We start from the raw sequence: 72089 nt of genomic DNA on the forward strand, positions 1-72089 counted from the left end.
ATCTTTACTAATATGAATCAGATTCTCCTATGTAGAGATGCTGAATATTATAATATGTTCAAGGCTGTCATACCAGCTTGTCTGGTAATTAATGTGGGAATACTGTCTTATTAAGTATTACTAATGAACATAAGCATGTCCTAATGTTTTTAGTGCAGCTTTCACTGCTCTTATTAATGGTATGAGTAAAGGGCATAATGCTGATGAAATAGTGATAGCTGAGATGATTTAGGTAAAGCCACACACCTTGCCTGAAAATCTCTACGCTAACATTGTGTGCTTCTTTTCACCCTTGTAATAATTTGTGTCCATTTAGAAGTGTTTGACATTGAATTGGTCAAGAAGTGCTCAGGGGAAACCAGTTGTGTAAAATTGTTTATAATCTTTAGGATTTCCCAACTCTGTACCTTCTCATACATATGATTGTTTTTTTTTCCTCTTGTAATTTTCATTTTTAATGATGGTGACTGCCCTCCTGGATTTCATCACTATTTGAATAAAAAATATTTTTGCTTCAAAAGGCATTTGGGTGGTTATTTTAGACATAAACAATTCATCCCCACACAGCTACCTCTTCATGTATCACTTCCCCCTCCCTTTTAGATTGTAAGCCCTCAGGGGCAGGGCCCTCCTTACCATCCTGTCTTGAAATTTATTGTGATTGTAATGTCTTCCTTGTATTGTAAAGTGCTGTGCAAAATGTTGGTGCTATATAAATCCTGTATAATAACAGTGTTGATAATGTTAACTCTGAACTTCAGAGTTTTCGGAAAATACATTGGTGGGAATTTATTAAAACTGGAGCAGTTGCCCTTTCTCTCATTCACTCTCTCAAAACTGAAGAGAGAAGCTGATTGGTTACCTGGAGCAACTGCCAAAGACCCTGTTTGCTCCAGTTTTAACAAATTCCCCCCATTGTATATCTTTGTTTATAATGCTTTTTACTTTAGCTACTTAAACTGCATCAAAACCCAAGACAAAAATGTAATCATTTTGCATTTTACCAGGCCTTGCATGACAAGGCATTGTAGTGAAGGGGCAATGTTGCCACCCTAAGACAGGCAATGTTAGGACTGCATCTCTCCCTATCTCCATAACATAGGGTGGTCTGTAGTAGAGCTGCAGCTAACGATTATTTTCAAAATCGATTAGTTAGCCGATTATTAGGTTCGATTAATCGGTTAATCGGATAAACAATAAAATACAAGTTTAAAAAATGGCTCCAGTGATAGGACTACTAGTTTGTATTGAGGTTGTAGTCCATCACAGGAGTAAGCTTGGAGCGGTGGAAGTAAAAAAGAAAAAAGATAGTGTGGTGTGCAATATGGTGAAATGGAAAGTGTAAAATTATACAGCAATGAATGCAGAATGGCATCGGCTATAGAGGACTACAAAACCCAGCAAAAGCACATTATACAGCGCAATGCAGAATACCGCCAGCTATAGAGGAATACAACAAATCGCAGCAATAGTACATAATAGCTGGCGGTATTCTGCATTGCGCTGTACAATGTACTATTGCTAGGTTTTGTAGTCCTGTATAGCTGGTGGTATTTAGCATTGTACCACTTTATAATGTATTATTGCTGGGATTTGTTGTAGTGCTCTATAGCTGCTGGTATTCCGCATTGCGCTGTATAATGTATTATTGCTGTGACTTGTAGTCCTCTATACAGCGCAATGCAGAATATCACCAACTACAGAGGAGTACAACAAATCCCAGCAATACATTATACATACAGTGTATAATGTATTGCTGGGATTTGTATTCCTCTATAGATGATGGTACATTGTGCTGTATAGTATAGTATACAGCACAATGTACCATCAGCTATAGAGAAATACAAATCCCAGCAATACATTATAGAGTACCATGTGTGGGAAAGTGCAGGCTTACCTGAGCAGTCTTCCAGCAACTTGCTTCTGAGATTGGACCTGTCTATCAGCGGCTGTCATCCCCCCACACCTGCTCCTCCTTACTACATCTCCCCGCGTCCCTTGCCGATCGTGGATGTGGATGGGCAGGAAATGTGAGGCGGGGAGGAGGTGCGGCATGTGGAGCGTGAATGCGAGCGGGTCTGGCAGCGGCGAGCGGGAAGTGGGGAGGAGGTGCGGCGCACAGCGTGTGGAGCTGTGGACAGGGCCAACTGATCGGAAGCCGATTAATCGATTATTGAAAAAGTTGACAACTTTTTCAATAGATTATAATCGATTATGTCGATTAGTTGTTGCAGCCCTAGTCTGTAGTCCACAGAAGAGAACTGGGCGGGCATAATAACACACTTTGAGATTGCAGCGTTTAAGTCAGCTCAGTGGATTTCTGGCTGGATTGCCAGGTTTTTATTTGGGGGGTTTTTTTGTCCTGTATTTGCAACATTTTTAGAGACAAACTTTTGCCTTGACATACTATATTCAACGTAAGGAGTTCATTTCTTTACATTGGTTCAAACGAAAAAAAACATCCAGTGGTGCTCAGCTTGATCGATAACGATATGAGTACTTAAAGAAATAAGGAGCATTACGGACTTTGCTCAGTATCCTAGTACTCTTGAAGAACTAAAGTTGTTACAGCAGTAGGGCTAGACAGCTTAGCACAGTTAGAAAATAAAACCTTTTAAAAGGAATATGTTGGTTGCATTTAAAGCTTTTATATACTTGGGGCAGCCATATCTATTCGATGCACACACCGGCTTTCCTTCTTTGGAGTGCTGCACAGTGTTTGCTTTAGTGCCTTTTCACTGTCTGTTTGGGGTTTGGCAGACTCATTGAAACTATGCACTCCCTCGGTGGCTGCTATCTTGGCATTATAGAATGGGGGAGGAACAATTGCAAACTTGGTTTTTGCTCCTTCTAGTGACTAATCTAGAAATGCCTTTTCTGCCACTCCCAAGACTTATCATTTTGCAGATGAGAGTTGCCTGACTGTCATGTTAACCTTCTTGCTTTATCACTAAGAACTGGGTATGCAAAAAGAGTTATGCATTTTGTGATCTGTAGATTTCTTCCAGGTTACTGACTCTGCATTGATTCCAGATTGTGATTTAACCCCTTCGTGACTGAACTTTTAGTTTAATTACTGACTCACTTTTTACGCATTTGCTGTGTGATTCTTCCACATCAGTAATGTACTTTCTTACGAAGTGCACCCACACATTATATAGTTTTTTAGAGGACAGATTAAGCTATACATTTATATCGCATGTGTGTGTCTAATGCCTCACTCAGTATGAATAACATTAAAAAAAAAGAGGAAAAAACTTACGGAAAACATTTTTCCCAAGTTTTTTATTTTTTTAGAAAAATAGCACAGCTAAAAAAAAAATGCAATCCAATAAAATTCATTTATTTGTCCTTTTATTTGGAAACCTCTCATATCCCTAGGATTTTAGACATTTTTCTGTACTTATTAGCCTAAAACTGAAAGCTAACATTTTATTTTTCTTTCTCCAAAAGCTAATAATGGTCACCTGGCATATAATGTCACACTTAGTGACAGGGACAAACTGAACATCGCCATCATAAGGGTGTTAAATGTAAAAAATTCCAGACTAGGAAGGGAAACCTCTGCAGAAATTCACCCCCCAAAACAGTTCAGGCCTTTTGTATCTGGTCCACCTGAACATCACTTTCTGAGGTGAATGTAGCTGTTGGAGCAGTGCTTTCACGACAAAATGCTTCCGGCAAACGGAGGTCCTGTGATTTTCTTGGTAAAAAGTTCTTGCCTGCTGGGAACAATCCACTCTTGAAGAGGTAGCAATTCTTCTGGAGGTAGCAATTTTCCTTACTATCTTTCCAGATCATAGGAATCTTAAAATCTTCAGACTCTCTCCCTGTAATTTTTTCAATTTTGATTTCACTCTGTTCTATCGCCCAAAGGATACTTCAACTCATACAGGGTCCTGGTCCTTTGAAGTTGTGGAGCCTGAACCTATATTGATACAGAGGTTTCTGGGGGAAACAAGTATTCAACTCAAGGGCAGATCTTGTTGGCAGCTGTTGCCAGTCCAGATGCAATAGAGGTTCCCAAACTGGGGTTGTATACAGCAATGGCTATTACCCCTTTCAGGTTGTGCTGGTTATTACTGGTCAACTTCTTGTATTCTGTTCCTCTGACTTTTTTCAGGACTGCACTCGTCTGGTGACGTGGAGGGTGAGAAAAACTCAACTGAAACCTGTTTTCCTCTAGAATCCTGAATGAAACCATCCATCTTCTTAGTTGCTGAAAACAAGCTCCACAACCTAACGCCACTCACACTCCACCTTGGGGGACATGTACTTAAAGCACAACTTCAGGAATTACACAAAAATGACCCTTGCATTGGGGCCTTCTGCACTGCAAGAGTAAAAAACAAAGTATTTTCTCACTTTTCCTGCCAATTGGAATATTAAAGGTTCTCATTCACAGCATAAAACTGTTTCTTAAATGTTCTTCTTTATTCCTGAAGTTTAACTTTAAACATGGATATACATGGATGAACCTGCCATACATACACCATTGCGAGTAGCCACATGGACATTGTGCGAATTAAGTTGTTGTGTTCAAATATGATATGCAAAAGATGAGGCATGGGGAAAGTGATCAAAACTGAAACAAATAGAATCTAGAGCAGTTGCCCATAGTAACCAACCAGCGTCTTTCTACAATTTGTTCAGTTAAACTTTGAAAATGAAAGATAGAAGTTAATTTGTTGCTATGGCTATCTACTCCATATTTTGTCTGCTCCAGTTTTGACCAATTGGCTTACATGGTGCACAGCCACCCACACTTCTGGGTTTTGTGGGAGTATCGAACCCACTGCCAATCAGATACAAGCAGCCCCTCTTTCCTTCTGCAGGCTGCAGCCATTTAGCCATTCTGCCCTTCTCAGCTGCAGTTATTCACAATCCCTTACTCCCTATATAAACTCACTGGCCAAGCAATGCCAACACTAGTTAGTCACGGAGTCCTGTTATCCAAACTCCTTCCTAGTATTGATTTGCCTGGACAGACCCTTTACTTTTTTCCCCCTGGGTATCCTAGTTCGCTCCCTGTCCTGACCGTCTGCTCTGTTTTCTGGTTATACTAGCCTTCTGCTAGTTACTGGTATTTGTGTCCACTAAATCCCATCATTCCCATGATGGTCTCCCTGGCGAACGCTGGCTGGTTCTTAGACTCCGTGCCACGGGGGATCCCACATCCCATGCTTAGTACTTCGGTGAGTGCGATCCAAGTCCTGAGTCTCATCTGCTCTTTTGAGGTCAAGGGTGCTTCCTACTTCGCTGGTCAAGTTCCCTGACCATACAGGCTGTAGTGTCCCACCAGCCTTCACTGCTCAGGTAAGTCTACTGACTCTCTTGGAAACCCTCACAGTATAGCTGGAGGTCTGCAACTCCACAGTAGCTGCATTGACACTTATAATTGTATGTACTTCTTCACAATTGCCTGAATTACAATGACTCATCTGCTAGTCACCTGCAACACTTTGATTCTTCCACTAGGTAGCATTCCATTTAGTTGTTAGTCACCTTCCCTTCATTAACTTGCCTTTTGCTAGCCTACTTTATTTGGTTTACTGTTTCCTTTCACATTGTTTGTCTAAATGAGTTACCTGGGCCTTAGACCACCATCAACTGTGGACCTGATAGTTTGTATCCACATTGATTACCAGCTATGGCTACACCTACTCCACTCTGAGCTTCGGGAGTCGAGGAGGGTGCTTATTTGATGCCTTGCCTCTAAGCCCTAATGACAAGTGATCCTAAACTTTTAACCTGGTATTTTTTGACCATGTAAAATGGATCAATCCCCATATTATACTCCTCCTGGAGACTCGCTTAGTTGGTTCAATGGTAATGCTCATAAAAGGTCTTTATTAGCACACACCTGTCATGCAACTTACTCAATTTTACCATTGCTAAGGGTCCAATTATTTTAGCGGGTGATTATAGTGATGGACCCCTACCTGGATATACTGTATTTGGGTGTGCATGAGACTATCCCTCAGCCTTAGTTGATTAGTCCCAGGGATGCAACCTAATAGATGTGTGGTGGTGGAAATGCCCAGAGTGCAAGGAGTATTTGTGTCAATTTAATTCCTATAATGTGTTTTCCAGCCCGGATATGATTTTTACCACACGAGAGTTGCTTTTCGAGGACTCTCATTGGTAACCTAGTTGCCACGAGTGGTTTGAGATCATACCCCGCTAGAACTCACATTTACTGTGACAACACTAAGGGGTCTTAAACTGGTTAAGTTATCTGATGGTAGAATACACACGTGCATCCAACATGGATATAATTATTGGACAGCAAATGGGAATGAAGACAATATAAAAATGTGGAGAGACCTCCATTAGACTGGGCAGGCACTATAAAGTATAATTCAATACAATTTCCATTAAAATCTATTTTATACATAATTCACTTTTAAATCATGAAAGATGAAAAATACTGATACATATTGCAATATCATGATAACATGTCCTACAATTTACTATTTATAAAGCTATATTATGTAGTATATGGTCTCCTATGACCTAGATATTAATTTACTCATATTACCAAACATTGGGACGTAGACTTACCTAAATATGGCAGGGACTGGAGATCGTGCAATATTATCGCCGTGAATTTGATAGTGTTGGTAGTAAAGTCAATATATATTTATAAGGCACAATATGACACTACCACTTCCTCCTAGCTCCTTTATACTGCTGTCAGTGGTGTTTCTCTGTAATATATTATTACTAACACACAAATCAATCTATGCTTGTAACCTATGCTCCTCTTGAAACCCATGTGTGGGTTGCTGCAACATGCTGTGAGGACCTGGCCCCCAGTGCAACCTTATAATACTACCCACACAGGGTAGGCACAACAACACTGAAGGAGGTGGGATCCTTTGGGCCAATCCAACCCCACTCAAGACAACCCTGCCCTGTCAGCCATAGCCCCACCCCCAACCCGGTCCCCAAGCTAGTGTGAAGGAGACAGGGAGGAGCCTCCCTGTCACTCGCTTGCGATTGCTGAGGCATCGAGATCGATGACCTCAGTGTTTGTTTTTTCTTTTTTTGATTGGACAGCATGGACCAATGGCGCTTTGCCTTTGGTCCAAGTCATCCACAGAGCTCACGCCTCTAACATAGAGTAGAGGCTGTGACAGCTCTTGCCTCACCAAGTTAGGTTACACAAGTAGTGGGGGAGCCCGCTGCTGTGTAACCTAAGGCTGGGCACACACCTCACAACCATCGCAAGACTTTTGTCTTGCGAAGGTTGTAAGGTACTTAAAAAAACATACGATCTGCCTATCTTGCATAGGCAGATCGTACTTGCGATGATCGCAAGCCACGCCCCCTGAGGGGCGGGCTTCCGATGACCGCAATGCTGAACGGGCTTGTACGATGCTCGGCGGGTTTTCGAACATGTCCGTAAGTTAAAAGTCGTGCGACCTTACAGTAGTAGAGGTCGCACGGCTTCCACACACCTTACGATAATCGTACGATCGCGGGATTTCCCGCGATTATCGTACGATTATCGTAAGGTGTGTGGGGACCTTAACTTAGCTGTCAAAAGCCGGATGCATCACCGCCTGTAATTAACAGGCAGCACTCCGTCCATGACAGGTTACACAGCGGGGAGGCTTTCACTGCTGTGTAGACATGTGCACTAGCAAAAAAAATGTTTTCTTTTGATTCAGATTTTGCATTATTCGGGTCCTAAATTGAATTCGTTTCAGGATTCGGATGAAATTCGTTAGCGGTATTCCAGTCGAAAGTTGGTTTCTTTTTCGTTCGTTCGTGGCAGCAAAGTGACATTTGAGGCAGAAAGATGAAAAAAAAAAAGCGTGAGTTTTCACCCAAATTCATACCAGACCCTTTAGGTATGAATTTGGGGGAACCTCAAGCTTTTTTTCCCCCATCTTCTGCAGACTAAAAAAAAAAAATGTTTTTTCTTTCTAATGTCATTTTGCTGAAACTAAATTTCGTCCAGACTACCAGACTACCGCTAACGAATTTCGGGAAATCGGAAATTCGGGTTCGTTTGCATTCGTTTTAGCTGTAATTCGGATACATCCGAAGCTCCGAATTTCAGACTTGAAGCTGACAGCTTTTTCCTCCATAACATAACGCTCTGCCTCTCTGACCGCGCATCCCTTCAAGGGAGCTGTACCAGCAATGCACATATGGATGGAGATCTAGCACAGCAGCCTATACTGGACCTTAGGCTGAGGATTCACTCCCGTTCTCGTAAGGTTGGGAGACTGGGTGGATCTTAAAAAAAAACATTTTTTTTTTTTTTTTGCAGTGTGTTTGTGTGTGTGAGAATGTTTCTGTGGTTGTGTGTGTCTGTCAGTGTTTTTGAGGGCCCGTTCACACTAGTACAGTGTGTTAATCACATAGTACCATGTGAATAACACACTGTACCACGCACCTGCACCTACCGCACATTCTGGTGCAGGAGGTGCGTTGCACCCCAAACGCACCTCCCACCCACAGTGTGATCACCCACACCAGAACACACGGTACCACAATGCTTTGCTTTCCAGTGCTGTGCGACTTGGGTTGCGACTTAATGACCAAGGACAAATGTGGGTCCTGAGGTTACACAGGTTGAGAACCACGGGTATAGAGTATTATAATTTTTTAATATAAAATGCTTATAATTAAAAGTTTGTTATACTTTCTCTGACTCACGCCACATACCTAAAATCATAGAAAACACCTGAGGGCTATGGGATGGTGGGAATACCCAAATCGTGATCCAAAACACATATCTCTAAAACATATGAATATCTATAGGTTGAACTTGATGGACTTGTGTCTTTTTTCAACCTAAATAACTATGTAACGATCTAAATGGACCTAAACTCATATAACATATTTAAATATTAAACCTAAAATCATCTTTAAAAAAATATTTCTTAACATTTAGATGTTTTCTTGCAGCGGGCACGATGGCTGAATCCAGATTTTTCTCGGCACCTTCACAGTGATCTGTCTTTATAGAAAAACAGGACTGAAACTTTAAAAGGGGGCTAGGTGCCAACCTGGGAACTATAGGCCGGTAGTTTGTAAAATGCTAGAGGGCATAATAAAGGATTATCTGGTAGAATTTGTTCAGGAAAACGGGATAGTTAATGACAATCAGCATGGGTTCAGGAAAGACCGTTCCTGCCTAACTAACTTGCTAACTTTTTATGAGGGGGTAAGTAGAGATATGGACGGAGGGAAGCCGGTAGATGTGGTATATCATCTGTGTTGTTTACTTTCTTTTCCTTTTTTTCCCCCTTTTATCCTGTCTTGTATAATTGAACATTGCCTCAATAAAAATCTATGGAAATTAAAAAATGTAACTATGAAATTTGAGGATTGTGTTTCTTTCATTAACTTCATTAACATTCAATGCAAAAGCAAGACTTTTAATCCTTTAACCCTTTGTTAGGACAGGCAGTGTTCAAATCTACTTTGCCAACTATAATTAATAAAACCCCTCACCCCTCATAACCCCTCCCAACATTACAAAGAAGGAGAAGCAAGTAGAAACCTTAAACAACTAAAAGCAAATTAAACTGGAGGAAGCATTCCAGGCCGACATCTGTCCCAAACCCCATGTAATTGTTCCATGCGCCACTGTCACCCTGCTATTTACTCCAATGTGTACAGCGGGGACACCTGAGATTCCTGCTGCAACAATACCACCACACAAAGTCCATGTGTGAATGTAACCTAACAGTTTTTTCCTTACACACTAAACAGTGTTGATGGAGGAATCTCCACTATGGCTATTGTATTTTGACATTCTGCAAGGACAGCTGCCAAAACACCTGAAGAGTGCCCATGGAGTCACTTAGTCCCATGTGTTGTTATGCAGTTCCTGGGAGAGTCACTCAGTACCATGTGTTGTCGCTCAGTTCCTGGGGGAGTTACTTAGTCCCATGTGTTGTCACACAGCACCCAAAAGAGTCACTCAGTCTGTTACACAGCTAGCTGAGTGAATCTCCTTTGAGCTGTGTGACAAAGCATCTGACCGACTGACTGCTCTGCGTGCTTTGTGACCACGCATGGGACTGAGTGACTTTCTGGGTGCTTTGTGACCACGCATGGGACTGAGTGACTGTTTTGATTGCTGTGTGACAACGCATGGGACTGAGTGACTTTCTGGGTGCTCCATCACAATGCATGGGACTGAGTGACTTTCTGGGTGCTGCGTGACAACACAAAGGACTAAGTGACTCTGCTGGGAGCTGTGTGACAATGCATAGGACCGAGCGACTCTGCTCGGTGCTCTGTGACAGCGAATGGGACTGAGTCTCTCTCTATCTATCTATCTATATACCATGTTTCCCTGAAAATAAGACACTGTCTTATATTTTTTTTTTGGCTCAAAAAAACACACTAGGTCTTAATTTCAGGGTAGGTCTTATTTTTTTTTCTTTAATGTACAACAATCCACAATTATTCATGTAGAAAAGTCTACATATATTCATGTACAAAAATATGGTGCTCAGGGCAATCAGGGGTGCCGTACCTTTCCAAGAGCAATTTGCTAACCAATCACTGGCCAGAATGAGTGAAGCGCATTTTCACTATCGATTCGTATCACACTGCCTGTGACAGGAGCCGGCGCTATAGAGACATCGGCTTATACGGCTCTGCTCCCTCCGGTGCCGCCTCGCTTCCTCTAGCGCTGGCTTCATTAGCACAGCTGATTCTCTCCTGCCTCAGCCGCGGCTCTTCAAGTTCCCCCTTATGCCACCACTGGCCCTGGGAATGGTCACAACCAGGTCTTATTTTCAGGGTAGGTCTTATAATTTGGCAATTCCCCAAAATAGTAATCCAAATAAAGTTTATCAGAAAAAACAAGAAAATCGAGGGCAGCTATGGCAATGTGCAATACAACACTGCAGGAGCTGCCACACTCTACCAAACACGCTGTTTTTGCGAACTGGCTAGTGCAAATGGATTCCAGAGGCAGTTATGCGTGGATGGGTGGAGTGGGCGTGTACATTTACTGCTGATACTGCCCTCAGCTCTGCCCATCTCCACCCTCTACTTGTCTTTACAATCCTCCCACTTCCTCTATTTCACAACGCATTGTGGGATATGTAGTTAGTCTCTATGCACGGATGTGACGTGAAACGCTTCTCACAGCTCCTCCTCCTAGCTGCAGGAAGGAGTGATCTGAAATAGGAGGCTGGTGACGTCACTGGAAGATTAAAAACGAGGATTACAGGAAAAGTAAGCACTTTTATGATAAACTCTTTGCTTCCTATCACTGGAATATATACAATAATTTGCATCTTTGAGTTTTTCTTTAACACTGATCTGGAATGCAATAGCCAGTGTAGAAAAGAAGTGTCGTGTAGTAAGAATATATGAGCATTCTAACTGTTACTGTGGAATAACTCAGTTGCTGCATCTTCTTACCTGTGCGGACATATGCCCTCTACCGGCCAGAAGGGGAACTGCAACAGCTGTGTTATTTACGAATCGGCCGTTTAGAGGAAATGGTATTTGCATTTACTTTATTATTATCCATATTATATAAGAAAAAAAGCTATTTTCTAAAACTGTGCAAACTTGTTACTTGTAATTTGTATGCTTGTTATGAATTGCTTTTTAAAACTGAACTGCAAGCAGATATTTAAAAAACAAACAAACCTGAATACAGTAATATGTTTGTTGGGCAAAATAAAGAATTAAAAGTATTTTAGATGTGACTAGTGTAAGTAGCTGAATTTGACTTTGATTTCAGCATCTTGTAATCTTACTGACTGGGAGAAAGAAGGGGCAGTACTTGGGGCCAATCGGTTGTCCTGCATGATTTAACAAAGGACTTTCTTGCAAGCAATGGCGTCACAAGGGGGGTGCTGCCCGCACCAGGCGGCTAACAGTCATTTATGTGTCACGTCCTCTTAAAAGTCGGGCACGCGGTCATTGACAAAGAGCCCGACAGCAGCATGAGAGTGTGAAGGGGACCTGACAGCATACCTGTTCCCTCTGGTTCAATATCACCTCCTCTCTTTGCTGGCGTCCATCACCAAGATGGCAACCAGCAGTGAAGTACATCACCGTGCATTGTGATGACCACGGACATCATAACGCATGCGTGCCGGCTGCATCGGGTGACTCCCACCCTGGTGCCGCTGCTGACAAGAGGAGTGATATGACATCACCCACTCAGACCATTGCTGGTGTTTCTCCGACCGGTTTAAACCGGGCTGTTTAAATCTTAATCTGGCAACAAAGACCGTTTCCATATACTCTAGGAGGGATATTTATCAAAACTGGAGCAGGCAGAATCTGGAGCAGTTGCCCATAGTAACCAATCAGGTGCTTTGTTATGATTTGAAAATGAAAGAGAAAAGCTGTTTGGTTGCCATGCTCAGCTGCTCCAGATTCTGTCTGCTCCAGTTTTGATCAATTCCCCCCTAGGTGTTTTATATATGCATAAAGCTATTTGCCTGGAGTTGAGCCTGAACAAATACATGCACATTAAGACAAAGTGCTCTTATTCCTTTTACCCCCTCCCCTGACCTAACGGATTCCACCCTTGCCCTCCAATGATGCATACCCACCAAGATGCTGCATGTGGAGCTTCCCATGTTTGTTGACATAATGTGCCAAAGTCCTCTCCTGGTTGTGCTTCCACAGTAGAGCCCCATAGATGTCTATGGGGCTTGTCACCATGCACCTCCCAGCCCAGGAGATAGTAGTATACGAGGCCCATAGAAGTCTATCAGGCTCTATTGCACAAGTGCAGCCAGGAGAAAGAGAACAGCACGGGATGTAACAGACATGGGAGGCCCCGGATCTTGGTAACTATGCATTAGTGGAGCGGAACGATGGGTTAGGTCAGGGGAGGGGAGGGGAGCAAAAGAAAAAAGTGCACGTATTCTTTACTTCATGTTAGAAACATTTCTGGAGGGGTAAGGTGAAGCCATAAAAGGTAAAATTAGATCAGGAGTGAGCATTCTACTATATAATTTTTGTTAAATCCTTAAAATCCATATCTTAAAATACATAGATGCACTAAATATGACAGTCATGTCACATATGAAAATAAGGAAAAAATGTAATCGGTTGCTCTAGGGCAGCATCAACTTAGCCAAGGTATCCTTTCTTCTGACACTTTATTAAATGAGGTCCAATGTGTCACTAGTAATTGAGCCTGGGTTTCGTTTTAACCCAGTTTGCTGGAGCTCGCCCAAGCCTGTTTAAAACTGTCACCGCCACCCCCATCCCAGCCCAGTTGGTGGTGACAGTTGCAGTGAGGGCATTTGCCGCCCCTTTCGATGGGGAAAGTGCCTGTCATCACAGATTGGGCCGGGAGGGGTTGTCAGTCACCGTTTTATGCCGGGTTGGACAAACGTAGGCAAACTGGGTTTACACCAAGCCCAAGCTATATCACTATGTGTCATATATTGCCACTAAATACACATTTTAAATCCGTGTCTAATAATCATCAAGTCTTGTACATTTTCTTCACCATCTGAAATGTATTCCTCTGTGTAGCTGAAATTACTATACCATGTCTTTGGAGATACCTAAAACTTTGGTGCACGTTTATTGTAATACTCCAACTAATTAAGCACTAATTCACTGAATAACACCATAACACCACTGGCCTAGTCTGGCTCATTTTGCTGACCTATGAAAAGCTTCAGAGCTATAGGCATTTTATACTGTGTCCCTTGTTGTCTGCGCGCACACAGTTTGGTTGATTTTATTCCAGGAATAGAGACGGTTCAATTTGGAATGTGAATATTGACATATGCTAGAGAATAAGGTCAAGCTATGTTCACTTCAATCATAAATTCACTTAAAAAAAATAATAATCCTGTTTTTAAAATTTTGTATAGCATGAAGAAATTTTAGATTGTCCATGAAGTGGTTTTTGCGGTCTTTGTCCTCGCTGGAGAGATTTATCTATCTATTTGTCTTGGTGACCATTGTCACTGAGACAGAAAGTATTGTCTTTTGGGATCAGGAAGGATTTTTTTCCCCCTGTTGGAGCAAATTGAACCATGCTTTATAGGGGGTTATTTTGCCTTCCGCTGGATCAACAGGGGGCAATTGGGGGCACAGCGTTCTGTTTAGGCTTTCCTTTTTTTTAAAATATATCTCTATAGGTGGAACTCAATGGACTTGTGTCTTTTTTCAACCTGACTATGTAATGGGAAAACTAAAAAATGAAGTCGTCTTATGGGGACAAATCATTTGGTGATAACTCCCCTCACTTTCCATCACTTCTCCAGGACAGGAAGTGAAATTAACAGGGCTATTCACAAAAGGGTGAAGAGTTTGGAGAAGGCAGGAGAAGTGAACAATCTAGGACAACATAACTGAACTGGAAAATGAGCTGAATTGGAGAATTTTTCCAAATCAGCTATATTGTCCTAGATTGTTCACTTCTCCAAACTCTTCACCCTTTTGTGAATAGCCCTGTAAATTTTCCCTGCAGGATACCGAGAGCAAAAAAATTAAATAAAATAACCTTAAAGGGCTTTTAACATTTTCCAATCTAAACAAATAAAGATTTGGCTATACATACACTTTAGTTTCCCTTGCACATGTTTGAGTATTCAAAGAAGAAGTCTCACAAATAATATTGCATTTATATTTTATCCTCTAAGGGACCAAATACATATAGCACATGATTGGTGGCCCCATTGCGGAATAAAAGCACATCTTTATCTATGTTAATGCTGGCTGTAGCTCCACCCCAGTCTGAAGCCCAAAATGTTGGCGTTCCTGTGGGAAGAAATACATCCACCACTAATTGCCTGCCCCCTCTCATAGCTGACTGTTCTTTATTGACGGAGCTGATTGTTCATTCATAAGAGAATAGTGCTGTGGGCTATGATCTATCTGCTAGGGCTGTGTATCAAAAGCAGTCCGGCAGATAAATCACATAGCCCTGCAGTGTTGAGTGAAGGATCAGGCCCAGAGGCCATGCTCTGATTTCATCCCTTCAGGACTTATGTTTTAGTAAGTTTTTTGTTCAGTTCCCCAAGAGGAGGGAAGAACTTGCTACTCACATTTTGTGAGAATTAAACCACCAGAAAATTTGCAGGTGATTCTCAATCTCCAACCCCTAAACAATACAAAAAGTTTAGCATGAAGTCGATATCTTTGCTCAGGCACCTTGTTCCCCCAGATGTGTATATTGCCAAAGTTAACCTCAGGGATGCCTACCTTCATATCCCCATCAGACAGTCCTCTCAGAAATTCCTGACGTTTGCAGTGGGGGGCCCAAAGGGGATTGTCTACTTTTAGTTCCCAGCCCTACCATTCATCCTCTCTTTATGGCTAACCAACCTGGAGAAATCTCACCTAATCCCATCTCAGACAGTGACAGTCTTGGGATATCACTACATGGACTTTGTGAAAATAAAACTGTTCCTAACATCAGAAAAGATGTCAACAAAGCAGTGTTAAGACTAAAACTTTCTCTGGGAGTCTCCTTGAGGGAAATCATGAGAATTCTAGGCTTGGTGACATCGACCATTCCAGCGGTCTCATGGGTACAATTGCATATAAGGCCCTCAAGAACTTCCTCCTTGCCATCTGGGATAAAAATCAACAACATTACCACAGTCAATCAAGCAATAACTAACTTGGTGGTTACGGACAGAGAATCTAACCACAGGACCCTGTTATCAGCCAGACCCATCCAGAATTACCACGGACCCCAGGTCCCAGGTTTGAGATGCTCACATGGAACAAGAAATTACACAAAAGTCATGGAACCCCAACTCCAAGAAGGAGCAAGAAGTCCAAAAATATGAGAGGGCTGAGTGCAATCGCACAAATCCTCCAGCACTTCAGTTCAAAATTCAGACCATGGTGTTTTCATACATCAATCCACAGGGTGGCACAAGGTCATATCAATTAATGCCACTAAAAGAACACTATCTTCCTCTATAGGTGGAACAAAACCTACAACAGTCCATATAAAAGGGAAGTTGAATTCCCTAGTGGACTTTCTGAGCAGGAAGCAATCTGAAACAGAGTGGACTCTGGATCAGGCAATCTTTGAGGTAATTTCAGACAAATAGGTAGCACTACAAGACCTATTTGCTTTGAGAGTTGACAAAAAATTGGCCAGCTTCTTCTCGCAGGAAGAAAACAAAGGAAGTCTGGTCTCGATGCATTTGTACACCCATGGACCTTCCCCTTAGCTTATGTTTTTCCTTTGTTCAGTCTAATTCCAAAGGTTATTCAGAAGATCCTCAAGGAGAATGCCAGTGTCCTCTTAATTGCCCTGGTTAAAGGCCTTGGTTTGCTGCATTGTGCAAAATTAGTGTATTCCCACCTTGGATTCTGCCAGTCAAAGCCAATCTCCTTCAACAACGACCAGCAGTACACCTGCAAGTGCATGGTTTCCACCTTTTCAGCCTGGTATCTGAAAGGGACAGGGGTTCCCTGAAAACTGTAAGGCTCTAAGAGGGAAAGTATTATCAGAGTGATATCCACACTGCTAAACAACAGAATAGAGGTAACCTCGGCCATATATGGACACATTTAGAAGTAATACTCTTTTTGGCTCAAATGTAGGGCTGCAACAACTAATCGACATAATCGATTATAATCGATTATTGAAAAAGTTGTCAACTTTTTCAATAATCGATTAATCGGCTTCCGATCAGTTGGCCCTGTTCACGGCTCCACACACGCTGCGCGCCGCACCTCCTCCCCAACTCACGCTCACCGCTGCCAGACCCGCCCGCATCAACGCTCTACACGCCACACCTCCTTCCCGCCTCACACTCACCACCCGCCCACATCCACGATCGGCACAGGGACGCGGGGAGATGTAGTAAGGAGGAGGAGGTGTGGGGGGATGACAGCCGCCGACAGACAGGCCCGATCTCAGAAGCAAGTTGCTGGAAGACTGCTCAGGTAAGCCTGCACTTCCCTCCCCACACATGGTGCTCTATAATGTATTGCTGGGATTTGTATTCCTCTATAGCTGATGGTACATTGTGCTGTATATTATACATAGGAATACAAATCCCAGCAATACATTATACACTGTATGTATAATGTATTGCTGTGATTTGTTGTACTCCTCTATAGTTGGTGATATTCTGCACTGCGCTGTATAGAGGACTACAAATCCCAGCAATAATACATTATACAGCGCTATGCGGAATTCCACCAGCTATAGAGGAGCACTACAAATCCCAGCAATAATACATTATACAGTGGTGCAATGCCGAATACCACTAGCTATAGAGGACTACAAAACCCAGCAATAGTACATTATACAGCGCAATGCAGAATACCGCCAGCTATAATGTACTATTGCTGGGATTTGTTGTAGTCCTCTATAGCTGGTGATATTCTGCATTGCGCTATAAAATGTACTATTGCTGGGATTTGTAGTCCTCTATAGCCGAAATAATCGATTATAATCGATTATGCTGATTAGTTGTTGCAGCCCTAGATTTTGAAAATAATCGTTAGCTGCAGCTCTACTCAAATGCAATAATATAACTCATCGCCCGGGAGTAGACATGGAGCTAAGTTTCCTACAGGAAGGGTCAAACAAAAGCCTATAATTCAGAACACGAAAGTCTCAGATAACAACAGCATTTTCAATCTACCTAGATTCTAGATTAGCAGAGTCCTCCAAGGAATTCTCCCACATGGGACCTCCCAATCTTACTTCAAGGCTCCCTCATAGCTCTCTTCAAACGTATATATATGAATGCTCAAATAGAGCGCACACTCTCTTAAGACTGCCCTCCTGATTGCTTTAGTTTCCGCCAGGGGAGATAGCAAAATGCTCTATCCATCTCATAAACTTACAATAAAATCTTTTAAGATGTGATCGTACTTAAAGCAGATCCGGCCTTTCTGCCAAAAGTTGCAACTCTCTTCCACAGGACACAAAATTAGCAATGGCAGCCTCCTTCTGAAGGCATCTTTAAAGTGATGACATGGTCAACCAGATTTTACCAAACATTCTAATCAAGTTTCCCTTGGTATTGCTCTTTATGTCTCAAATGCTCCTTGAAATAGGGTTATTAGTTGCCAGCAACTACTAATTTTGTGGCAATATTTTTAAAAAAAATCTGTTAATTTTAATACCTGTGTACTAATGTCTGCTTTGTATATCATTTGTTTGCAAAAACTCCAAACGTCAAAGCTGACCACCTGGGAAAAAATATTTCTGGGATATTTGTTATGTAAAAATAAATCCCCTCTTTTATGATCGGTATACCATGTGCGGGTGGTGCTGCTTTAGTTAAAACTCTTACTTTCATTTATCGTGGAGAGTACTGTAAGCGCCAAACTTCTGCTGAAATCTACAATCCCAGCTCTAGTACAGTGATAATAGTGGGTTGCTCACTCTCCATCTTGTCCATACATAAAACGTCTTGCATTCTTGGAAGGCATATGCATGGAAGGCATTCTGTGAATGGACAAGGGGAGGAGAAGGGCAGGTAAACATAACAATCTCCCCTTGTACAATCACAAAACACCTTGCACTTTTGTGATTAGTTTTTACATAACAAATACCCCATACAAATTTCTAGAGACCACCTGTAACCATCTAAAACCATTAGAAATACCACCTGTGTTAACCTTGTTGAGATCTCGTGCTTTTGGCAATAAGCTCACATGGCAGAGTTGCTGTTTGTAAAAACTGTCCCTTGTACATGGTATGCCTAATATTCTATTCTCTGTTACCGGTAACATGTACTGTATTGTATATATTGTACCCTGTTGAGATTATAATACACAACAATAGTATATTATGCCCCACCACTTTAGCATATCACATTGCAGCATCACCTAGCAGTATAAAACCAAATTCAATCAGCCAACAAATATTAAAAAACAATGCAGCTGCACACTATATCAATTTAGTGCATATTACAACACAACAGCTTATTATACCAAACAGCAGCATGCAGCATTTTATCAGTCAATGGACTATTATATCAATCATCAGTAGTGCTCCACAAGAAGTAGAGAAATAAGACCTGGGCTACTGATTTTAGCTCAGCACCTCAGGCTACAGGAAAACACTAACCTATTATTGCGTGCTAAGACCCCAGAACTTAAGATATAAAATAATATATAAGAATAAAATGTAATAGTTTATATATATTGTTTTTTCTTTGTGTGTCTCCAGGTGGTAAAGGGAAATGTCTCAGGGACCTGCTGTAGACTTTGACCTTATGAATGCACTGGACTGGAGCAACGGTATCGCGACCCTTCCTGGAAGTGAAATACGGGTACACGTTATGCCATAATATAACCGCAGTGAACATTTGAAAAAGAAAATATATAAAACAGTCTCACAACCTAACCAAGCTCCTCCTTTTTTATATTCCAATTTTTAATGTCACATTAGGTTTCAAGTGACCCTCTTAGATTATACAGTCAATTCTACTGATTCATTCCGTGCAGAATAGTTTTTATGCTCTCCAATGGCCATATGTCTCCTGCCCTTTTTTATTTCCAGTGCTCCAGCCACTTTAACACTCTTTGGCATTTAACACTTACAGGTGTCTTGGATGTCTGTATCCCCTGGCCCATGCTATGGTTTCATCCTCTGACCGATTCAACATTACAGAATTTAGCAGTGACATATGGGTCGGAAAATGGAACAATGGTGTGCGGTCTGGGAACACAAGCATCGGATGCTCCTGAAAGTGGTGAGGGGTCTTACAGAGGGAAGGAAGAAGACACTGGCCTTCCTATAGGTGACTATAAGAGCTCTTCTCTTTCAGGAAACTTTAAGCAGGATTTTTTAGATAACTCGTTTGGGTAGTTTTTAAGGTGTGTCCAAATTTCTGCATGTACCACAACTTGCATTATTTTTAAATAGTAATTGTACATTAACATTTTCCGTCAGAGATTTTGTTGCACTGTGAATATAAAAAAACATGTGCTAGAGGTGCCCCAACCTTTGCATAAGACCTAACCTCCAAACAGTTTTTAATCAAGTTTTTCAGCTCCAAAGGAACGCAGATTACTTTTGTGAAGGTTCTCCTTTTTCTGCGTCACGCTATGCCTAGTAGTTGTCACATTTAGCAGGGCTTGTTCTTTAAAGTTGAAGACGTTTTTGTAGCTTATCCAAGCCAGTTGTGATGAGTGTCAGGAAACATACCCCAACATTTATATCTACACAGGTAACACAGACACCTTAATCCAATTGCCATGCAATGTTTCAAGGCAGAAGTTGATTGTCCAAGAACAAGATGGGAGGTGTGACAGTTGTGGAACCCCCTGGGATTATGTAACTAGAACAGGGTAGTTCCACAACTCTCACACCTCACATGGTGTCAAGTTGCTTGGATAAGCTACAAAACGCCTTCAACATTGCAGAACAAGCCCATTTGAATGTAACTACTACCAGCTGCAGGGGTAGCCAAACTCCGGCCCTCCAGCTGTGGTGAAACTACAAATCCCATGACGCATCTCTTTCAGGGAGCCATGTCTGTGGCTGTGAGAATCTTGCACTGTCTCATGGGATTTGTAGTTTCACCACAGCTGGAGGGCCAGAGTTTGGCTACTCCTGAGCTAAGGTGAATTATTGTGAGTGGCTTTACCTATTTACAAATATTGTTGAATTGAGGGCTGACTTTGGGTGCATCAATGAGTCCTGGTTTTTTAACTTAAAGGTAAAGGAATGAGATGTGCCTGAGGTCTTTTGTAAATAACCTTTTAGTGACGGTGTACCATAATAAACCTTCTTTGCTATCTTTGCACCCAGTTTCGGCTCTGTGAGTTTGGCACCTTGGAAATTATTACAGATTCTGACACTACTATCGCTCCTCCTAATGGCCACATTCAAGAAAAATGCCTTACAAGCACCATTTGCCCACCCGCTATACAGGGTATGTATAAATGACATGTGTAAACATGTGAATGCGTTTGCAACAGCTGTGCCAACTTTGTATTCAATATGGTTTATTCTAGAGAGTAAAGGCACCATTCAGGGGAAACCTGAAGTAATGGAGAAAAAGGAGACAGCTAAGGAGGGGTAAGTTCATAAGGCCATAGTTCTTTGGAGCTAACTAAAACATTTTCGTCCATTTTTAAATGGAGACAGAGAAATCAGAAAAAGGAAACCTGTCCTAGGCAAGAAGGTTGCAATTGTTGCCTTCTTCAAATACATATACCAATCTGTCGTTCTGGTCCAGCAGCTTCAGTACCTTTTTAGTCACTAACCAGGAACAAATATGCACATTAGGACTTACTTTCCTGATCTGCATGGTTGTGCCAGGTTAGTAGCATTTTCAGGTCAGTAATGTCTGCCACTGTAGCGCTGTAAGTGCAGGTTTCCTTTTAACCCTTTTCGGTGCCAAGCCCTCGAACATTTTGCAAATCAGCTCGCCACGCCATTTTTGCAATTTTTCCCATTGATTTGATTTTCAACTGCTGCACTGCTAACGTTTGTAAAAGACCCCCCAAACCATATCTTTGTTTCTGAAAGCGCAGGCCCGGTATAATAAAATTATGGTGTTGCTAAATTTTTAGGCCCTGCGATAATGCGATAATGATACAGGCGTACATTTAAGTGCAACACAAGGTATCACAACGCATGGCAATGCATCACAAAGCTTCGCCATGCGCTGCCACAGTTAAATTCATGTTTTTTTTAAAGATTAAAAAAAAAAAATCATGCACTGCGATGCGCTCTAACAACGCACTGCAGCGCATGTGCATGGCGTACACCCCAATATGGTGCACGTGTATGTTATGTGGGGGGGGGTGCTTTTTTTTTTTTTTTTTAGTTTTTTTGGGGTTTTTTACACATATTTTGTTTTAAATTTTTTAATTTATTTTTACTGTTGGGGGGCTACAGTGGCATATCTGGGGTCTAAACAGACCCCTGACATTTCCCTTTTGAAATAGAGAAAGAAATTGAGGACACAGAGTCCTCATTTCTTTTTCTGCAGCCTCAGCACTCAATGAATGGAAAGCACTCAGTACAGAGGCTTCCCATTCATTCAGAAACTGATGGTCATAAAATATTTACTATCCAACAGGTTCAGAATGGGGAAAAGCCTCTGTAGTGAGTGCTTCTCCCCAGTGAGAAAATCATGAATGAACAGGAAGTGATGTAAGTCACATCCTGTTCATTCATAACCGGGGACACATAGTACTATGTTTCCCCAGTTATTTACAAACACTAGAGTGATCAGACGATCGCTCCAGTGTTTGTGCTGCACACAGACGATCGGTAAATATCAAAGTTATTTACCGATCCTCCGCTCAGCCACGCACAGAGCCGTTGCCATCCTGAAACTGACAGGATGACAGCAGCTCCTCTTTCCTCCCCGCCGCCGCTCTCTCATGCCGCTCGATCCTGCCCCCCCCCACCAGAGATTTTTTCCGGATCCCTGCTGCCTCAGCCCCTACAAGCGGGAGAGAGAAGGGGGATCCATGCAGACACAGATCCTTGCCTGGAGCGGCTCCAGGCAGGGATAAGAGGCTCCAGATGCCAGCAGCGGTGGGGGGGGGCGAAATTTTTGCTAATAGCTGTCAGCTATTGCCAGCTATTAATTTAAAGGGGACTGTCCAGGGAACAGTTCTACGATAAGTTCATAGTGCTTATAGAAGAACTGTAAATGCCACTGCCGTAAGGCATACTGACCTGGCCAGCTGGGAACAGTTTTGTTCTGCCGTATGCCTTACGGCAGTGGCAGGAAAAGGGTTAAACAACAATACCTGTAATGACAGAAATTTGTAGACTGCCACTGCTGTTCTCCATTCTAGGAACGCTGATTGGCTGACTTTCTCTGGTATCAGTCCATTCCAAGTCACAAAGCTGAAACAAACATGAAGCTAGTGAAGGCAGAACTAGGTGTGTGATTATTCTTGTTTTAGACAAGCCACCAGGCTTTACTGCCAAAAACGTTCATGTCATATGTTCTCCCAGAAGTCTTCTGTATAAAGTGTTTTTATGCATGAATTCATTTGCACATGGGCACCACTTTCCTACAGCGAAATTAAATGCAATATTTATGGTTATATGTTTGCAGTAAAAGCATGTCACAACCTGTAGAGGAGCAAACAATTACACCTACCCCACCAACAATGCCTACAGCCCCTGTGACCAGTACAGAAAATGAGCGTCCTCAGAGACTGCGCAAAAAGAGAAAGCTGCTAATGGATTCTGGAGATGAAGAAGACTTTATAGACGAAGAAGAGGTAGTGCATGTCTGTATTACTCCTTATTACCGTCATCTTTTACATACTGCATGTAGGTGGTGTGTTTTTAGAATTTTAACAGCAATAACAACATGGTATTTTATTTGTGGTTGGTGGAGCCTAGTGGGCTGAGACAGTCCTTGACTACCAATGTGGTTTGGATGCTTCTTGTAGTGAGATCTCCCTGCCATAATTTCTGACTCTGCTCTTGTCAACTTGGAAGTTATGGGTGTATGTTACAGCACATCCATTTGCCTTTTTTGTTTAATGTGAAATAAATAAAAAAAAATCCAGCAAGGTGAAACCTATTAGAGTGGACACAGACCTAGGGACTCAAGCCTAATTTTCTCACTGATGGATTCCCCAAGATATAAAATATCAGATGGTTTACCGCTTCAGCATCTATTATTAATTAAAATATCCATTGTCTGGTGTAGTGACATCATGAATGAGTTAGGTGCAAGATAAGACAAATGAAAGGGAATTCACTTGAGATGTCTCTATACTGAATCAAAGTGGAACATTTCATATAGAAAGCTGTAAGAGAATCATCAGTGTTGAAAGCTATCCTTTTCCATTAGCAATAAAGAATCCTAGGGGCAATGGAAATGATAACACATAATCAATTATTGGTGATGGACCAGTGTGTTGTCCCATAAAAGGATGGGAGGAATTTTCTAACGGGCTTAGATAATTATGAAATCTCATAATACTTTAGGTCAGTGGTTCTCAGCCTGTGTAATCTCAGGACCCACATTTGTCCTTGGTAATTAACTTGCGACCCAAGACACACCACAATGGAATGTACGGCATTGCACTGCTGCACGTTCTGGTGCGGGTGATTGAACAGGAGCCAGAATGTAACGTCACTCCGGTCCAGGCACCTCTACAGAGCATGCGAGGGAGCCGTAAGCAATGCACGTATGGATGGAGCTCCCTCGCGGCCATACCCCCAGCCCACCCCATCCCAAACTAACACTCGGGCTCATGCAGCATATTTGGAATGGCTGCCCAGCCACTATAGCACCGGTGGAAGCTACTATTGGCTACATCTGAAGAAAACGGGGTCCTGTACCTCAGTCTGTATATTTGTTTACATACCTTTTAAGCAGAATCATCCCTTAACAAAAGTTTCAATTGGAAAGAACAAGAGTTCTTAAAGAAGACCTAATTTAAAAAAATCAGAAAGCCTAACTGGAAAATGACAAAGCTGCTGAAATAACTATATATAACTATTAAACATTTCTGTCTATTTTCCCTGTGTTAGCCTCTGATAGGAAAACCCCAAATCAAGAACACTAAGAATAAGACTGCTATCCAGAGACAGTATAGCCCTTGCAACAAACCTTTATCTTTATGACAAATACAACTGTCTCAATATGAAACATTTAAGAATCTTAATTTGCTGAGTATTAATACTGTACTTACCTTAACACTTTATTTACAAATAGGATAAGGTCAAAGTCCACCACAAGGGTCGAAAACCTTCCAAGCAAACAAAATCAGGTATGGTAGAAGAGCCAGTGATAAAAATATTATTTTGTTACTTTAAAATTAATGTATGTTATTTTATAAATAATGTACACTATGTTCTTAATAAGTTATTACAATTCTTTAACCATTAGCACCAGCAATCAAGAAGAAGTCATGGAACTGGGTCTCTTATCTAGAAGAAGAGAAGATGCCAGCAGCTCCTCTAAAACTCTTCAAAGAGGTAATTTCCGTAAGTTGGTGGCGCTTTCTTGTAAACAACCCTTTCTTGTTCCCAAGGCGTGTGTGTTTTGTTTTTTGTTATTTTTTTTATTTTCCAAGCTCACCTTAACCGGGACATTGTAGTTCTATTCCTATGTCCCATGGAATGTATTTAGATCCCAAGGAGGTTCCAAACATTGTTTGGAAATTGTGGGAGCTGTTCAAGTTTATTTTTCAGCTATTTATTTTTTGGACTGACTGTTGCCCTCATTCCCGGGGATCCACATAAGCGACTGTCTGCCTCTCGTTTCACCATTTCAAGGTGGCTTAGGGAGCGCATCATTCAAACCTATAGGTTTAAGGATAAGGTTCCATTTTTTTTTTCTGTCAGAACACACTCCACTAGATCAGTAAGTGCCTCTTGGGCTTTTCAGCTTAAGGCATCTGTTTTCCAGATTTGGTAGGCTGCCGCCTAGTCTTCTAGATTCCCCCCTCCCTGCTCCGATCCTCCAGCGCTGACTGGCGGAACGGACGGGGGAGGGGGCGGATACAGCTGGCTCTGCCTCTAAATAGGCAGAGACAGCTGCCACTCACACAGCTGGGCGGATCCAGACATAATTGTCGGGATCCGTTTCAGCTGCGGCGTCTCAGTATACGGCGAGCTGTAGCTCACGGTATACTGAGCCTAGGGTGACGGGAGGACGCCAGTTTGTGTCCTCCCGTTACCCTTTGGAGAACTATGGGGAAAGCCCTAACCTCCTTTTAATCCCCTTTTTTAATCCCTTTTTAACACCAAGATCCCAATGTGCTTAGCTGAGGTGTTGTCGTTAGTGTCAGTGCTTTTTACAAAGCAAATATTGATAACATTGTGGTTAGCTTCAGGTGACAGGGGAAACTATTACTTTTATTTAAATATAACAGACTCAATTGACTAGGCTTTATTATTTGCCCTAACAATTTATTTAGCATTGCGGGCAAGTTGAGCTGAAATTAAGTCACATGACTTAAAAATAACTAAACATGATTCTGTCCTAAAATATAAAAGCCCCAAAGAAGTGTACCTGTAAAAGAAGACTCTCAGTACTTATGTTTCCTGCTGCTGGCACCACTAGAACACATCTTAGTTTAATAGAAAGCTTCTGCTGAAGTCCATTGGTAAAACTGACACTTCTGAGAGTTTGGATCTCCAAAGTCTCCTACAACTCACACTAGATTCTCCCTCTCGTCAGAGGATAGAATAGTGAGGATAGAGTAGTGATGTGGAGGTCAGCAAAAAGAACCAGTGAGAGCTGCAGGGGGACCCAAGAGATCAACACTTTCAGAAGTGTTGGTTTCCTGTGGACCTTAGCAGAAGATTATTACTGAACGGAGCAGCCGTCTTGTGGCATGGGCAGAAGGAAAGGCAAGTATGGAGAGTGTTCTTTTACAGATTCACTTCTTTGGTGCTTTTTTGTTTCATAGGGTCACTTTAATGGTAAGTAACACAAGCATTATAGGTTAATAAGTTGAGCCTGAATGACACCTAAAATTAGGAAATCTTGGCAAGATTTTTGAGTAAATTGTTTAGATTATATTAATGCTAATTAAAAAAAGTTTGTGTGTGTTTTTTTTTTTTTTGGGGGGGGGGGGGGAGCTCCGATCCTCCAGCGCTGACTGGCGGAACGGACGGGGGAGGGGGCGGATACAGCTGGCTCTGCCTCTAAATAGGCAGAGACAGCTGCCACTCACACAGCTGGGCGGATCCAGACATAATTGTCGGGATCCGTTTCAGCTGCGGCGTCTCAGTATACGGCGAGCTGTAGCTCACGGTATACTGAGCCTAGGGTGACGGGAGGACGCCAGTTTGTGTCCTCCCGTTACCCTTTGGAGAACTATGGGGAAAGCCCTAACCTCCTTTTAATCCCCTTTTTTAATCCCTTTTTAACACCAAGATCCCAATGTGCTTAGCTGAGGTGTTGTCGTTAGTGTCAGTGCTTTTTACAAAGCAAATATTGATAACATTGTGGTTAGCTTCAGGTGACAGGGGAAACTATTACTTTTATTTAAATATAACAGACTCAATTGACTAGGCTTTATTATTTGCCCTAACAATTTATTTAGCATTGCGGGCAAGTTGAGCTGAAATTAAGTCACATGACTTAAAAATAACTAAACATGATTCTGTCCTAAAATATAAAAGCCCCAAAGAAGTGTACCTGTAAAAGAAGACTCTCAGTACTTATGTTTCCTGCTGCTGGCACCACTAGAACACATCTTAGTTTAATAGAAAGCTTCTGCTGAAGTCCATTGGTAAAACTGACACTTCTGAGAGTTTGGATCTCCAAAGTCTCCTACAACTCACACTAGATTCTCCCTCTCGTCAGAGGATAGAATAGTGAGGATAGAGTAGTGATGTGGAGGTCAGCAAAAAGAACCAGTGAGAGCTGCAGGGGGACCCAAGAGATCAACACTTTCAGAAGTGTTGGTTTCCTGTGGACCTTAGCAGAAGATTATTACTGAACGGAGCAGCCGTCTTGTGGCATGGGCAGAAGGAAAGGCAAGTATGGAGAGTGTTCTTTTACAGATTCACTTCTTTGGTGCTTTTTTGTTTCATAGGGTCACTTTAATGGTAAGTAACACAAGCATTATAGGTTAATAAGTTGAGCCTGAATGACACCTAAAATTAGGAAATCTTGGCAAGATTTTTGAGTAAATTGTTTAGATTATATTAATGCTAATTAAAAAAAGTTTGTGTGTGTTTTTTTTTTTTTTGGGGGGGGGGGAGCTAATTAAAAAAAGTTTGTGTTTTTTTTTTTTTTTTTTGGGGGGGGGGGGATTTGATATCATGATAAATGGGACATATTGCAAACAGAAATTAGAATTTTACATCTCTAGTAACATTTGTGGTTTTGAAATAATCCATCAAAAAAGCATATTTTCATTTTTTTTATTTTCTAGTGTATTCTTTTCTTTAAAAAGAGTAGAAAAGGCAAAAAATCTGGAAAGACAATATCACCAAAAGAGAGCATTGTTTGTTAAAAAAAATTATAATATGATAGAGTTTTTATAATTTGTGTATCATAAGTATTAACAAAATAAGTTATTGCTGAAACTTAGCTGGTTAAAAACATAATTGCTAAACATTCCAGACAATGATGAGAGCAAGTGTTCTTGATATGGCTGTTTGCTGAAAACTAGAGGAAATAAAAGTGTCTATGTTGCCTGCAGCAATTAGTCAGATTTCCCCAGAAGAAAGTTAGAATTGTATTCTTCCTTCAGTTCTTCACTATATAGTCTTGATTTTCATTTGCTTTCAGCATCAGACTTTCCCTCAATCACGGAATGGCTTTAAAGTGGGATACAAGCTGGAAGGGGTAGATCCTGAACATCCATCTTTATACTGCGTCCTAACATCAGTTGAGGTAAGATTGTCCATTGTTAGCACTTTCAAAGGACTCGCTCATGTGTTGGTTCCCTTCTCTCTCCAGTTTATTATATCTACTTTGTGTGCTTGAAATCCCTGTTTATGACATTTACTGCCTTTCATTGTTTTAAACTTGAAAAGAGTTTGATTTGCTGCAAATCAGGGAGCGAAAGATGGATCAGATACTTTGCAGGCAAGTTTCAGTTCATCACCTTGCTTCAATTGCATGTTCCTAATTAATTGGTGCATGGCATCGGATCGTACAACTGAGAATTGGCATAACCAGATAATTTTTCTGCCTTTTATGTTTCTCATCTGAAAACTGATTTGGCAATCTCTATTTTAAAGTAAACCAGCCCTACTTTTTTTAAACAAAAGAATAAAGACAGAATCTATGACAACATTTGTTAAATTGATTAATTCATGTAGGGTAATTATGAAGCAAACCTTCTATCAAATGAGGCAGAATTAAAAATTAAGCATACCTAGTATCAAATGAGACCGTTAAGATTGGATTTTCTCATATCTTGTTTTACAAAAAGGTCCAAGGTTATCGAATGCGACTGCATTTTGATGGATATCCAGATTGCTACGATTTTTGGGTTAATGCTGATTCTGTGGATATACACCCAGTGGGATGGTGTGAAAAAACTGGACACAGACTTACTCCCCCTAAAGGTGAAAAAGAACCATTATCATGTATAACATTATTACTGTATCTTATTACTGTTGTTCTAGTTATTAGTGTTTGAACAGAAATGTCAAACAAATGCATGTATCTGTTATTGTATTTTAAAAGATTTCAAAATCGGCCGGATATGTGAACTTACCAGCAGTATATAAATGTAGCAGACAAGAGAATACATGGATAGACATATTAGCAGTGATTAAGTAACTACATTGGCACTGATTTGATACGGAATGGTCAAAATGTTAAGCGCATCAGCATCCATGGCATTCCTTATACTTGTTATGTTACGCCAAGATCCCACCGGAGGTCTGGCTATGTTTTATCATAATGTCACGAAGATGTTTGTATCACCTTTGTCTGAAAAATATAATAAAAATTGTCAATTTAAAAAAAAAAAAAAAGATTTCACAATCAAATATTTGGTTTCTTACATTTTGTTTTCAGGTTATAAAGATGGAGAGTTTAGTTGGCCTTCCTACCTAAAGCAATGCAAGTCACAAGCTGGTCCAAAGACCTTATTTAAAAGCTATAACACGGTGAGAACTTAAGTGCAGCAATATAATTTAGCTGCTTTGCTTTTCTAGTTTGAGCACATGGCACTGTGCCTGTGACCTTATTTAATGGTCAATTGAACCTTCGGTTTAAATCTGCTAAATACATTCCAGGGGCTTCAAAACTGTACTACATTTTTTAAATCTTTTTAATCAGTATAGCACATGCTTCTGATTGGAGAGTTCTGCCTCAGCAGGGAACATATATGACCTCCTAAAAGACCAATAGTTCCCTACAAAGAGTAAGGATCACAAGCTGCAGCATGCTGGCAGAAGCAGGCATTTCTACTCGGGCTGTGACTGCTTTTTAAAGAAAACAAACTGTAGGACTTTGCACCCCCAATGTCTTGATACAATGATATACAATGATAGACAATGAACGTTCAGTCACACTTTAAATTGTTTTGAGCTTCCTTTACTGTACAACAGTGTCATTTTGTTTCCATTACCCAAGCACCGTCTCCACTTTCTCTTCATGATTTATTCAAATATTTTTGTTCAACCTGAACGCTGAATAGCTAAGATACAGATGATAGAATTGATGGCTTTAGTGCAATCAATTATTTCCCATCTGGATCAGAGAATACAATACAGAGAATGCAAGGTGTTAGAAAAATCTCTCCACATACAAAATTATATCAGTTCTGGTAATCACTGTCCTGTCATTGAAGCCCAGATGTCCAGGTCAAATTTAGCAGCTTCAGTATATGTTGGTAAACCTGACTATATAATTTGACTAACTTTCACAATTTAATTTTTTTTATGTCATATAAGGATTGTGTTTGGTACACTGTTTTAATAAAAAAAAACAAAAAACTGTTCTGTTTTCTAATATAATCTGACCAGTTGACAAAAAATATAAAAACAATGTATATTTGTTATATATATTACTTAGCCAGCATAAAAATTTGCAACTACCACCATTTTATTCTATAGGGTCTTGGCATTCAGAAAATATATAATGTTGGGGGGTTTTAAGTCATTTTCAGGCCTAAAATGTGGAATATAACATGGGTGCAAAAAATGAAAAAATGGCCTCAGTCATGAAGGGGTTAATACTTTCCTTTTTTTTTTGCATCCCTTACATACATTTGTTATTTTTAATACTATAATGGTATCATACTATTACAGTTTTAAAGAAGCTGAAATCAAATTTCTCTGAACAAAGCCTACGGCTTACATGTGATATTTATGTAACTAAAATATTGAGCACATGATTATGAACAACTTTGCTTAGTATACCTCTTAGGCAAGACAAGAATTCCTAGCCTCCACAGAAGGGTCTTTCCAAGCACATGTCACATTTTAGTAAAAAAAATCCTTTAAGTATTTTGCCATTCATATTTCTTCATACTGTTTCTCGCTGTAAATATTTTTTTCAACTCCTGTTTTGCATGCATTTGTTTACAGCCGGTAATTCCTTCTGGTTTTCGTGTGGGTATGAAACTGGAAGCTGTGGATCGGAAGAATCCTTCATTACTCTGTGTGGCAACTATTTCAGATATTGTGGATAACAGATTACTTATTCATTTTGATAACTGGGACCACAGTTATGATTACTGGTAACATGCTTCTTTTTTTTTTTCTCTTATAATTTACAATTACGCTTTAACTGCATAACCTTTTACAGAACAAACACATAGAACATATGCCCTGTAGGACTTCGGTAAAGCCTGACGGGCATATTTTGTATGTCCAGCAATGCCCCTTTCACCTTGCTGGGTGTGCTTCCGCAGGTGTCTGTTCTGGGACCTTTTGTCAGTTTGACTGCCAAACTACTGTGCTTTGTTTGGGACACTGACGTTGTCTCCTGCTTCAGCAATCAGTGTAACAGTTTGTTATACAGATCATTAATAAAGTGTGACAATTTTTTTACATTGAAGATAGGCACAGTTGTTAGGATAGATTACATACTTTTCATGTTATCTGTGTATTGCAGCTGCACAAAATCTGTACATTAAAAAAAACCCCTCTAAATTACCTTTCTGCAAATTATGTTATTAGCTATTTTTTTATAATAATTAAAGTTGTTGTGATTTTATTATTATCAAATTAACATGTCCATTGCTTAGAAGCTCCCCCCCCCACCAGGCAATTAGTAAGACCACCTATTACAGCTAGTGATGCGTATGAGGGGGCAAGAAAGCGCTGACAATCACAGGAGCTGGTCAGTGTTTGCACATTGGACGCTCCCTTTCCCCAGTTTTTTAGTCTTCTGGGGCATCCTACAAAAATCACAGAATACATGCAGGTATCTGAAAGTGCCCTCTACAGAATGTAAGTGAGTAAGTTTAAGTTTAGTGTTTTCATTTAGTTCATAGTTCCACTTCAAGCTCCTAAAAAAAAAAAAAAAAAAACATTCTAAGGAACAGTGTTTAATATTGTCTTAATAACCTGTGGTTAGTGCCTGAGTGTGGCTTTGTCTAAAGTTGTAAGCCTTAGGATCCGGCGAAGCTATTTGATCCAATTCATCTGATCACCATGCAGTTTATCTATTTCAAAAAACCTTTGGGGTTTTTTTGGCTTTGGATAAAGTAAGGAAGGTCTAGACCTCTCAGATTTATATTCCTGTATGCGGCCCCTCCATGAAGCTTAAACCTCTCTACTTCTCACTCCCGGTAACTGAAAGTGATGGTAGATGAAAATTGTATGATTGTCACTAGGGATGAGCTTGGGTAAGGACTGAACCTAGTCTAAACCTGAGCTCATCTGAACACATAAGCTACATGGGCCTCCCGCCCAATCAGCTGTGAGTCAGGGCTTTCCGCACCCTACAGCCATAAAAGGTAATTGATGTCACTGCTCCCCGCCAATTTGCTTATGGAGTTCCCCACCTGCAGCTGAATGGGCAGCATGGAAGGAGCAGAGATGTGTGAAATCTGTAACAGCTATCGAGGGTATTTCCAATCTTCTTGTGTCTCTGGGACAGAAAGCAGGGTTAGATCTGCTCAAGGTGACCCATCAACAAAAAAACTGACAAGTTCTAACTATTCCTGCTGTATCAAAAACAAAAAAAAAAAAAATGGCTATATATATGTATGGCACTAATTTCTAAACTGCCAAGTGCATTTTTACTTGATTTGTTAATGGAATTTAATTTACTTTAAATATTCTAAATTTGTATTTAGGAATGCTTATTGCTGCACTAAAAATGAGGTGTTCAATATATAACTGTACTGTTTATACTTTTGTTCTCCAACCTGAATTTAAATCAAATCAATTATGATTGCTACATAGGTGTCCCGAGGCGTGATGTCACCCAAAGTGGCCACCGGGTGACACACTGCCGTGACTGCATCGGCATTGTGGTGATGGACGATGGCAGAGAGAGCAGGGGACGTTTTAAAAAGTTGGGCGCTTGGTCATGGACTGAGAGCCCAACAGATGCACAAGAGAGGAGGGGACCCAGAGGCATACCTCGGTTATGGACCGAGAGCAATTGTCGGGCTCTCGATTCATGACCAATTGCCCAACTTTTCAGAGGGGGTGTTACCCGGGTGCAGGCCACACCCCCCTAGTGACACCATTGGATTGCTACCTAATTTTTTCCCCATATGTATGATATAGCAAAAATTTACAATTGTAAGTCATGATTTGTGACATGGCGTTCTTTAGCAGGGTAGTGGTTTGTCATTTTGGAAGGATCTCACTGAAATTTTCTTTCCCAGGTGTGATGCTAGCAATCTATATATCAGACCTGTTGGACATAGTAAAGAACTCGGGATAACTCTGACTCCCCCACCAGGTAAAGCCTTCTTGGTATATCTTGTCAGCCTATTTGGAGGAAACAGGAAACACAAATTTACAAAATATCATTTAAACCTTGTGTGCTAACAGGTTTGCATTATGGGTAAATAAAAAAAAAAGTCTTAGGATGCCTATATCATCCATTTTCATTCATTCCCTTTTTTTTTACCCTCATTAGCAATATGATGGTGGCTGGCTGGCTGTTGTTGGTAATCACCATGTGGGTTTTATTTCTTTTGTTTTGTGTAAACATTTTAATTTCATAAAATGTTTATGCTGTAGCCCTCATGCTGGCCACACACTGCAATTTTCAGGCAACCTGACCACCATCAACCAGTCAAATGCAACCTTTCGACAACTGTTTTTGCAATCTGCATGGTATGATCCATTTATTAGCTTCTTCCATTTAAACTTGGTTACAATGGTCATGTGTTTGAAGCCAGCATTATGGCTGATGTTAAGCAGAACTCCAGGCATTTCTTTTTAAATCTGTAGTGTAGAAAATAAGTCTTATGGGGTGTATGCCTCCTTTTTAAGTATCACTGGGATTTCTTAAAAATGTACTTTTTCATTCAGGCTGGATAGTTTAGTTCTTGCTATACTTCTGGCACTGCAACTCTTACACATGGAAACCTTAGTGTCATTTGCCTGCCCCTGCTCTGCCCTTGCCCATCCACAGAACTCTTTTTTTAACCATTCACAGAATACACAGCATATCACAATACAGAAGGCCCGTTATCAGACGCGAAGTATTCAAATGAAATCTGTTCCGTTATTGCCTCCCTTCTTAATGGAGAAGACTAAGCATCCATCAACACAAAAAATGCATATTTACACCTTTCTTTCCAGGTCGCAAATTTTTTCTTTGTTTTGCTATGGGCAACCAAAAGTATCAGTTTTTGGCTGTTCACTTCGCCCTTGCTTGGCTCCTAGAATATTCACAAAGATCCTCACTCCAGTTTTGGGCCTTCTTCGTCTTCAAGGTTCCTGGGAAGGTCTGTTGCTCCACGAAAAGACCTCTCTAACCTTGAACTCCAATGTGTCAGTCAGGCTGTGGACCTGGGAGGACTCTGAATGTATCCTGAATATCGATAAGCCATTTCTAAATCCATAACATCGCTTTGGATGCTTGGGCCGTCTCTGGGATACCCTTTAAGCCAAGGTCTTGCTTCCCCAGGAGAAGTTGACAAAACTGCAGGGTCAGGCTTGACAACTTCAATCCCATCGTCGATCTTCCTGTGGAGCTGCATGCAAGTGCTGGGATTTATAGTATTCACCTTCGAGGCAGTTCCATTTGGTAATTTCTAGACATGTGCGATTCGTTTCGTTCCGAATCGAAATTCGGACGAATTTTCGGAAATTCGGACATTCGGATGTATCCGAATTCCGAATTACAGACATAACGAATGCAAACGAATCCGAATTTCCATTTCCGAAATTCGGTAGCGTTAGTACGAACGTTCGTTTCGTTTTCTGTTCTTATTCGTTTCTTATTCGTTTCGTTCGTTGGAGCAAAGTGACATTAGAGAAGGAGAAAAATATTTTTTCCCCCTCAAATGTCACTTTTGCTGCAAACGAACGAAACGAATAAGAACAGAAAACGAAACGAACGTTCGTACTAACGCTACCGAATTTCGTCTGAATCCGAATCCGAATTGACTTTCACACCCGAATCCTGAAAAACGAAATAACACAAATCCGAATTTAAAACGAAACGAAACTAAACGAATTTTTTGGCAGTGCACATGTCTAGTAATTTCTACTTCAGGACTTTACAATGCAACATTCTCACAGAGTGGGATAAGGCCAACCTTTGTCTGGAGAGAATTATCAAGTTGCTAGAGGTGGATCTGCTAGCATCTCAGTTCAACAAGAAGCTGATGGCAGACACAGTGGATACCTTGGTAGCACCATGGGCTCATTATGCTCTGATCTGTTGTTTTCCTCTGCTGTCCTCTAAAGCTGTTACCTCATCTATTTTGCAGGATCGAGCACGAAAGCATTCCAGTCATTCTGAGTTCCGCATTGGCCTCCCAGTATGCTGGCCTCATTGGCGTGTTAGCTGATATTCCCTTGCCTCTGCCAGGTTCTCTGGATCTGTTCTTTCTGGACCAATCTTCCACCTTGATTTCTATTTGCTGGCATTAACAGTTTGGCTGTTGAAACCCAGGTTCTGAGAGGCATTACAGAGTCCCAACCATAATTAATGGTTGTAAATCTACTTACTGCAACATTTATCTTTTGTACACAGAAGGCTTATTTTCAATGGTGTGAGACTTTGGGGTTTCATGCGTGTGACTTTTCAGTAGGCCATGTTCTTTCCTTGCTTCAGTCAGGGTTAAAGCATTTGATCTTACAGAATGACAAAGTTGTTTTGAGACCAATTACTTCCTTCTTACCTAAGGTGGTCACTGTTTTACTTTAAAGAAGATACTTCTTCTTTACAAGGTTGATGTGCCTGCCTCTGCAGATGCTAGTTTTAGTAGGAAAGTTCTGCAAACAGCTGTTTAATGCCCTTGTTTGTTCCCTTGTTCTTGGGTTTCTCTTGTTCACCTGTGTTGTTTAGGTGTGTCTGACCCTCTGTTTGGACTATTGTGGACCTCCCTACATTGCTTAATTATCCTCAGCTTTGTCCTTCTGCACTAGATGTTAGGGAAAATTAGATTTTTGTACTCCCATACAATACTTTTCCCAGAATCCATAGAGGGACACAGATGCTGTCCCTCATTTATGACCTTTCCCCCTTGGACTTCTTGCTACAACAGGCAAGGTGTGAGGGGGTTATGGCCTTAAAGGAGCAGGTCTTGAGTTTTTATGTGCCTAGTGTCTGTTTTCTCCTGCAGGAGGCAGTATAATAATTTTGTTCCTTAATTATCAGCTGTGTCCCTCCCATAAACGCTGAAAAAAAAAGATTTTATGGTGAGTACAAAAATCTATTTTTTTGCTTGGAGTTCTGTTGTATTAATATTAGATTATAGCTACAAGCTCTAGTTCTTTTTAGGACATATGATCTTAATAAACAATATAGGACACAAAACTGTGCACATGAAATGTATTAGGAATGTTGCTTTTAAAATACACTACTGAAGTCCTCAAAGGATCTGTATATCACTTCAAACAAAATGCATTTTTTATCTTGTTCTACCTTTTTAATGCTGAACTCTGGGCAACCCACTTCGTACACTGTTGAAATTCATATATGGGGGCTGTGTTATCTTCCAAAAGATCTGTATTTGTGTCTGGCCAGTCCTGAGATTTACACAACCCTGCCAGACAATAGAGCCAGGTTAGTGAGCGGACTCTTCTCTACTGCAGCTAAGCAATGCTTCCCCAGCCTGTGATTGACCAGTGATGGGTTAGCAGCACACTAATAAGCTCATCCTTCTTCTCATTCCTTTTCCTCTTGTCAGAATGTCCCATATCATATAATCTCATGTGCATGCAGTAGTGCCTGATTGGCCTCTGGTGCTCTCTTTCCCTCTTACAATGAGTTCTGTTGTACATGGATTTACAAGAGGCTGATGCCAAGTTAAATATGGGTACTTACACTAGTTTTACTTAAAAATGCATGCATGTTTTCTTTTTTTTTTTTTTTATGAATGCATAACTGCAATGATTGGTCATTTTTATATCTGCCTATAGTTCATCTTTAAGTGTAACTTCTTCTTCTGTATTGCTAGATTATAAAGACCCAACAAGTTTTTCCTGGGAGGCTTATTTGGAGAAGACAGGTGCTCAGGCTGCCCCAGCAAGAGCTTTTAAAGTGGTAAGTTTGCACTCTAAATTCCCAAATTGGTTCACCACTTCACTCATACCTGCATACCACTTATGGGCCAGGGCATTTTTTAGATTTCATAACGGGCCTATTTATAACTTTGTTATTACATAAGATAAAGTACATTTGGGGGAATGTATCAAAATCTGGAGCAGCTGTGCATGAGAAACCAATCAGCTTCTCTCTTTCATTTCCAAAGTTTAATTGAACAAAGTGGAGATATAAGCTGATTGGTTACAATGGGCAACTGCTGTAGATTGTGCCTGCTCCAGTTTTGATAAATGCCCCATTGCGTTTTTAAAAAATTAGACAAGATTTTGGCAATATTGTTTTGCAAAAAATATTTTATTTTCTATGGAATCTCCTAAACAAAAAGAAGTATTAAATTTTTTTTTCTTTTGACCAGCAGTAAATTTTTTTTTTTTTTACTGTGAGTGAAAACGTGCAATTACACGCAGCATGTGTTCCTCCCAGGATCAGGTCTTTTTATGGGTATGCAAACCCGTCTGAATGAGCCCAAATAGGTCAATTGATCAAGTAAGAACCGTTACAAATATTAACTATACAACATCACATAGAAAAAAAATAGTGTTAAAATACTGATTCTCCAGCTCACAGAGCAGCAAAGAAATACAGACTTGGATACATTTTATTGAAAATAAATGATTTCCATATTGTCAAGATTTTCTCTAGCATGCTTTCTGATATCACAATGCATAGCCGCATTCATTCTAGACAAGGGTTCTAGCTTTCCTCTACTAAAGAATTTTTATTTAGTTTTGTTTGTTGCCCTGTACAGATATTAGAATACAACTTATTATTTTCATCCATTGAGGGACACAGGAATGTAGTAATTCTTAGACATATGGGTTATATGCATCTGCCTATAGCATAGAACTTTTGATATGTAGCCTTGATTATGTTGCCTTTTTTAACAAAGCTCTTTACATATCTCTCTTCTGTTCTGATGTTGATTTCAGCGCCCTTCACATGGCTTCCAACCACAAATGAAACTTGAAGCTGTAGATAAAAGGAATCCCATGTTAATTCGGGTCTGTACTATTGTTCAGCGAGAGGAAAATCGTCTCAAGGTAACTGCCTTTTAAAATTGATACAACAAATTAGTGAGATGTGTTAAAGGAGAACTGTGGGGTTAAGGCTTTTCCCCATAGTTCTCCTTAGGGTAACGGGAGGACACAAACTAGCATCCTCCCGTCACCCTAGGCTCAGTATACCGCGAGCTGTAGCATGCGGTATAGTGAGACGCCACAGTATACCGCGAGCTGCTGCTCGCGGTATACTGAGAGGCCGCAGCTGAAGCGGATCCCGACAATTATGTCTGGATCCGCCCAGCTGCGTGACTGACAGCTGGCTCTGCCCCCACAGAGGCAGAGCCAGCTGTACCCGCCCCCACCCCCTTCCGTTCCGCCAGTCAGCGCTATCGGAGGGGGGAATGAAGCCCCTCCCCTGTCACGGCAGAGAGCCGTGACAGGATCGAGAGGTGAGCGAACGCCGGTATGTGTTCGCTCACCTCCCGATCTACTAAGCTGACCTGTGACAGTCTCATTGTCACAGGTCGGCTAGAACTATGAGGTGAGTGAAAGCACTCACCTCATAGTTCTCCTTTAACTTAGTGGAAATGTATTTTAGAGGAGACCTTGAAATAACATATACTGTACTATGTTCCAGCTACATTTTGATGGATGGAACTCACTCTATGACTTTTGGGTAGATGCAGACAGTCCAGATATTCATCCAGTAGGTTGGTGCGCAAAGACTGGCCACCCTCTTCAGCTGCCGCCTGGTAAGACAATGTGTTATATAACTCTTTTTGTGCTCGATTTTAGATGCAAGGACTAGATATACTGTAGTGTGATAAAGGGATGGACTCTTAATTATGCATAGTAAATATATTTTTTGTAGGTGTTGGAGACACAGCTGCAATTCCTGGACAGGGCTGTCCTATCCCTGGCTGTAAAGGGATCGGCCATGTGCGGGGACCACGATATGGCACACATTATACGTAGGTAACATTTTGTTGCACTTATATTTTCCCTGCATGTATGTTTATATCATTTTTCTTTTCTTTTCCTTTTTGCTTAGTGCTGTCGGATGTCCCTACTCAGAGGTCAACCTGAACAGAGAAAGTTTATTGCAGGATCGTCTTGGTGGGGAGTGGCCACTGCCCACATACAACGCACTGAAATCCCGAAGGCCAGGTACACCCAACCCAACACCTGACCCTCAGCCGGATTCTCCTCAGTCCAGGTAGTGTAGACTTCATCTCACTGAGCCTTCTCTATTTCAAGAAGGTTTGTCTTACAGTTAAGCACTGATTATTTTCAGAAAGTCTCCAACTCCTATAGAGGAGCAATTTGGAAAAGGCAACATGTGGGAAATGGCAGAGTGGCTAGAGGATGAAGCAGAAATGAAACCAAAAATTAAAAAGTAAGTGTGTTGAATGATTTTTCATGATCTGCAGACACAAACTAGCTCCATTACTAGAGGAGAACTAGAGATGAGGCTTAGCTTAGTTGGTACCCAGTTTGCCTGAGTTCGTCCAAAACTCTTAACAATCACCTCCTCGTTCCTGGCACAACCATTAGTGGCGGGGTCATTCCCCTTTGTGATGTATGGATGTGCCTGCTGCAACTGACTGGACCTGGAGGGGGGTGTGTCAGTCACAGTTTTGAGCAGGCTTGGCGAACTCACGTGAACTGGGTTTGCCCCAAGCGCAGGCTCATCACTAGTGCTGAGTGATTTAATGAAGACATCAGTTATTCGAAGCTATGCAAATATACAGGCAATACTCTGCTTCTTTATTTGAAAGCCAATGCCTCCAAATTTGTACTGTGTAAAATATAAAGTATGAAGAAAGGTGGTAGTTATACAGAGAACAGACCGGTAAAAACACCTCTGGAAAAAGGATCAGGTAAAAGGATAAGTATTATACTGTATATGTAGGTGCACTAGCAACTGGATATAAAAAGTTCACATGAATCGCTTCATGAAATCTCTGCTATGCATATGCTTAGACTATAGTCTTTTGGAAGGATTGGAAGAAGAACTTTAACCTCTTGCCGTCCGCCCGTAGTAAAAAAATAAAACCCCCAGTGGTGAATAAATACCACCAAAAGAAAGCTCTATCTGTCCCCAAAAAATGGTATAAAATTAATTTCAGTACAGCGCTGCATGACGGAATAAATGTCAGTTAAAGTACCGCAGCGCTGAATACTGAAAAATGGCCTGGATGGGAAGGGGGTTTAACACCGCGGATGTCAACTGGTTAAGCAGGCAAGAATGAGCAAAGGCAATGCAACCTAGAGAAGCACAGTGATTTATTAGGGAAACTAAAACCAAATGATGGCACTTGCAAAGTAAACAATTGGACAGTGCTCATCAAAGCTGTGAAGAAAGTGGTTATAATGGAGAGCGAGCCTGCAAGCTTGGACTTGGTGTGACTTGTATGAAGTCCTGCCCACTGTTTTGTCTGCTTTGCAGCAATGACCCCTTCCTAAGCTGACAACTGAGGCAGTTTGCCATCACCTAGGTCCAGGTTGAAAAAGGCTGAGTCTCAACACTGGCCATGTGAGGTCTGCTCCCAGGTAAAATCTTTTGCAGCTTGGTGTCTTCATTTTTGTAAGTACAGCATGACTGTGCTTCACCAGGTCAGAAAGCCTTTGTTTTGCATACATTGGAAGTGTCATGGATACATCTTCCAATGAAGTTCTGTTATCTAAAATAAAAAGTGTTACAAGATAAATGTTAAAGGAAAAATAGAATGAAATGGACCAAAAACTATTTTACTTTGCTTCTAAGAAAGAATACATAATATATTACATTTATATACATGTATATTACAAATATAACATGTGTGGTACAATTAAAGCTGAAATCCAGGATAAGCAAATATTGTTTAAGTACATGAGGCATGTGTATTCTTCCTTGAATCTTGGCGTGCTTTGTGTACTTCATCCAGATCTGTGCAGTGATCCAGTATGAAACCTTGCCTCTGTAGATGAGCTTTGTGTAGTAAAGACCAGTCACTGCTGCTCTCTCTGCTTGGGCGGGGTGACGGATCTTGTATCTGCGCCTCTGTAGTTTTCTGAAGCCTGTAATAGGTGAACTTTCTGGGTTCCTCTCACAGCTCTGGTCTCTGCACAGGTTATGTACAGCACCATGATGATGTCACTGATACTTTTACAAGGTGATTTTCTGAGTTTGCAAAGTCATTTGGTGCACACAAAGTGGCTATATATCATTTGTGGCTATCAAGGAATATATTTGTATAAATTTGTTTGTGCTTGGAGTTCACCTTTTAATGTCCCTTATTTTGTCAGTCTGACTAAAATTATGTGTAAAAAACAAATATGTACAGAAGCTGTGGGGAACAGGAATCGCTTACCATGTCTTTTTAGTATGATGAACCAGTTGCTGGAGTTAAGGACATTTCACCATTTGGCAGTAGGAGTTCAGGTAGAGGAGAAGTCATGGCGATACCCGTAGACGACACCAAGTATTAGCAACAAACTGGTTACATTAATTACTACTTTATCAGTACACTAAAATAAAAACATGGACAAGATTCCACCAGTCTCCAACCAGCACTGAACACAGCCTAGTGGGGTACTGAAAGCTGGCTTTGTTTTCCTTATTTTCCTGATTTCTTTGGGTAATTCTGTATGATATGGGATAATAGTACCATTAATGTCCATGCCATGTGCAATGTGAATTTATGACTGTTGTTCTTAGAAAAACCCTTAGGAGGAGAGGGGAGTTTTTTATGTAGTAGAAAATATTTATAACTTTATAATATTTATATTTCTATAAATGGATATTAATTTTTTTCTGCTTTCTCATACAGGGGTGGTCACACATATATCCGCCTGCAGCTGATTAAGCAGGACAAAGATGGCACAGGTTAGCATGGCTGCTTTTACAGTACCTGTGACTGATAACATGGGTGGGAGGTTCAGAGGAGACAACACCACTTGAAGGGATTTCTTTTTTCCTTAAACGTACATCACAGGACCACAGGGTGTTAAATCTTTAACCACTCGGTTATACAGTTACCTTTTAGGTGACTGGGCACCAGCAAATCAATCAAAGATGCAGGACTGCCCAGCATAACCCCTCCCACTGCCAGCCTGCCTCAGTTTTTTGCCAGGTGATGGACACATTCTCTAAACTCTGCGAGGAGAACAACTTTTTGCGCTATTTGTTTTCCATTTTTTTTTCTGCAAGATTCTTCTAGCAAGCAAGTTTCGCTACATGCTGATTTAAGCCACTGTGGTGCCTCCAGCAGCTATCCAGATCCGTTTTCTTCTCAGAAGAGCCTTGGTGGACTCTACCCAGACCCTGATGGAAGGAAGATGCAAGGCTGGCTTGTAATGTGCTGCACTTGTGCGTGTTTAGCCTCAGGGTGGCCTACAGGTACAGGGCCGTGGTCCATCTAGGTGGGGCTGTGAGCCTGAAAAACCCCCTAAGGGGGTATGCCCACTTGGAGGGCTAAACTCAGATGTGATATCTTCCCAGGCAGCAGCTGGATCTATTTTAAAGACCAAACGTCTCTCAGGAAAGCCCCAGTCTAGCTCCCCAGGTACCCAGGCGGTAGCCCCAGTACCCTACAGGGTTACATTTAAGGCTCTTGTGTTGCACTTTTATTAGTTGTTCAGCTTTAAGAATTTAAATTTGGCTCTGGTTGAGTTCCCTTGAGGCCGAGGGCCTGTAGAACTGCACCTGGGTTGCCTCCCTCCTGGGTACCATACTGCTCATGCACCTGCCATTTTCTCTCTCCCTGGCACACCTCTGGCTGGACATGTGCTTCCTGCTGCTCCTGCGACTTTGCAGAGACACAGACAAAGAAATTCTGCACCACTCGATCCTGGGTCACGCTCTGCAAACTCTGGGTGCTCAGGAGTCCACATAACCTGACAACCGTTCTGGTTAGGGTTCTACTCCCCTCCGGGTACAGTATCTCTGCAAACTCCATGCTTTGCTCACTTCCCTGGTAAATCCGTGGTCCTCCACTGCACCTTCTGGATGCCCCCTCTGACTTACTGTCCAGAGATGCGTTTACTGACATCATGGCTGATTTTATGGGGAAAAAACTGACTTCTTTCAGACTTCTGGCCATTCAAGTGGCCCCCTTTTCCCGCTTCCTCTGACTCTCCTTTACCTGCCTTAGGGCTACCTGAGGAAGAAAGAGGTACTGTTTTCAGTTCTCCAGAATCCTCTAAGCAAAAAGGACCGGTCTCCTGACATGTCCCCTAAGTTCAAAGACACTATTTCTGTCCTTGTGAGACAGGTTTGCAGTTAGAACCACTGGCTTCAACTCTCTTGCAAGTCATGAGTTTGGGGTCTTTGAAAATGCCGAAAAAACGTGCCCAAACTTTTATTGTTCACTGCTGGGTTATATGTTGACTGAAATCACCCTGAGAAGTTTTTTTTACCCCCAAATGGTTTTCCCAGCAATACCCTATCAAGAATTACTTTCTTAAGAAATGGTCTGTACCTGTTGTGGACCCACGCCGACAAAAGGTTGGAAGCCCTCTTTAAGGCTTTCTTTGCCTCTGCATGCCCTGCTATGAAGCCTGCTGTAGCCTCCTTGGTAGTATGTCAGACCTTGTCTGTATGGTCCAAAGCTTTGGCTAGGGACCCTCAGTCTACCTTATTGGACCCAGAAGTTCTTGGAAACTTGAACTTTTTCCTGTGGCTTTACATTATTGCGTGGATGGCTGGGCAGATACTCTCTGCCAGATCTCCAGATGAGCTTCCTGTCAGTTCACATGCAACAGCTCCATTGGCTCAAATGCTAGTCTGCAGAACTCTCTTGCAAGAAACATCTAGAGCACACTTGGGTATACAAGGATATGCCAAAAAGGCATCTTCTGGCAAAGGACATCATGGGGGGAGAAGTAACTTTCTTACCTCAGAAGAATGTCAAGGCTCTGGTAGCAAATTCTTCCACTTTCTCCCTAAAAAATAAATAAAAGCCTCAGGTTCCAAACCAAGCAAGGCACACAGTTGCATTGCAAGGCCTGGTCCTCCAAGCCTGCTAAGTCTGGGAATAAGCCCTCTTCACAATGAAGGCATGTCCCCACTTACAAATGGGGGGTCATCTTTCAGTCTTTTCGGCACTCTGGGCGCAGGATATTTCCACCTTCTGGGTTCAGAGTTTCGTAACCAAATACTACAAACTTCCTTGTTTCCTGTTATCCAATCTACCCATATCTCAAAGGAGGGTGTATCTCTTCACTGCCTTAGGTCAGCTTCTTTGTCAGGGGGTCATAGTCCCTGTTCCGAAGGTAGAAATGTTCCAGGGGTTTATTCCAACCTCTTCACTGTCACCAAAGGAATGGGGTGGCGATATCCTAGATCTAAAGATCCTCAGCTAGTTTCTCCAGATTTTGTATGGAATCTATCATCGTCTCACTTCTCCTTCTCCTGTGCGGTTTTCTGGCCTTGGTGACATCAAAGATGCATATTTACACATCCCGTTTTTGCTTGCCCACAGTCGCTGCTTCTGTTTTGCTGTGGGCACCCAGCATTATAATTTGATGCACTCCCTTTAGTCCGTTTACAGCATCCTGGATTTTCACCAAGGTTCTGGCCCCTGTCTTGGCCATGCTGCAATCCCAGGGGATCCCCATAGCAGGGTGCTTGGGTGATCTCCTCCTCAGGCGACCCAAGTCCTATTGTGCAATATTTAGAAGCTGATACAGATCCTGCAGTGCTTTTGGATGGATCCTGAACCTCCAGAAAATTGATGTTGGAGCCTTCCCATTGCTTGGAGTACCTAGGCCTAGATTTGGAAATTACCCTATCGAAACTCTTCCTGGACAGGCCTCTGTGGATGTAAGGTTTGGCCAGAAAGTCCTTCAGGTGACCCTTTAACTTTGTGTAGGCCTCCAAATTGGGGTTATTCTTCTGGGGCCCGTTTGCTGTGTTGCCCAACCCTCTGCTGTACTGCTTTTAAACATCTCAGTGGTTAAATGATTTGCCTCCCTGTGTCTTATGATGTACAATCAAGAAAACAGTATTTTTTTAAATTACATCTCAGGACCCTCCCCTATATTTAGTAGGAGTTATGCAGGGATGTCCTGCAGCTCTATCCAAATAACTTTTTGTAGTGATCACATTTTGCATGGTAAATTTGTGTGTGTGTGCGTGTAGAAAGCTTACATTTAATGGCAGTTATTTCCCTTTAGACTGTGAACTGAGCTTGGATCAAGCTCTTCATGAATCTGTGTTTATGACATCTTTGTCCCCTGACCCTGGTCATCGAATTCACCTGTGCTGGGAACAGCAGTGTCATCTACTGCCTGAAGTGTCGGCATATAGCGCCAAAACTGTTACTAAATGGACTGCTGAAGAAGTAAGTACTTGCTGGTGAACTGGAAAAGATTTATAGAGTAAGCTGATAGAAAAAGGTCATGGAAGCTACATGTAAAGTGAAAGCTGTAGAGGGAAATAAGACGATGGGAGTGTATGATTTGATGTTGCAAAGTTTAGGTAAATGTAATATATGTATATGGCAAGAACAATTGCTAATTCCATTTATCATTACTTTCCTATTTCCTCCACTGTATTTCACAGGTTGCTCAGTTTGTCCATCAGCTGCCAGGCTGTACAGAAAAAGCCTATGTCTTCAGAGAGGAGGTATGAATAGACAAAGTGCTTATGGTTAGTCTGGTGTGTGTCCTGGGTCCACAATACTATTATTTTTATTTTTGGACTGTGACCTATGAAGAGTTCAAAGCACCTTACACTTACATGAAGTCTGGATTGTGGGAACATTGGGGAGGGGTCACGTGATCCACCTGTACACTGCATGTATTTGGTGATAGTGTTTTGCTCTGGTCCATTGTCTCTTTTTGATCAATAATACAAAATCAGTCAATGTCATCAAGTGTTCTTTTATTTTTCACAGCAAATAGATGGCGTGGCTTTCCTTCTTCTTACTCGTAATGATTTGGTAAAGATTCTGGGGCTGAAGCTAGGTCCTGCTCTGAAGATCTACAACTCAATCCTTATGTTCAACAACCTAGAACAGAATTAAACTAAGAAAGGGCAGCAGGAGAGCCACACGCTGGTTCAGGACTGTCAACTGTCTGATGATTTTAAGACAACATGTGAATCATGGTCTACCTGCACTGCATCCAGGAGGTCGAGAACAGTTTGGGAGTTGATTTGCATTTATCAGAGAATGTGCTACATCTGCTCTAATGTTCCTGTGTCTGAATATTCATTATGTAGTATATGAGCATCCTAGCTCTGATTTACATTCGGCAAGATGAATTTGCTGCTGTGGTGCTTTACTGCTTTGGGTCCTGGCCATTCTTGCACCAGGAGTTTAAGGTGTAATGAAATGATTTTGTTTTTTTCTTACAGATGAAGTAAATGGCTTTTTCTTTGTCCTTAGTCTATTGTACACAGATCATTTAATGGCAGTTACACATGGCCAGTTTTCAGCCACAAATCACTGCTGGCAACAATTTTCCTGTGTATTGGAGAGAAGCAACATAGTGTTGTAGAGTGACTGTAAGCTTTGGTGCAAATGGCAGCACAACAGAAAGGTGTCTTTCCTTATCTACAAAGGTAAACAGCTAAGTTCACAGATCAAACACATATAAGGGAGCTGTTTCACTTCCCAAAGGATTTGTATTTCTATCATTCACTCCTGAGATTTACATTGTCCTGCCACACAGCCAAAAAGCCAATTCAGGAAAACATTGATGACACCACCAGGCCTCTTGATTGGACATTGAAGAAGCATCATCAGACTGATAAGATCATCTCTCTTCTTAATCTGCTCTCTCTTCCTACCAGCTTGTTCCCTTTCAGCATACTTGCATTAAGCAGACCTGACCAGTACACCTGACCAGTACTGTCCATCCCTCTTCCAGTCTGAGTACTACCGTACTGGGAACTAATAGAGGCTGAAATCAAATTCAGGTAGTTTAAATGATATAAAGAATACAGAGCTTCACTAATGTGTCTTCTATATATATCTGGAGTTCAGCCCTAAAGGAAAAATATGGTGTATTTTCAGGAAGAAGTTTGCATTTACCTTTCGGTAACTTTTGACTTTCACCATTTCACAAGCTTTTTCTTCCGGTCAATCACAATAACTTTCTTTCGTATCTCCAACATATTGTACTGAATCAAAGCGAATCATCGATTGTGGGACACAGCTTGATGATAATAAGCAATCTAGGGTTATACTGCCGGCTACAAGAGAAATGGGCAATAGACTCATAGAAAACTGAAGGCCGGCTCTCTTGAGACTATAACCCCTCACACCTGACACCTGCTCAGTTTTGCTTAGTGTCCTTAGGAGAATGGATTTCTTTTTCCTTTCTGCTATATCTTTTACTTGGATTGGAAGGTTTTTTTCTACTATTGACAGGTACTGGTAAGTTCAGGCCAGATGTTGGAAATCTCTCCAGTTAGCCAACAAGCACAGGTTTTCCCAGTTTATGAAGTATAAAGGTGTTCTTTTTGCAGTGGTCCTGCAGTCAGGAGTGACAACCTGTGTTCCAGTTAAGCGGACCATACACCTTACAATTATCTGCAGATTTTCTATGGTCAGATGGAGAAAGTGCAACAGATTCTTCCATCTACGCCAAACTGTGTGGGTGGAGGCATCTTCCACTGGGCCAAGCTTCAGTATCACTAGTCGGCCCCACTGGCTCTCAAAATACATGAACAATCTGCTTGGATGCAGGCACTGTTCAGGTATTTTAAGAGCCAGCAGGGCCAACTAGCAAGATACTGAAGCTTGGCCCAGTGGGAGATTTCCATCCACACAGTTGGTAGAATCTGTTGTACTTTTCCATCTGACCAAAGAAGATCTATAGGTGTATGGCTAGCTTTATCACAGACTACTCTTCAGGTCAGACCTGGTGTGTCTGGGGATTCCTTGCAGAGTTTTCAAGACCTGACTTGGGAAACTTCATATGTCCCCATCTTTGAAGACTCACTTTTTGTGAGTGGGTATTGCAGTTCTCTTGCTGTGCTGGGTATTACACTGCCTGGTCCAAAAAAAAAGTCACACTCTAATATTTTGTTGGACTGCCTTTAGCTTTATTTATGATACATATTCACCATGGCATTGTTTCTATAAGCTCATGCAATGTTACAACATTTATTTCTGCGTATGGGAGAGTCGGACCACAGTGTAAAGTCTTCTCCATCACATCCTAAAGATTCTCATTGGGTTAAGGTCTGGGCTCTGTGGTGGCCAATCCATGTGTGAAAATGGTGTCTCATGCTCCCTGAACCACTCTTTCACATTCTGAGCCCGATGAATCCTGGCATTGTCATCTCAGAATATGTCCAATGTGCCATCAGGGGGAAAAAAAAACATTGATGTAAAATCCTGGTCATTCAGTATAATCAGGTTGGAAGCTGACCTCGTTGTTTGGGGACATAATGTTGCTGAGCCTAGACTAATTATCCAATGGAAGGCTTTTACCTATTTGATTAGCTAAATCCATGTGGTGCTTTTTTTTGGGCCAGGCCGTGTATATTCTCTTAATGTACCTGTGTGCTTTCTGTGGGTGTGGTAATTATCACGGAAACGTCTGCAACTGGTTGGTCACTGTGTGGGGGGAAGCAGTAAAATTCTTGTATTCTTCCCTTTACACTATTCTGAAGTTCTGCAAGCTGAGCATTGTTTTCAGACCTAGGGGGACTCTCCTTTTTATTTTTTAAACTCGGGCGGTGATTGTGTTGTTTTTTGGCAGCAGAGCCGGGACCTCAACAGTCAGCATTTGTTATTGCTCTCCACACCATAGTATTTGGCACTTAAAGGAACAGTCAGTGGTTTTTTTTGTGCCTCTACAGCATGCACTCAAAGACACAGAATATTGCAGCACAGACATATGGTGGTTATTCTGTCTGCATTGACCGTCATTCCTTTATGCCATTTGTGCAAGCGCAGCTGGTCTGTGAATATTCCTGAGGGGTGGGGTAGCTCTCTTTCTTAAAAAAGGCTATTTTTTTATTTTGTCATCATGTCTGGTGCTCATGAATAAGTCACCCTATGGCTGCAGGCAACCCACCTATGTAGGACCTATGGTAGCTCCTTCCTGCAACACACCAGAAGTCTTGCAGCTGAAGACTTTCAGGGTATGTCTGCACCAAATCCAGAAAAAGCTGTCATGCAGCCACTGTAATCTGTTTAAAACTAGCAAAAAGGAAAAGGAGAACGTGGTCAGGGTTTATATAAAGTATGAAAGACATCCACTTTCAGGTTCAAGCTAGCCAGCAAAAAATAAACCAATCTGTTTAGACTACTCGGGCTAAAAACAGGTTTTTGTGTGGAAGCCACACTGCCATGTCAAGGCTCCTCTGATAAATGCCCCAACTCTAAACTATCTTCACCTGCCTTAAAGGAGAACTATGGGGTTAAGGCTTTTCCCCATAGTTCTCCTTAGGGTAACGGGAGGACACAAACTAGCCTCCTCCCATCACCCTAAGCTCAGTGTACCATGAGCTACTGAGATGCCACAGTATACCGCAAGCTACTGCTTGCGGTATACTGAGACGCCGCAGCTGAAGCGGATCCCGACAATTATGTCTGGATCCGCCCAGCTGCGTGAGTGACAGCTGGCTCTGCCTATCTAGAGGCAGAGCCCGCTGTACCCGCCCCCCTCCACCATCCGATCCACCAGTCAGCGCTGGTGGAGCGGGCAGGGGGGAATCCAGCCCCTCCCCTGTCACGACAGAGAGCCGTGACAGGATCGAGAGGTGAGCGAACGCCGCTATGTGTTCCCTCACTTCCCGATCTACTGAGCCGACCTGTGACAGTCTCATTTTCACAGGTCGGCTAGAACTATGAGGTGAGTGAGAAGCACTCACCTCATAGTTCTCCTTTTTAAGGAGTTGATGTTGGGGATTCTAGAGTGCTGCTCTAGTTTAAAGAGGAAGGGGCTGGCTACAGGTGAGCCTGTTCTGTGTTTGTGTATTGCTTTATTTGTCCCACAGCCACAGATTGGAAACTCAGTTTAGAGTTAGGGATCGCACTTAGAGGTACCTTGACGTGGTAGAGTGGCTTTTACGCGCATTTGTCAATGTATGCAATAAAATCCTCATTTTTTAACCTAAGTAGTAACAACAGATCAGTTTTTTGCTGGCTAGCTTAACAGTCTTGTGGTATCTAATCCATAACCGCATGCACCTTACTGTTTTTGCTAGTTTTAAACGAATTAGAGCTGCTGCAATGGTGTCTTTTTCTACAATGGTGTTCAGTGGTTACTCACCAGACAAGCATAAGTTCTAGCACCCCTGCTCTGCTTTTCTCCTTTCAGACTAGAAATATGCTGTCATCATTGAGCAGAAGATCGTTCCTCCTCTGCAACACAGTCCAACTTCCAGGACTGTCCCACAAGATCCAGGACACTTGGAAACTATGATATTTATAAATAAGAGGATGAATGTAGGTATGGCTGCCAACTTTCTCATTTATCCAGGTCATGGGACAGCTAGGAGCATTTAGTCCCAATAACTAGGTTTGTTCTGTTAGCCTGAAAATGTTCAACATTGCATAGCAAGTCCACTTGGATGTGACTAAAGTAGATCTAAAGGCAAAATGTTTTTCTCATTATGGATAGCGTAGGTAATTGGTAAAACTGTCAGGTTGATTTTTTTTTTTTTAATTCTATCTGTCATGTTTGTGTCAATATTTTCCTTCACTTCCTGTCTTACAGACAGTGAAAGGAAACTCCTAAATGGGGTTGATGTCCTTCTTAAGCTGGCCATGCACTGCTCTATTTTTTCAATTGAACCCCAGGCTGAAAGAAAAAATAAGAACAGATTCCTCCATCACGCTACAGGCGTGTTGATCGCGAAATTCCCACTGTTTCTGTTGTATTGTGACAGCGGCCGGCGGCTGCTAAGGGGATAAATGACTTGCAGAAAGGCCCCTTTACAGCTAAGCTTATCTGTTATAATGAGCACTAATGTACACGCACATCAATGCACGGTACATGTGCACTGCAATTCACTCTGAATGCCATCCCAACACAAAAACAGTGTACAAAAAGGTAACTGCCTCTCAGTGCACTGCTATGCATGAAGTAGAGAATACACTTGTTGCAGTGCACTGAGAAGAAAAAAATCAGGCAGGTGCATATTTTGGTCCATAGATGTATATTGAGGACCAACTGAAAATGAATGAGCAATGTACCACAATGTGTGTCAACACACAAAAAAACCTGCATTGGTATAAATAGGCCCTCATTTGCAGGTAGTCACATTTTATGGCCCATTCAAATGTGAGCAGCAGTGTGGGGCTTGCAGTGTCCCACAGAACTGTTTGCTTAACACAGTAGAAACAGCTCATAATCAGAAGAGCCAGTCAAGTTAGTTTGGTTTGATTACAGGACCAGGTTCTTCTCCCATCTTTTCCTTTCCTCCATGCATTCATTTTTATTGCACTGTGCCGGCTTCACACTTCCAAAGCCAGCGGAGTACAATGCACATTTGTAAAGATCATCACTGTGTTTTATGAGTGTTTGGCTTATACTTTTATTGGTAAAGCAATGGTATGGTCATTGGACCACCATACCCCTGATTTCTAAATAGATTCTAAATGCCGCCTATGTGCTGTGCTGGAAATTGTGGTGTTTACAGTATGTCCCACGAACAGAAGAATGGAAACATGGAGTGCGTGTGCAGTCTGCCATTGCTGATCTCTCCATGTGAAAATACTTCATTGGCTGTCACCTGATCTAGTAACTTTCATTCTTTCCAAGTCACTCACTCAGAATGGGTCACCTATGAATTTTCAATTATAAGTAAGTAGGTAGATGAGTCTGTTACAGACCCCCTCTCACCTGCAGATTCAGTGAGCACAGATCCTCTTCACATCCTTGCTGACTGGAGACCAGTAAGTTGCTAGGCAACCTGCCTGGTGATGTGACAGTGGCCATTCTACTCTGAAGGAGTATTAACACTGCAGGGATCCCAACCTGAAAGAAGCACTTTCAGGGAGGTGTCCCTCTCATTTCCGCCCCCCCCCCATCCACGGAGGAGAGGTTAGGGGGGCTGGGAGAGAGCACCCCCCTGAAATGATGGCAGATAGCACAGGAAGCACTGCCGATGATAAAGGGCTCCTCCATACACATCCAGCTTGTTAAAAAAATTTGTGTGGGGTAATGCTCCATAACGCAACATATTTTACACAATAAGGTGCACTGCATTAAGGTAGCCCATGCATTTAGATTGTGCAAGTGAGCTGCAAGCTACTGTAGTTGTGTGATATAAGGCTGGGCACACACCTTACAACCATCGCAAGACTTTTGTCTTGCGATGGTTGTAAGGTACTTAAAAAAAGTACGATCTGCCTATGTTGCATAGGCAGATCGTACTTGCCATGATCGCAAGCCACGCCCCCTGAGGGGCGGGCTTCCGATGACCGCAATGCCGAACGGGCAGTGTGCGCTTGCGCACACCGGCCACAAACCCGCCGAACATCGTACGATGCTCGGCGGGTTTTCAAACATGTCCGTAAGTTTAAAGTCGTGCGACCTTACAGTAGTAGAGGTCGCACGGCTTCCACACACCTTACGAACATCGTACGATCGCGGGATTTCCAGCGATTATCGTACGATAATCGTAAGGTGTGTGGGCACCCTAACAAGATAAGCAGTGCTAGGAGTTCAATTAGCTGTATATCATACAGGTGGCAGTGATTTAAACCAAAATAGTGTTTCCTTAACACATTACTTATATTAAATACTGCAAAGTCAATGTGATGAATTTTTATCGTGTCAACACATCAATATAAATAAATAATGTGATGTAAAATACAAGCTGCTGTATTAAAGACCGCTGGGTCTGAAGATGTTTAAACTAAATTAACAGCGCTAGTAAGTGAATAAAAAAACCATATAATCGTGTTTGTGAACTACAAATCATAAAAAAACCACAGCAATGCAAGCGGAGCTGTATATTACAGAGACTTTATCTGTTTATATATATATATTTTGTTAGCACAATTAATTGTCATTCACAATTATTTTCGTTTGTATTTTTGGTTTACCCACCTGAACTTTTTCACGCATATGATTTGTCACTTAATGGTATTAATGCACATGAAGGTGTAAAAAAAAGTGAAGGATTTTTTAATGTGTATAGACTGATCCACTTTATTTTTACACACTGAGACACCTAGAAGCACTTGGTTAAAAATCACCTTCTAATCGTACACAGGTTTATTAACTATTACAGTGCCGTGTTTTTTTATTGATTAACGGCACTTGCATTGATGTGGTTTTTTTATGATTTGTGGTTCACAAACACGACTATATGGTTTTTTGATTCACCTACTAGCGCTGTTAATTTGGTTTAAACATACTGTAGTTGTGTGTTGAGGTGCCATTCTTAAAGAAGACACTGCAACAAATTCTGAATGTATGTCACTGCAAAGGACCGCGGTGGGGTAAAAACGCAAATTTTGGTTTGAAGCCAAAAGGTGCCAGCACCAATCTTCCTGGAAGACTAATGCTCCTGCAAATGCACACTGTTAGGTGCAGAGTACCAGCAGGGCTGTCCCTAGGTAAACCACCTCCTGAGCGGATGTCATTCTGGGGGAGGGGGGGTAGGGTGGGGGTGCTGTCAGAAAACGGTCATTGGTGGGATAAGGCATGCGCAGCCTATTTGTTCAAAGAGGGACAGGGGGATAGCGATGGTGGACAGCTCAATTATACGAATGTCCCTGGGTACCAGACTTTGACCACCAATCATGTCTCCTCCTGTGCACACCCTGGAGAACAGCAGTATCATACCTCCCAGTGTTCTGAGATGGTAAAAAGGAATACCCTTTAGCACAGAGTATTTAGGCAATAGACACGTCCTGTAACCAAGCAATATGATTTCAATATCTGAGTATTGGAGTATCCAACTCACTACTCACCAACTCTTCAGACATGAGAGAACCATAGGGGCTGCCACTGCTGGCCTCTCCTGGATATTATGGTGACCCTCTGCCTTTAATACTTTGTCGCTGACAAGGAAAAGTATGCAGAAAGGGAGTTTGTGGCATTTTTCTGGTTTAGTACTCAGAATATAAATGTAGAAACATCTGAAGACAAGAACAACCAAGTAACTGGCATTTTCATAGTCGGGAATGGCATCCCCTATATCACTCTTATGGCAGGTTTTCATTTTACAGGAATGGATCCACAATTCTTTAGGCATACATGCCTATGAGTGTTTTATATCTATTAACTAGGGATGTTCAGATACAAAGTACCGTACTCGGTTCAAGTACAGATAATTTTCCAGCTAGACTAGAGTAAAATTCAGAAGTTAAGAGGCAACTGTCATGTTCAAGAAGCACACGGAGCTCCTGGGATTTGTACATCTCTGTTTTAATGTATGATGTGTTTTTTTATAAATATATAAAAGGGATGCACAGATACCATTTTTGCAAGTACAAGTACTGATACTGGTCCAAGTACTCACAGATACAAGTACTGGTACATTTATGGTTATTGTCATGTGACAGTTTTTCTAAAACAATACAGACAAATGATTTCAGGACAGTGGTGGAGCACCAGGGCCAGGTCCCAGCTGCAGCCGCTGCAACCCTGGTAGTTCTCATGAAAATGCCAAGTATCGGCACTGCTATCTGAACATCCCTACTATTAACAGTGTGATACTGTGATGCCAAGTATAGTAAACATCCCCCAAACTTTAAACGTAATGAGATGTGTGTATGTAAAGACGTATTTTAGAATAGCAGTATCGAGTACTTTCATTGTAGAAGGCAGCGCTCTGGTCATGAAGATTTCAATACTTAGAAAGTGTGCCTGTGTCTCTTTAACAATGCTCTCCTCCCCTTTCCCCGACTCATGTTCCCTCCCTGTTCCAGAAACTCTGATTCTTAACCCAAACTTTCTTTCTTAGGAGGTATAGAAGAGCAGAGGACAAGAGGAGGCATGCAGTGGTCAGACTTATGCGAGGTTTCCAGTTCATATGGAACAGGTGTCGCCATGGCAGAGACTTTACGTTTTTAGCACTTTAAAGGAAAACGTTTATTCTTTTTTAGAAAGGATCAATTCCCAGAAATGCTTGTCGAGCGGGAGACTGTTACAGAGAATGCTTTAGATTGATTTTTGTTAAATACAGAGGTATGTACTACCATGTGTACACATGTATAAGTTACTACCTGTAAACATAAATCCAGACACGGCTATTTTGTTCTTATGTGTTATGTTTATTATGCTTTGGAGTGACCACAGTTTATAGATATGCAGCGTATATTGACACGCAGGCAGCAATAGTTGGCTGTAGAGGTCCTGAGTAGCTTTAGTAGATGGTAGATTTATCAATCCACCATGTTTAGTGGCTCATGGTCCGGTTTATTAATCCACAAGTGCTGATAATTGATAACTTGTACTGACATCATTATGTAAATACTTGTTGATTCTCTCCCAGCTGGAACGAGCATGGTGCAAGGATCTGCATACTATTTCGTAGCCTGTAACTCTAAAAAGTATTGAATCCCTAGGATCAGCGTGACAGTGAGGAGACTAGCATTTTCAGAAGGAAAGATCAGCAATGGCAGCTTAAGTTATTCTTTCTGTACGAGTGTCCTTTTAAATGTTTGCTTAAAGTGGTCTTCTAACTCGCCATACTTCTAACAGGTAAGACAGAAGTGCAGTGGAAGTCATAAGGACTTAATAGAGGTCCCTGAGAGAGGAGAGGGCACATTTGCTTGGCAGCCTTACTTCTTTTGCTGTTTTTTCTCTTCCCTTCGTGTCCTCTACCCCATCATGCCATATATGGCCCGCTCCTGGCATTTTACTGGACACAGCTGACCTTCCCTGTGTGGGAATATTTTATGTGCAATGAGAAACCAATGGTGATCAGACAAAACATCAACTTCCATTCAGGCATTGGGCATTGTGTCAAGTGAGACTGCATTCTAGCACTAAAATGACTAAAGAACCAAACATGACCCACCCAACATTTAAAGTGGCACTAAACTTAGGAGTTAAAACTTAAAAATACATTCAAGTACCTGAACCATTAACAGAAATGTATCGTATTTGTGTATCACTCGGCTGTAGATCCTCAAATCATCTCTGAATTAGTGTTGAATAGTCCTTCCTGCTGGAGGGTGGCTACTGCATTTATAAGATGTAACTCCTGAGTTTAGTGTCAGTTTAATATCCGAATTGGAACTGCCTCCTGAGAAGCACATTTTCATAGAATGATCTGGCAATGAAGGGTGGATTGTGTTACTTTCACCACTGTGTACAGCAAGCCCGGTATGAACAGTAATAACCTGTAAGGACACTCACATGGTATAATATGGTTCCAGGCACCAAGAGACAAAACAATTATAATTGTCCCACTCATTGCCTGATGGCCTGTGTTCTGTGGTTGTCCATTCTTTGTTATTTACCACAAGCTTTATCTAGAAGGGAAAAAAAGACACCTGTAATAAAGGTCTTTACGTGGCAAGTTTTCATTCATATAAACAGGATTAGCAACATATAGTGTAACAGTGACCATGTCTGTTTTTCACATATTAATGTCAATTGTACCCGGGGGAGCCACCATGTTGGGCATTCAGTAGTAGTGATAAACGACGTGAATTACATAGGCTCGGTGGCTGATTGAGTGTAGGTAAGAAGGTCTAACCAAAGGATCTACATAACACCGGTGAGTCTGTCATTTAAGGGATGAGTAGGCAACCCTCTTTGATGCCCAGGGATATGAAGCCTAATTCTTAAAGCTTGGACTGTGTTTACCACATAGGCATGTGGCACAGTGGTTATCTGAGCATCCTTGCTTGCCTTGATGAAGTTTGGGGATGTGTCCACCATAAAGTCAACATATTTAAAAAACATGTAATAGTGGATACTGACATTGTATATTCTACATACAGTGTTTAAGGACTGTTTGGCAATAACAGGACATTGGCTAAAAAGCTCTGATGTCACCCTGGTGGACCCTACTCCTGAAATTGTTATTCTTTCCCCAATATCAGATGGCTGGAAGTAAGGCTCTTTAGTAGAACTGCATAAAAACGAATCATTGTCAGCATACAGAATATGTGCATGTACACTTAATAAGAAAAAAATCCAAAGCACCAAAAATGACCAACAGATGAAAATGAAGTGCAAGTAAACTGCCCTGTGTGCCTACATATACAGTAGATGATGTTTAGCACTGACACACTTTTTCTTCTCCCCTAGATCTCTTCCATTATGAAGCGTCTAACTACTCAGCACCTGGATGTACATGTCTTTCCTCGTTTTCTAGGTTTATTCCAGCGGTGTCGTTCTTCCCCTCCACCACCAGATGCTCCACCTAAGGGGCAGCTTCGTCTTCACTCCCTGCCTGGAGCCTTTGTATTCATAGGGATTCTTTTTGTTTTAATAGGACTTATCGTGGCTGTGATCGGCTACTGGCCCAACAAATCTAGTAGCCTTTCACAAGCCATCCAACCCCCACAGCCCAGACAATCTGTAGAGAAACTGAAACTGATCGGTCCAGTTCTAATGGGATTTGGGCTGTTTGTGTTTATATGCGCCAATACACTTTTGTATGAAAATAGGGATATGGAGACAAGGAGACTTCTCCAAAACAGGGTCGGTACACGAAGGCCTACAGACATTGCTATATCTGCGAGCAACGGGGTTAAAGTGCAAAGTCAGAACACATGGAGTGACAGCTCTGGGGAGCTGGACAACAGAAGGAACATATTAATCAGGGCACAGCTTTTGTGTCCACCCATTAATGACCTGTCTGTATCGCTTGTGAGCCTGCACTCCGATCCATGTATTTCATCCCTACCACAACTGGCAGGCAGGCTTAGACATAAGGAGAACGAGAGGTGCTACAGCTCTGATATCAGGCTGAACATAGGGCAGAGAACAGCAAAAGAGGCTGCTGCAGTACCACACAGGGGTACAAAGTGTCGGAGCTGGCCAAGGCTGGAGAATGGAGAAGAGAATTGCCCAGAAGTACTTGTTACTATGGAGGATGAATTAGATGGAACCAGAGAAAGCAGCCAAGAGACTGTGCCAGAAGTTGCCTAAAGGAATGGCTAGATGGACGCAATGTCAATGGACCAAATACTTTGCAGGGTTGTTGGGACCAGACGTTTAATACATAGAAGTGTCTCCATTTCATGGGAATTACGTGTAGTGAAGCACTCTTTGTTAGACAAGTTCTTCTTATCCCCAACAGACTTGTCATGGGTATTCAGTGTTTGAACAATAAAATGAAATTCCAGTCAACCTCACTTTCTGCTATGTCACTGGAACAGGAAATCAAGACACCAACAGCAAACACTTTTATTATTAGCATTGGTTAGAACATTCATCAGGTTTTTGTTGCTGCCTTTGTCTCTACTGAGATTTCCTTACTTTTTGTTGTGACCCCAGGACAGGAAGTAAGAGAAAATCATCATTAGAGACAGCAATAAAAAAAACCTCTCTATCCGAAGAAAAAGAAAGTCTGGGGTTCTACTTTAAAGTGGTTTTGAGGTTTGTTTACTAATCACTAAATGTATCAATGTTTCACTCATGTGTTGTAGTACGGCACATGTGTATTTACGGTGTAATGATACATCCGAGAGAGTTAAGTATTTAATTGAAAGGCGCCCATTTGGGGAGGAGGCGATTGGATCCAGATGTGGAAACGACACTTCCTATCCACACAGACCCACTTTCCGAGATCAGCTTTCTGTGCAAAGGATTTGTTAACTGTATCAATCCCGACCCTCCACATACTCTTGGATCACTGGAAAATGGCCCCCGAAGGAGACCCCAAATGTTGTCATCTTCGGACTAAATGTATGTGCAAGTAATAGAACCAACATAATATGAGCAGATACATTTCTGTGCTCACATTATACGAGAACCATCTTCTGTTACAGGAATTTTTATAAACACAGTAGATTAAAAAAAGTCTTTCATATTTCTAGCTCAGAAGCGGGTGGAAAGGACAACTCAGAACACACAAAATGCGTGTCAGGAGGCATTATTTCCAGCGATGTCAGGGGGATATAGACCAAATGGGAACTCATGTACAGAGAGCCATAACATTCCTGTGTAGTTCCCTCCCAATTCCTCCTTCACAGGAATTTTCTGAGAGCAGAATATGTAACACAGCAATTGGAAGCAGATGACCCAATCCAATGAACTAGCATAAAAGCTGTATTTAACTACTTGAGTGCTAGTATAAAGATAGAAAGCGTGTGTGAGACTCAGAAAATGTCAGTCGTATGCTGTAATCGTCATATTAGCTTTAGTTCATGATCCTACTCAAACGCATTGTCTTTATACTGTTGTCCAGATGCAGCCACTAAGCCCATATAAGTTGACAGGGTGACAGCTGTCGCATGTGTCCGCATGTAAGCATACATGGATTGGGAGAGATGCTTGTCCCGGGACGCATTAAACTAATCTTGATGGTAAGCAGCCTCTTCCATTGTAACCAGTAAGAACACACTTCATTTTTTCTAAACCAGACCTCATAGTTGTCACTGTAAGATGGACATGTGAACTTCTCTCCTTTTTAATTTGATTTTATTGCCGTTACCTAGAGCAGGGCTTTGGCAGTATGATCTGCCTGAACACAAAATAAATCCCCTCACTAGATAGGCACTTACTGTTTCTGTTATGGGGCCAGTGAACTACATTTAGCAGACTGAACCACCTGGGCAATACTTAATGTAACACCAGCAGTAAAAAGTGGAAATGTTTAGATGTCCACCCACAGGGACAAGCACAAGTCTGTCCTCCAGGTGCCATGTTTTTGACATTCCGCATGTATTTATAAAATTGTTGAATTCACGTAGCATTTGTACATTATGAACTCTGCACAGATGTTGAAGACTACGGGTGCTGCCAGTTTCTTCTTCATCAAACATGTACAGGGGTATTACTGTATTTATGGCATGGATATGTTGAGTGTGTGGAGGATTTGGAAAGTGTGCTTGAAGTTTTCTTTGACATCTACAGGGGTGTTATATTTCTCTCATTACAACCAATCCACTGATCATGTCATGTAAACACTGTTGCTTTTGTATAATATTGCAATGTAATCACGTTCCAGATGTTTTTTTTGTTCAACAAAAGTGGAGTTGACCCAAATGAAACAACGTGTCATGCAAAGGAGTCATGTGTGGTGCTTACTATCATATTACTGTCTGAAGCCAAACAATCACTGCTTGCAATCTGATTGCTGGTTTGGGGTAAGCAGACCTCAGGTTTCCATTCTTCCAGTTTTTCCAAATGAAAATGCCCCGGTTACATTTTACTTAGCTAAACCCCAGAAAGATATAGACACAAATGAATACAACTCTGTATTCCTTAAAAGAGAACTATGGGGTAAATGTTTTCCCCCATAGTTCTCTTTAGGGTCACAGGAGAACATATACCAATCTCCTCCCGTGACGCATAAGAACGCACATGAAAGCCCATTTTAAATGTTAACATAAAACTTGCTCCGGAATGCGGCAAAATTGTGGTAAAACCGCAGCAAAAAGCAATGCTTTGCATTTCAGATCTGATCCGGAAAATGGTGTGACCCTAACCTAAGAGGTGCATCTACAACAGAAAAAAAACAAAAACACAGACAACCATCTTAGAAGCTACAAATATTTACTTCAATGTGTAATCTTGCAACAACATGATGAAAATGTACTTTCACACCTCAGAAGCCAGTAAAATATGCTAAAGTACGACCTATCACAATTCATCTGCATATATAAAAATTGAATGAAACCACATTTACAAATATCCTTCATTATTTAAAAGTAGAAAATAATACATCATGAGGTCTGTCTTTTTTTTTTTTTTAAATGTTTTTCATTTTCTTTGAATGAGATCCAATAATAGCAAATATAAGAAAATGGTTAAAAAAGTAGGATTCACACATAATTGTTGTTTCGGTTTAATGACCCTCACCCCTGTATCCTCCTTATGTAGGGTACAAGCAGGTGAAAGTTTGGGAAGCTCCACGCTTCCCAATGCTCTAAAAATAAATGCAGGATATACTATCTTATTCTCCTCCTTGACTCATTCAGCTGTCTAAAATAAAGATTTAAGATTGGGGGCAGGCATGTTGATCGACTCTATACAGAGAAAACAGTGATACCAGACAGAAGGAAGATACGCACACCATTTGTGTCTTTCACTGCAATGTGACACTTAAAGTTAACAGAGTAAAAGAATCAGAAGTTGAGGTGACACGATAAAAAGAGAACTAAGAGTGATGACCTGGACTGTATCCTACACAAGGTGACACTAGTGTAAACTCAGTGATACATCATTTTCAAGAACTAAATAAGGCAGAGATGACACACACAAACTTCTCTACACAGGTTGTGGACACTAAATCCAACATGTGCACTGCAAACTATAGCACCGTACTGTCTTTCCCTCACTCCATTACTAAAGAGAAGACTGCTGACAAGAAGTTACACAAAGGTCAGCAACCTAAACAGTGTCTAAACTGACATTTCCAGTGTACAAGATGTACAAGTTACATTCATTATTCACAGTATGCAACAACACTTTACAAGAGAAGTGATAACAATTTGAAGTCTTATAAATAATTGTTCGACTGTCCAAGCCTGGAACCCTCCCACGCCGAGGCTACTTAGGTTCTGTTAAAAGAATCTGAGGGTGAGAGGTAAGTATTGCTTTAGAAGAGATTGCAGTGTTCAACCAGGTACTTCATGATGAGTCTTGCCAAGTGATATATCCAGGGGTGGGGGGCATTGTGAGGAAACATGCTGGTTTTCTGTTAAGTATATCATCATTTCCGTGGTCCCATTGCAGACTTGAGATGAAGACCTGAAAGAATAAAAATCTGAATAAATACCCAAGTAACTCATCTGCAATATTACACGTGTTATCTATAACAGGGGAGGTCGTAGGGGATTGCATAGCAGTGTGCTATCCAGAAAGAAGTCCTATCACAAAAAGCAATAACCCCCTTACGCTTGATAAGAAAAAAATACTTTCCACTGGCCCCCACCTCATTCCTACCTGCTCTAGAAAACAGAAACTGCCTGACAAATATTACAATTTCATCTGTGTCAGCAATGAAAATCACCTTCCAAATTACTATAGAATTTTCCAGATGATGTACGCTGTACTACATTTGGGGGCTGTGTTCCGGAGGAAACAGATCATCTCCTTGCAACACTCCAGCATCATGGTAGGGGGCGCGTGCCCAACAATCTCCCTGGCACATGATATCAGTGCTGACACCCGTTAAAAATAAGGTGGCTTTTAAAAATTGTGTCGCAGTTCCTCTGCTGCAGCCCAGCTGGCCTCAATCCTAAAATGTATTAAGACATGCTGGGTGACACCAACATATCAAGATATGCTACTACTGGGACTTACTCGCAGAGACCTACACAGACTGGAAAGTAGTCTGCGATAAATGGACACAGCACAAAGCGCCACAAAATAGAGCCCAATACATAAAGGTCAGGTGATAGGCTCAAATCACTGTATTCAGAGGTACACTGAGAAGAAAAGTGTTCAATGACTGGTCAACGCAAATTACATCAACTCTCTGGACCTGGAGCATGGTACACATAATGTGAGAAGAGCCACAATGCAGAGCTCAGTACTGAAAAGTTATATACCAGGATGTCATTGCCACATCTGGAGGCTTACACATACTGGGAGACATCAGAGACAAGGTTACACACAGGGGGCTGCATCACTGTTCTGAAACTAGAGAACGTCCTGAGATGAAGTTTCCGGGCGCCGGGCTGGTTTTTTTCCTACATTAAGGGCTTGTTCATACCATGGAGCAGATCTGCAAAAGCAGTGCAATGTGTTTTTCACGTGTTCTGGTGCGGTTTGTTTCTTTTAGCTTAAAATGGGCTTTCTGGTGCAGTCCAGTGTGTTTTGATGCGTTCCAGACCAGAAAAAAATAGTGCATTCAACATTTTTTCCCCCTGCACCGGAACGGACTGCACTGGTGTGAACAGAGCCCAGAAATAATATATATATTATAAAACCATATATTAAAGACCCCATCACCTGCATGTGAATTGTAAGAACTGCTGCCTCCATTCTACTGTGTGCATGTTGTGGTAGCCGGGCAGCAGCACTCTCTAACACGCATAATGCGCATTAAAGGGCAAGTTCACTTTCCCAGGTGAAAATTGAATTACCTGCTGAAATCTGGCCCCCTCCCCGCCCCTGTTATACTTACCCCGTACTGCCGTCCAGAGGCAGCCCTTCGCCATGGATTTAGAATTTCACTTGTAAATTGCAAGCACTTCTTAGCACGGTTAAATACGGTTTTGGTTAAAATGATTTTTTGTATCATGACAAGTAGGGACAAGTAGATTGGGCCCCTCATTTTAGTCCTTGGACAAGTAGTTTTTAATTTTCACACCCCAGGGTTGAGCTGTGTTGTAACGTGTTGTGTGCTGCATAAAAATGCAGACATGCTACATTTTATGCATCGCACCTGCATGGTGTAAACAACTGATTTATCAGTAGATCAATGCTGTCCCACGTACCTGGTGTAAACAAGCCCTAAAAGAAGTATCTGAGATCCACCAGGCACAGAAATTCTGTGAGGACTATTTATTTGACACGCTTTATGACAGGAAATAAGGGAAACCTTTGTTTTTTTCCACAAACTTTATGGTCTTTTCTTGTTTTTTTCGGAAACACACCACGGTTATTAAAAATGGTCTAAAATTAATTTTCACACAGTGTTGCATGACAAGTCAAACTCACAGACCTAAACAATGGCCTGAAAGGGAAGGGGGTGTAATATGCTGCTATTAAGTTGGTTAAAGATAGTATGTGGTCTATGTGGAAAATATAAACAGCCTTGAATTTGTTTTAGAGAGAGTTTGTGTGTGGTATAGGCACAATTTACCTGTAATTATTCCTCTGCTATTTCAGTCTCTTGGTGAACCACCACTTTGGTTACCGACATGTCAGGATGCTGCTCCTTTGCTTCTTTGATCGCCTGAACCAAAACCTGATGAGATGCAATACTTTATTACTCTTTTGTTGTTCATTTAGAAAGGTACATGATGATTTACTTAGGAAGTCATTTATTTATTACTCTGCTACCTGGTCATGATCCAGGTCTCCATCACCAGTGATGACTATCCTCTTCTCTATTCGAGTCTCAGAGATACCACCTTTAACAGTCTAGAGAAAAAAAAAAAGTGAATCAGATTTAGAAAAAGATGACAATTGCTTGCTGACAAATAGAAAAATATTTTTTTTATCTTGAAGTACATTACATGACACAAGTTCATTCATTCCTAAACTGATGGGTTATGCAGCTACCTTCAGGTGATTGGACTTTGACATGTCAAAGCTTTTAGGACAGCCCTGCATAACCATCCAACTCCTAGCCTGCCTCAGTTTTGTGAAACGCAGTACAATAGTGGATCACAGAAACGAGAGGGGAGGGTCCTGTGATGTACTCCTTAGAAGTGATTTTACAGGTAAGACAAAAATCCTGTTTTCTGTACATCACAAGACACAGTGAGTAAAATCTAGAATGGGTAGGACACCCAAAATCAATCCAACAGAGAGGTGGGCAACACAGCAAAAAAACAGCCACGTGGAAACATAACTTTTACATGGAAAAACAATGGAAAGAACCCACAATTCAGAGAGTTGCCTGAAGAACCTTGCAACCAAAGCTAGCATTCACAGAAGCCTGAACATCTACCTTGTAAAACTTGGCAAATGTATGAACATAGGACCACGTGGCACCCTTGCAGTTTTGGGAAAATTAACCATGATGCTGGACGGCCCAAGAAGTACTAACACTCCTGAAGTGTCAGTGGAGAGTCTGCCAGGAGTTTGACAACGTCCGTGTACCACAGTCACCTGGGCCAGTGAGGATTACTGGAATACCCTCCGTCTCAATCCTGCAAAGGAGGCAAGATAAGGATATCAGAGGAAGAAAGGAATAGATTAGGCTGAACTGATCCCACGGAGTCACCAAAGGCATCTACAGTGAAGGCCCAGGGATTCATGGCCATGACCATCAAACCTATCCAGCTTGTCATTGAACCTGGACACCAGGAGGTCCATGTCTGGCATCCCCCACTTCAAGCAAAGGTCTTGAAACACCTCCGGGTAAGGGGATCATTCTCCGGGATCCAGACATTGCTGACTGAGGCAGTCTGTCTCCCAATTTGCGACACCTGGGTGAAACTTCACATTCCAGCCCCGTTCGCCATGGACATCCCAGGTCAGGTTTCTCTTTGAGCTGCGAGACTTCTGGTGCCTCCCTGATGGTTGATTTAAGCCACGGCTGTGAGATTCTCTGACTGAATCCTGGTCAAGTGCGCTGTAACTTGGAGTCCTGCGAGGAAGGGCCAGCTGGATTGCCCTGAGCTCCATGATGTTCCTTGGGAGATGAGATTCCACCCTTGGCTAGGTTCCTTGAACCAAGAGGTTGCCCCAGGACTCCGCCCCAGGTCTCCTCCCAGCCTGACTGACTGGCATCCATCGTGGGAACCTTCCAGACCATCTGGAGTAGATGATTGGAGATTCACTACAGAAGGGCAAGTGAAGAGGAGGTCCAGGGACTATGCTAGTTTCTCCCACGTAGCCAGAATTTTATAAAAGCCTGGAGTGAAACCAAGCATAGGGAACTGCCTTGAAGGAGGCTACAATCAACCCCAGCACCTTCATGCAAAAGTGAAGAGTAGTGAGACTCCTGGACTGCAAGGTCTGAGCGTGACAGAAGAGATAGGATCTTTCCCGTGGGAAGGAAGACCCCGGACAGGGCTAGGTCCCCGGCCCAGGTACTCCAAACAATGGAAGGGTTCCAGTGTCGATTTCTTGGGATTCAGGACCTTCAGAATCTCAGGGTTTGTATCATTCGATGGATGTTGGACAACAAGGTTTGCCACTGACTGCTCTCAGAAAGTCATCTAAGTACCCCACTAGAGGGATCCCTTGAAACTGAAGCAAAGCCAAAAAAGGGGCCAGCACCTTGGTGAAGACCAGGGGTGCAGAGGACAGGCCGAATGGAAGGACAACAAATTGGTAGTGCTGCCTACCCACAGCAAAACTACAGGTGAAACTCGAATAATTAGAATATCGTGCAAAGTTCAATGCATCCTTAGGCAAATAATGCCTTAAAGAGGGCTTCTAAGCTCCTATCCACGGGATCCTTGAAAACAGGAACATCCTTTACATGTGTTAATAAAGGCCTGTTCAAACAAGAGATAGCTGAGTCTACAACAGGGGCAGTCCATTTTTAATGAAAACCCGGCAGTAAAAGAGTATGTACAGGAAAAGCTTTTTTGTTGCAAATAATAAACAGTACAAAGATAATATTAAACTTGTAAAATAAAATGGTACAAACTTGACAATTTACCAAACAGAACACTTAGCTGCCAATTTAACAATTGTGGTACACGACACACAGACAACTCTGAAGTATACAACGAAGCGATACAAATATTGTAAATGTAGGTAGAGACCACCGTGGGAAACACTCTTGTAACAGTAGATAGCAATAGTTTAAGCATACTCCTCCCAGACATCCCATATTCGTTGATGTTTAACAGGACAATTTCTGTGAACATAAAATGAATGATATGATAAACCATCGTAGTCCATTGAGAAACCATAGGGGAACCCTAATGCATCCATTTAGTGACAATTAGTTTACAGCCATAAACAGAGTTTCTCTTAAGAAAATCCTTGTATAGAGAGGTCACTCCTCATTACCAAGTAAGCCAAAAAGACTGACTGCAGACATACACAGATCTGATTTCACGGACCACCAAAAGTTTGCAATTACTTGACAAGACTGCAAAGGACGACAGCCCTGGACCTGGACAGCACCCTGCAGCAACTACAAGTGCTGTCATTATTGCCAAGGTGAGTGTACCATCCAGGATCTAATGCCCTAAGCACATTACAGGCCAGCTATGCTTCCTACCTCCAGTGGGGTCTGGGTATTGTCTGCAATGGAGAAAAACGATTTAGATGCTGTTAGGTGCCACAGCTGGTGTGAGTAGCATTAAGGGAAAGTTGCTAGAAGAGTCTTCATCAGAAAAGAGCAGGAGAAAAGGAAGAACTCTCAGAGTAGAGAAAATGCGCCCATCACCTAAGAACACTATCAAAAAACAAAGGCAGACTGAGTCAGTGTCCAATTACCTTAAAGGTAGCTGCATAACCCATCTGTTCAAGAATTACCTCCTTGTGTCCTGTGGTGTACGATAAAGAAAGGAGTTCTTCCACTGCAATTGAAAAGCCTAATGAAGACTAATAACCAACACCAACTCCCATCCTGCAAGAGGGTGAGTTTGAACATATGTTTACTACAATTCATAAAAGGAGAGAGGGAGAAAACGCGATTGCCTCAGAGACAAGGCGATTGCCCTAGTACATTCAATTATGCAGGAGTAGGTAACACATCTAGGTCAACCACCAAGTACCAGCACCCATGTCTAAGCTAGAACGTCAGTAACTCAAAGCTTACACAGTGCATCTTTTCTTTCTCCAGCAGCGTAACAGAACAGTGGGAAAGCAAAAGAAAGGCAAGTATATGTTGCTTGGCAAGGGAAGGAGGAAGTTTGAAGTGAACTTATGCTTTCCCTGCATGGCAATGCACAGCTTCACTTTAAAGAAGTCCCTTTACACTCAGGTTCCTACTCACAAGACCATAACCCAGCATGAGGTCACATGACTCTAACATTACTAGAATGTTTATTTACTAAAGGCATGGCTATCTGCTGTCACTGTCCAAGATTTAAGTCACATACCCAAAAATTAAGCACCATGAACATTTTTACACATTCTACCACTCCTGCCATGGTACCTAATTATATAAAGCATACGCACATTTTGAATTTAGGTCCCTCTTTAATAATGTGAAAACTAGGGCACTATACCTTGGTAATCTGGGTTGTGGTGGTACTACTGGTTGTTTCAGAGGTAATCGTGTGGGCAGTAAGCAGAATGCCAGGTTCTCCATCATTGTTACCATCATCACCCTGTTGAAATTAGCAAAAAAGTAATGCTAGGTCAATATTCCCTTTATCTAAAGTGCTACATTGTTTCCATACTACAGGTCAAGCCAATAACAGAAAGATGACAGAGTATTAAATATTGCATAACAACAATAACACTAAGTGCAGGGCTCTCCAAAAAGGTTACAATCTCATTGTAAAATCTATTATATTTACATAACATTATACAAAGATCTAAACATGTGTGGACTTACATTAAATGAAATGTATTAATAACATTTTAGCATAAAAGAGTGATTGGACTAGTTGGAAAATGTGTAATGGGAACCTGTACTTTGCCCCTATAGTTTCACACTGTACCTTTTTCCAACTTGCTTCGATCCACCGCCAGCAGGTTTGCCTGTGAAATACCAACTGCATTTGGGTATGCAGTAATGTGTGACACTCCTTCTACCTCTACATAATGCAGCCTGGGCAGGAAATCACCATGGCCGAGGTCTGTCATGTGACAACAGAAAGCATACACAGGCCCTTTATTATTTCTGACTCGATACTTACACAAGAATCTAGGTCGGCCCAGGAGTCCGACTGGAGCACTGCCGTAGCAAGTGTTGGGTAAGTAAATGTAACACCCTTTTCCTATTGACCAGGTATAACAAATACATGGTCTCGCAGCTGATACTACTCCCCAGGTAGTAGTATCAGCTGCGAGTGCAGATAGATTAAAAAAACTTTTTGATGTTTTCCTCAGTGAGCATAATATACAGGGGTATGGGAATTCTTAGAGACTTAAAGGGTAATTCCACTTTCCCAGGTGAATTTGGGAAAATTGAATTACCCCCTCCAATCTGGCCCCCTCCTGCTATAATTAACTTTTGGGGAACGCTCCTTCCCTTCCGATGGTGTACTCTCCATACTGCCATGTACCGCAGCCCTGCGCTCTGTATTTTGAATTTCGCTTGCAAATGGCGAGCACTCATTGGTCAGCAAGGTCACCTGTGCAAGAAGCGATTCTCATTGGTCAGCACAGTCAAGTGACCATCCTGACCAATGAGTGCTCGCCATTTGCGAGCAAAATTCAAAATACAGAGTGCAGGGCTGCGTTACACGGCAGTACAGATACTAAACTAGCACCGGCAGAGGGGAAGGAGCGTTCGCCCAAAGGTAAGTATAGCAAGGAAGGGGGAGAAGAAGATTGGAGGGGGCGATTCCATTTTCTCAAATTCACCTGCGAAAGTGTAATAACTCACAAAAACACACACAGCTTGAACTAAATAAACACTTTTCTTTTACCTTTATCAACTATGTAACTATGACTTTTGCTGTGGCCATCAGTAAAAAAGTTCATAGTTCAGGAACCAGTCAGTAGAACCTTGAGACCAGCAGACAATATTAAGTAGACCGGCAACATGTTTTTTCGCTAAGTTCCAAAAGTTAGCCACCAGATTTAATCATTTAAGGGAACTGGCTCCTAGGATATTTCCTTCCCTGGTTCTTAGTTACTGGACTCTGCATGCTGCCTACAAAATTACAATTACATAGCCGCTGGGCCTTAAGGCCAATACTTACTCTTGCTGCCTCATATGTGATTGTTTTAGTCTCTGTATGTACCAATGGGACCTCCTTGGTAGGTATTTGCCCTTTCTCAGCGGCTGAAGCATTAGAGATGGTCACGGTTTGCGTTTTCACTAGGGGAGGCTGCACAGAAAAGCAAGAAGGTGTTAGAAGAAAACGTCTGCGAATCAACCTTTGGTTTAGCTTCTAGCTACCTATGAAGTATGTTTACAAAAATCCTTGTATGATAGAAATACATGTCTTTGGCTGTGTTTTCTAAAACCCCAACTCAAAGGTCTTTTACAATACATGTGCCTACTTAAAGTGTATACCCAGCCAAAACTTTTTATTTATTTTTTAGCTTCAGATAGGGTGGGAGAGAGTTAGAACTAGGGATGCACATATACTTTTCGAGTACCAGTGCAGATACTTGGCATTTTCATGAGAACTACCAGGGTTGCATCGGTTGCAGCTGGGACCTGGCTCTGGTGCTCCACCACCTGAAATCATTAGTCTGCATTGTTTTAGAAAAACTGTCACATGACAATAAACAAAAATGTATTAGTACTTGTAAGTACTCAGCAAGTACCAGTACTCATACTCACAAAACTGGTATCGGTGCATCCCTTTATTTATAAAAACAAAATTGTACATTAAAACAGAGATGTACAAACCCCAGGATCTCCTTGTGCTCCTTACAAATGACAGCTGCCTCCTAATTTTTGAATTTTTCTCTAGTCTAGTCTTGGAGCTCAAAAGTATCGATACATGTACTCGTACTTGTACCGAGTACTGTACTTGGTGTCTGTGCAACCCTAGTTAGAACCCTGTCATGTTTTTACTGCTATCCAGGATTTCCACTTACTTACTATCCCACTGATATTTTACAAGACAGGAAGAGAGGGGAACTCTTCACCAGGAACACAGATACATTATACGCAGAGAAATAAGTGTTATATAGTAAGGGCTCATAGACACAGACAGGAGACTAAGAGCAAGTCACACGCAGTGTGGTTTCTGGTGCTTCTGAGTTGCTTTTGCATTTGCACTGGTGTTCCAACAATTTGCCTTTTGCTTGTTCAAGGGGTATATTCATGATGCCTCTGAGTTGCTTTAGCATTTACATTCTAGCAATCATAATAAACTTATAATCTGAATTCCAACAACACTCACAGTTCTTTAAGGTGGGACATAAACCAATGGGCTACATACTCATTTACAATGTTTTGTTTGTAAACTGCCAATATAAATCGGCAATCCTGTTCTGTGTGTTTTACATACTCCTGTATAGCCAGAAGGATGACATCTTCTTCACTGCAGCTTTTGTATCACCTGTCTACTCATCAAATAGGTAGGACTCGCTGAGGTACTCCCTGTGCTATCCACCTCATGTAAAATAAGCAGACACCTCCCTACCAGCTCCCAGTGCCTGTAAGACTGACAGCATTAAAATGCAACACAGTCTCACTGGCGCACACCTCTGACTGTCCGATATCTGCTGTGCACAGGAGTCTGAGATTATTATATAAAGACAGATTTAAGGCAACTATACTACAGCAATCTTAAAATGCATTATATTGGTATGTCTGTATTGGAGTTCTGCTATAAACTTTTCCCTCCACTCAACTCACCTGTAAGAAGGGTTATGTTTCAGGCCCAACCAGGTCCACAAAGAATCCTTGGTTTGCAAATTAATTAACATTTTAAATCCTGAACTCAAATGAGGACTTGAAAAACTTAGACATTTATCATTTTCTTCCAAAACCTCCTACCACTAATGACAAACATGTTAACTAGTATTTCCACATATAATTATGTCTAATAGGGACAAATAAAGTCTAAAATAGGAAACAGTAAGGCCCCGTTCACACCTTTCCGTTTTGTCGGGCGTTCAACGCTCTATGAACGCTCTACAAAACGTACAACCATGAAAATCCCATTGTTTTCTATGGGTATGGTTCACACCTTTCCGTATTTCCGCCCGTCTGAATGCCCTACAAAACGGCTGACGCCCAAACAAGTACATGTACTTCTTTGGGCCGTTTTGGAGGGCGTTTTCGATTGGGATACAGCCAAGTAGCCTTCGGAATCGCGCGACGGTCGCGCGATTTTTTTTACCGCGCATCGCGGTAAAAAAAACGTGTGACGGTCGCGCGACAGACGTGCATGCGTAATACGCCTAGGTGTGAACCCAGCCTTACATGTATATTCATTAACAAAGACACAGTAACATCTGCCCTATGGAGTAGTGTCCCCTTAAGAACATGGGTAAAACAATAAGCAAAATACTTAAAATTAGTGAGGAATCAGGGACCAGGAGAAGTATAACCGACAAATGATACAGATTAAGGAAGGGAAAAGAGAAAAAGGAATAAACCAGTATTTTAAGAAGCAGAAGCACAATTGTAACAGTAAATCCGTTATATACTAAAGCAAGGATATTAAAGTGCAAATTTTCCATAAAGGGCAAATAAACTCTAATTTAACAGTTGAGATACAAAACTATACTATAAAAAGCAATATTAATTGTTCATAGAACA

The 72089-nt window shown here is 41.6% G+C and overlaps 3 protein-coding genes and 1 long non-coding RNA gene across 8 annotated transcripts in view; 3 read left to right on the top strand and 1 right to left on the bottom strand.

Annotated features, from left to right (window-relative positions):
- Positions 1-11142: 11142 nt before the first annotated feature.
- LOC108792957 lies at positions 11143-20934 on the top strand. The gene is made up of 4 exons (XR_001941617.1): positions 11143-11217; positions 19130-19232; positions 20717-20840; positions 20923-20934. It is a non-coding gene; the product is annotated as an uncharacterized LOC108792957 (long non-coding RNA).
- Positions 20935-22994: 2060 nt separating this feature from the next.
- LOC108792956 (lethal(3)malignant brain tumor-like protein 3) lies at positions 22995-46502 on the top strand. Of its 3 annotated transcripts, none has more exons than XM_018563843.1 (18): positions 22995-23169; positions 24612-24666; positions 24786-24874; positions 28149-28253; positions 28798-28933; positions 29391-29482; positions 30908-31059; positions 33166-33242; positions 36925-37010; positions 38000-38110; positions 38709-38823; positions 38943-39042; positions 39123-39287; positions 39366-39467; positions 41884-41939; positions 45230-45396; positions 45618-45680; positions 45952-46502. In XM_018563843.1, exons 1-18 carry the CDS (start codon positions 22999-23001, stop codon positions 46078-46080), a joined length of 1971 nt encoding a protein of 656 aa, XP_018419345.1. In that variant the 5' UTR covers positions 22995-22998; the 3' UTR covers positions 46081-46502. The 3 variants fall into 3 exon arrangements, with proteins under 3 accessions (XP_018419345.1, XP_018419346.1, XP_018419347.1); XM_018563844.1 differs by having other exon boundaries at positions 22995-23160; XM_018563845.1 differs by lacking the exon at positions 39366-39467.
- A 10744-nt stretch (positions 46503-57246) lies between these two features.
- TMEM200B (transmembrane protein 200B) lies at positions 57247-58140 on the top strand. Its single transcript, XM_018563852.1, has one exon. The coding sequence runs from the start codon at positions 57251-57253 to the stop codon at positions 58082-58084; it is 834 nt and encodes a 277-aa protein (XP_018419354.1). The 5' UTR covers positions 57247-57250; the 3' UTR covers positions 58085-58140.
- A 2498-nt stretch (positions 58141-60638) lies between these two features.
- EPB41 (erythrocyte membrane protein band 4.1) overlaps positions 60639-72089 on the bottom strand; it is a 120219-nt gene continuing 108768 nt past the window's right edge. For all 3 annotated transcript variants that reach the window (XM_018563848.1, XM_018563851.1, XM_018563850.1), the window contains exons 19-23: positions 69565-69693; positions 67918-68019; positions 64115-64195; positions 63913-64019; positions 60639-61849 (exon numbers count right to left, since the gene is read on the bottom strand). In XM_018563848.1, coding sequence (XP_018419350.1) covers positions 63921-64019; positions 64115-64195; positions 67918-68019; positions 69565-69693 — 411 coding nt within the window. In that variant the 3' untranslated portion in view covers positions 60639-61849; positions 63913-63920. The remainder of the gene's footprint in view (positions 61850-63912; positions 64020-64114; positions 64196-67917; positions 68020-69564; positions 69694-72089) is intronic.

Source organism: Nanorana parkeri, unplaced genomic scaffold (genome assembly GCF_000935625.1).
Source record: "Nanorana parkeri isolate BGI_ZX_2015 unplaced genomic scaffold, ASM93562v1 scaffold705, whole genome shotgun sequence".
In the NCBI taxonomy this organism is placed as follows: domain Eukaryota; kingdom Metazoa; phylum Chordata; class Amphibia; order Anura; family Dicroglossidae; genus Nanorana; species Nanorana parkeri.

Excerpts from the sequence above, each read along its gene's own strand:
- LOC108792956 (XM_018563843.1), top strand. The coding sequence starts at position 22,999 with ATGTCACAACCTGTAGAGGAGCAAACAATTACACCTACCCCACCAACA. Across the intron at positions 28,254-28,797 it reads GCGTCCTAACATCAGTTGAG|GTCCAAGGTTATCGAATGCG; the intron begins GTAAGATTGTCC and ends TTTTACAAAAAG. Across the intron at positions 45,681-45,951 it reads CCTATGTCTTCAGAGAGGAG|CAAATAGATGGCGTGGCTTT; the intron begins GTATGAATAGAC and ends TATTTTTCACAG.
- TMEM200B (XM_018563852.1), top strand. The coding sequence starts at position 57,251 with ATGAAGCGTCTAACTACTCAGCACCTGGATGTACATGTCTTTCCTCGT.